Source organism: Dryas octopetala, chromosome 4, assembly GCF_963921425.1.
Source record: "Dryas octopetala chromosome 4, drDryOcto1.1, whole genome shotgun sequence".
NCBI classification, from domain to species: Eukaryota; Viridiplantae; Streptophyta; class Magnoliopsida; order Rosales; family Rosaceae; genus Dryas; species Dryas octopetala.
In genome coordinates, this window is record NC_141369.1 from 12,355,052 (window position 1) to 12,427,140 (window position 72,089).

Here is a 72,089-nt window from a genome sequence, read left to right on the forward strand (position 1 = left end):
AATGGTGGAACTTTTTAGTGTTTGGGTCCTAATTTAGGTGTTCCTCATCATCCCAAGTAAACTTAGGTATTTAACTCTTACTAATTTGTAGTTTCAAAGTTCTCAGCAGATCGGTGTAAGAAGAGAAGAGTGAAGAGCCATTTCCTTTATAATTCATCATAGTAAACAACTGTTGATGTAATAATTTCTGTATATTCAATCAATTCTGTAATATTGTGACTAGCAGTGCAAGAATTTGATGGTGATACTTGTCACTTTTTCTAATTTAACTGTATAGCATACCGGAAAAGTTCTTTTAGGCCATTGCCTTCTATGTTCCGCCCTTGTTAAGTATAAACAATGTATCAGACCAAAAAAAAAAAAAAAGTATAAACAATGTAAATGGAAATCCACTCTCAAGGCTAATCCTTAACAAAGTCGAGCTATATATGTCTCTAATCGTTACAGCTTAGGTTACCTGTTACTGTGTCCTGAACTTCTGATTTATCCATTCTTTTACGTGATGACAATGCATGATATTTTTCTTTGTTATTGATCTTGTTGCTTTAAGTAGAATTTTACTTAATACAAATTAACGTTTATGGTCTGTACTCTGTAATGATCCACAACATCGCAATTGCTTCTTATTTTAATTAAAAACTCCCACCATTTTTTTAATTTTTTTGGCCATTTATTAAAAACTCCCACCATAAATAGCTGTCTTCCATACAAGGATGAAAATTTTATGCATTTGGCTAAAAGTTAGAGCACTCACAACAACACGACTCAGTAATCAATTAAAAAAAAAATTATTTAACTGTGGCCTGCGTTTTGACTTTTGAGACCTCTACGTCCATTTTCCAATGTCCGATCCATAAAATCTCAAGGAATGGGGCTTACCATATACAAACCCTGAGCATGCACTGACCCCACTCACATGCCATGAATAATTTCCCCTACTTTTCTTTGTCTGCATATAAAGTAATGAAACGAAAATGCAAATGTCATATTTACTTCCCAAGAATTCTCTGATGGATATGAAAGACGTGAGAGATTAATGCAAGATCTAAGACAATATTCAACGTGGGATGTCATGAGAGACAACCGTTTGCAAACCAGCCATGAGTGTTGTTCAAAAGTTGTCTCACATTCTACGTTAATCTTAAATTATCCTTTATCAGAAAAACTGGAATTCAAAAACTTTCCAACTTGGGAAAAGAGTGCCGTTGGATAGATAGTCCTGCACCTGCTTATTTTATTATTCACTTATTGCATGCTTTAATTCAAACCTATCCACTATATCCAGTGGACCACACTATCAACATTTCTTGGACCCCTATAAAATTTTTGTGGTGCCCACAACCCAGAAGCCACCAGAACCCATCTTTTCTTTGAACTGTCTTCAGTAAATTTAGCTCTTACTCCCCATATACCAAGAAAGAGAGAGAAAGTGAAAGAAGCAGGCATTATTAGGCAAGCAGCAGCAGCAACCAACCACAGAAGTGAACATGTCTCCCAAGTCCAGCGCAACCCACCACCACCTCATCTTCTTTCTCCTTTTCTTCTCCGGCCTTGCAGTCATCACTCCAATCCTTTCCACTGACCACATTGTGGGTGCCAACCGTGGCTGGAACCCTGGCATCAACTACACCCTCTGGGCCAACAACCACACGTTCTATGTTGGAGACCTTATCTGTAAGCTCTCTTTCTATTTCTATATTTTGGGTGTCAAACTGTCAACAACAAAACCATACTTTCTAGCTCCTAATCTAATAAATTAGATCCATTTTGGGTGTTGGGTGTACACTGGAGTTGAAATTTCCACATTAATTTTGGAGTTCTTCTTTAGCTTAATTTTCTAGCTGAGATACCCTTCGTTCATAGTTTAATGCTCATCATACAAAAATTTACCATCATTTTTGGGTTAATCACACAATTTTCTCTCTGTCTTAGCCTTTTTCTGTGTAATTTTTGCTCTTATTTTTTCTGGGTCTTTCTGTTTTCTTCTCAAAGTACATTATTTGTTGATTGCAGCATTTAGGTACCAAAAGAACCAGTACAATGTGTTTGAGGTAAACCAAACTGGGTATGACAACTGCACCACAGAAAGTGCAGTAGGGAACTGGAGCAGTGGCAAGGATTTCATACCCCTCAATAAGGCCAAGAGGTATTACTTCATTGGTGGCAATGGTCAGTGCTTTAATGGAATGAAGGTCTCTGTTATTGTCCATCCTCTGCCTCCACCGCCATCGGCCGCCGTGAATGTTGAGCATTCTTCGTCGGATTCCGCTGCTTCCCCGGTGGCTCCGTCACGGGGTTTTCGGGTTTTGGTGGTTTCTTTGGCAATGCTATGCTTTGGATCTGGGTGGGTATAGTGCTCTTGGTGTGCTTTGGTTGTTGAAGATGGTGTAACTCAGGGAAGTGTACTGTGTACAAGATATTCTATTTTGTTTTCAGTTTTAACTTGAGAATTTTGGTTTGTTCGCTTGATGGATGTGCTTTGAATTTTTATATTATATGATTTGTGCTAAACTCTTTTGGGTTCATCCTTTGTATAAACTTTAATTTCAAGAAGGAAAACGCAAGAGGAACAGAGTAAAAAAAGGAAAGAAACTTCCCAAAAAAAAAAAAAAAATTGCAGCTTTAATCCTACTTTAAATTATCAATTAAGAATCAAGATTGACATAGCCAAATGAATATATTATCTTATTCATAAAAGATGCTAAAGAAGACAATAAAAGATGGTAACTAATATAATTACCAGCTTTTTATCAACCTGAATCTCTTTGAGACCTCTTTCATGGTAGGCCTATCAGTAGCATCTGGTTCCAGACACCATTGTGCGAGCTTGGAGCATTCTGTCACTTGCCCCGGGGTTCTCTCTGCAGGAAAATTCTCTCCTGTTAAAACTTCACACAACATAATCCCAAAATTATAGACATCACTTTTTTCTGTATAGCGTCCACAGATTTCCAGTTCCGGAGCAAAGCACTGTGGCAGAGTCCCAAACACTTCCGCGTCTACATGAGTTTCGCCTGAAGGGATTGGTACGGAGGTTTGGAACTCAGACAGTCTGGCAACATAATTTTGGTCTAAGAAGATATGTTCGGTCTTTAGATGTCGATGGGTGATCATCTTGGGCATGCCATAGTGGAGATATGCAACTGCATCTGCTACTTCAGTGGCAATCTTTAACTTGGTCTGCCATGGAAGTGATTGAGTACCATCCCCATTGATGTGATGGGAGAGATTTCCTTTTGCTGGGAACTCATAGACCAGTGTGGGCAGCTCAGTCTCAAGGCAGCAGCCCAAGAGCTTCAACACATTCTTGTGCTTGCTCATGTTTGAAGCAATTGCAACTTCATTTGTTATCAATTCTACAAGATCCATGTTACTGTTTGAGCCTCCTTCAAACTTCTTCACCAAAATTTCATGGTCTTCATGGACTCCTTTGTACAATTGAAAGTTCCAACCCTTGTGCGTGATTCTATCCCTGTGATAGTCGTTTGTTGCCTTCTTGAGCTCTTTTTTGGAGTAGATCCGAATTGGATTACAATTCCCATTAAAGGAATGTATGAGCTGTTCTAACATGGCAGCTCCATTCTTCAAGAAGAAGCCCTCCGCTTTTGTCTTGTATTTGTGGTTTCTGAAGCGCGATAGCATATTGGAAGATGGGTTTTCAGTTGATAACAATTAAACAATACAGCTCTAGATGTGCACTCATATATAATAGCTCGCTCTTTTTGGATCTTTGTAGATCAAAGTTAACTTGGGGTTTAACGCGCAATAGCCCATATCACTCTTTAATTATAGTCTTTTTTAAGTATTGAAGACAAAACTTGACTACAGATAACATTACAGCGTGTGGAGAAAGTATTAGTCCTCAAGTTTGACATTACAGCGTGTGGAGAAAGTATTACTCCCTAAGTTTGACTTCAGAGAGACCAAAAGAGCGAGCTACGCTCTGCTTGAGCTGTACTGTGTTAATTACCAACTCAAAATCAATCTTCCAATATGCTATCATGCTTCAGAAAAATACAAGACAAAAGAGGAGGGTCTCTTCCTGAGGAATGGAGCCGCCATGTTGGAACAGTCCATACATTCCTTTAATGGGAATTGTAATCCGATTCAAATCTACTTTGTAAAAGAACTCACCAAGGCAACAAATGACTTCCACTGGGATAGAAAAACACACGAGGATTGGGCCCCACAGGGATCCTCATCCGATGTAAAATATGAACGGTTCGAATCGATACAAAATGACTTGTGTGGATCCCAATCCCTCATTTTAACACTAAATGAGGAATTCCTTATTAGAAGCTCCCTGCTCTCTGAATATATATATAGAGAGAGAGACCAATAGGAAGCATCATGTGACACACTTATATATAGTCAACAATTCAACAGACTTCGCGTCAATGCGCGAAGAGATGACTTGTTCCTTATTTGAGAAGCCTTAGGGAAAAAATGCCTGGAAGAAGGCAAGGTACTTCCTAATGAGTTATTTATTCCTCCTTAACTAGCTAACAGTTCATCTTTGCTCTGTTTTTATGTTCAAAGGCATACCAACCCCGTACATTAATTTAATAGATGTATAGGCATCAACCAAATAGTATCATTGATTTTAAGTTTTAGTGACAGTAGAATTAGGATTTATGGAAAAAAATGAGTGAATGAGATGATAGTTAAGAGGGGTGAGAAAAGTATTTAGTAGGTGGGTGTTTGAGTTTTTTTTTTAGGCAAATTATTCATTAAATTTTCTCCAAACTGTTACATCATGGGTCAAATAAAGTGAAAGCCCCAAAAGATTATTTTCTACCCATATCAAGGGATTGTCAAGATCAATACCAAAAGCAACTGATGGGCTACAGAATTACAAATGCGAAATTGATAACCCAAAGAGATTGCATCAAACCCCAAAAGCAACTCCCTAATTTCCCCCACCAATTCTCCCTCAGAATTCAAGCATAAACCATCTTGATGAACCAAACTAGCTAACTGCTTCAAGAGCATCACTCTCAACTATTAGGCGACTGAAACCCCCATCCTTAGCCATACGAAGACCATGTATAATTGCTAAAAGCTCAATGGCTGTGGAATTTAAACATCCAACCATGAGTGTTTGAGTTGGTATATCAAATTATATTATTATATGAATAATGAGAGGTGTGAATAATTTTTTTTTTTTTTTTTGTTTAATGGTGGGTGCAAAAATAAAGTGGGTGAAGAAATATGACAAATGAATAAGAATATAACCACTCGGCATAAATTGTATGTATATTATTCAAAATATTTTCTTTAAATATATAAAATTCGATTATGATACAATATATTTTTTTCTTCAAAAAAAAAAACCTTATGGGAAAAGAATGTGTTGAGTATCCAGCTGGCTTTATTCTGTTGGTTCATCACTTAAATGAATTAGTTTGTAAACAGCCATCAGGATTATGACTGGCTTTAGTTGAGGCTTTGTTAGAAAGTCTGTTAGTTGGTTAGTATTGTAATTTTCTGTTTTGCTGTATAAAGCTATGTGCTTTAGTCATTCTCTATACGATTTCATGAATCTAAGCTAGAGATTTCTTGAAGCATTTCTCTTTTCTCTCAAGCTGTTCTTGCTTCTTCTCTTTCATTTTTATTACTTCTCAGTACATGACCAGAACGTACCTGGAAGGAGGCAAGTTACTTTCTAACGAGTTATTTGCTCCTCCTTAGCTAATAGTTCATGTTTGCTTTGGTTTTGTCTTGGAAGGCATACGAATTACCTCGTTTTATTTTCAAAGTAGCCAGGTGTGCAAAAATACCGAAAAATCGATTTTCGAACCAAACCAAACCGACCGGATTGGTTTGGTCTGGTTTTTTTGTTTTCGGATAACAAACCAAACTAAACCAATGATGAGCGGTTTGGTTTTGGTTTTCAATATTGAAATTTTTGGTTTTAACCGATCCAAAGCACCACTTATAATATATATTTATTTTTATATATTAATTGGTTTATATATGATTTTAATACCTATTATAGAGTAAACCAAATTTCATATTATAATTTATATATGTTTGTATATGTTTATTATAGTTTATATACTTTATAGTTTATTTAGTATATAGTTTATACTAATATATAGTTTATAACTTTATATATTTTATACTATATGGTTTTAATACCTATTATAGAGTAAACCAAATTCTCTATTATATATATATGTTTGTATATGATTATTATAGTTTATAGTTTATAGTATATGTTTATATATGTTTATAGTATAGTTTATACTTTATAGGATTAGTCTATAATTTATAGTTTGTATATACTATACTACTAGGGTATATATATACTAAAAAAATTATAGTTAAAGGTATATGGTTTAGGGTATATATGTGATGAGGAAATTACAGATTTGGTCCACTTATTTTATACCTAGTTCAATTTTGGTCCACGATCTTTTTTAAGTTCTGTTTTGGTCCACTAATTGTTTCATTTGTTCAATAAAGGTCCAGATTTGTGACTTTAAATCTTTTGGGTTGTGTTTTCTTCAATTATAATTGAAGTATAAGTTATATTTCATCATTTTTTAGTCATAAAAACAAATTTGGAGTATTATAATCTAAGAGAATTGAGATTTGGTGAAATTTGAAAAATTGGCAGTTTTGGGTACCCTACTTTAGGGTCAATTATCTTGAGTTTTAGAACTCCAATTTGAATGATCTTTATATGGTTGTAAAGAAGAAATGCATAGCTTTAAAACAAGTATATATTTGCTAAATTTGGGTGAGATTTGATAGGGTAAAAAGCAGGCCAAATTTGAGAAAACAAATCTGGACCTTTATTGAATAAGTGAAACAATTAGTGGACCAAAACAGAACTTAAAAAAGATTGTGGACCAAAATTGAACTAGGTATAAAATAACTGGACTAAATTTGTAATTTCCTCTAGAATATAATAGTATAGAGTATACTAGTATAGGGTATATGGGTATATGCGGTAAGATATAGGGTATATGGTATAGGATATGGGGTTTAGGGTATATCAGTTGTTATTCGGTTTCTGGATAACAGAACCAACTGAACTAATATTCTCGTTTAACCAAACAAGTCGGCTTGAGCTAGACTTGGTTTGGTTTTGGTTCTCAAATTGGCCATTTAAAAAATGTTGGTTTGGTTACGGTTATATCTTTGTGGTTCAGTTTTGTCGAACCATGCACACCCTAGCCAATTCCAAGTATTGAAGAAAAAGCTTTAACTACAGTCTAGTCAGACTAGTCTACAGAGAACATTACAGAGTGACTTACGTAGTCTATTGCGCGTTAAGCCTCAAGTTGACAGTTGACTGTCGGCAAAAGACCAAAAGAGAGAGCTAATATTGTCCACAGCTAGAGAGGGTTATTCTTACCAACTGAAGAAAAATCTTCCAACATGCTATCACACTTTAGAAACCACAAATACAAGATGAAAGAGGATGGCTTCTTCCTGAGGAATGGAGCTGCCATGTTAGAACAGCTCATCCATTCTTTTAATGGAAGTTGTAATCCAATTCGGATGTACTCCGTAAAAGAGCTCAAGAAGGCAACGAATGACTACCACTGAGATTTTGGGCGAAGCCCAAAATTTTGGAGTTAAAACCTAACATAAAGCCGTCAAAAAAGAAAAGTAAAATGACTTAATTAAAAACTCTAAATCACTATCAGTCTTAGTTTAAGAAAGACTCATAAAATGGATTGGACTCTAAGTCTTCATTTTAATTAAGGGTCATTTAGATATTAGCCCATTAAGTTTTTTTTTTTTTAAGAGTCTAACACTACTACTTTTTTTTAATAGCTAAAGCCCATATTTAAAATCATGTTCCACGTAGGATAACAATATTTCATTAATTCCTTACTATTTACAAATTGTGCCATTATATAATTAATGTTAGTTTTAAAATTGTATCATTTATTAGATTCTTTAGATGCTGTTATTCTCCCATAAAAAAAAAAAAAACCATGAATTTAATGGATTCATTAAAACACTTATTCTAAGACACCTTTTATGGTGTGATATATATATATTCTCCAAACCATGAATAAGTAGGTCAAATAAAGAACCTACAATCGAGAATTGTATGTAGGTCCTCCCCCTAAATTAAAAGAAGAAAAAGAAAAAGAAAAAAGAATGTATGTATGTAGGTTCATTATATTTATTTGTTAGTGTAGGTGGTTTGATTCATGTAGATTCTTTAATTGTTATAAGTTATTTATTTGATTGTAAGAATATATGTAGCTTCATTATACTGCAGGTTCAATATATATATATATATATAATTGAACAAGAATGCTCTAAAACTAACTAATTAGTAATTTAATACAAAGCTAACCACCATGTTGGCAGGGACGGACACACGTTGGGAGGTAGGGGGTCGGGCGACCCCCCAACGCCGGATCTCCTAGCCGTGAACCTCCTTTCCCAGCCATCGGTGACCCCCCAAATCTCTAGACGGCGACCCCTCGACCTCTAGCCAGTGACCCTTCGCTACCCAGTCGCCCACCACCTGCTTGATGAAAAGCCTCAGTGGCTGTTGGACTTTCTCTCTCTTTTCTCTTCTCTTCGCATCTCCTCTCTTGGTTTTGCTGGACTTTCTCTCTCTTTTCTCTTCCTCTTTTGGTTTCTCTCTCTTTCTTCTCCTCTGTTTTCTTTCTCTCGGGTAATATGGGGTTTGCCACACACCATCGCCTAGCACACACACACACACACTGGCACACACACCACTGAACACACATACACACACCTCACTCTCAGCCATTCACAAGCTAGGAAAGCTCACACACACACACACACACACACACACACACGTAATCACAACCTTTTTTCTGTTTTTGTTTTTAATAAATATATGTATATATAACATAAGTTTATATATATATATATATACTATAACATAATTAAAATGTAATTAAAATTAATACTAATAAACACAACTATAAATATAAATAAATAATAATTTAAGTAATTAAATATAAATAAATATAAAGACAAGTAATTATTTTAATAAACAAAATTTTTTTAAAATTTTAAAATTAGGTTATTACATATTTACATGTACCTTGTAATATTGTTTATCATTTAATTTTTTATTGTTATTGTCGTCCAAATTTTTTTTTTGTTTTTACACTATGACCCCCCGAGTTGGAGATTCTAGATCCGTCACTGCATGTTGGGCTCACCACACAATGTAATCTCAAAATCCGAACCGTCTATTTTTTAGGCCCTACTTCAAAGATCATCCCTGTAAAAAATCTTCAAATTCGGAAATCATTTAGTCATTTGATTATAACAACAACTATTCATATGTTTTTATCGAAAACACTGATCGTCTATTTATTTGATCTCAATTAGATGACTAAATGATTTCCGATTTAGTTGATTTTTTGTAATAATGATCTTTGAAGTATGACCTAAATAATTGACGGTTCGAATTATAAGATTAGTTACGTGGTGGTCTCAAAAGCATGATTAGCTTCGTATTAACTTGCTAACTAGTTAGTTTTAGAGCACTCCTCTATAATTGAATTCTTATAAAAACAAAGTACATACATAGTATATTTGTAATTGTAGGTTCCTTATTACATATTTCTAATTTACTTGTGTAGGTTTTTTATTTGTCTATTTTATATACGTTAGTATTTATAGATAAATTATTTGGAGTTTGTTTCTATTTGACCACCACCTAGAAACAAATCATTTTTTATTTTTTAAGGCCATTTGTTTCTAGAATAATTATTGCGGTTATTTATTATTTGAGAATCACTATTATCAACATTAAAAGCACCAAAATTTAAGGAACAATAACCCTTTTCAAAAATAAATAGTCAAAAAATGAAGAAAACGTCTAACATGTAGTTGAGGGCATAAAAGAGATTTATAAAACCTGAGTAATCAATACCCACCTTGGTCACACTTCTTTTGGATACTTGAGAGTTGAGATTGATGCACTCAAATTTGAAAATTAATACAAGATTTTAAGTAATAAATGACATACTTTATTGGAGTTTTTAAGTAAAAAGAAAAATCGTCTCGTAACTCCTAAGCATCACATCTTAATTAAAAGTAGATAAAATTGAGCCTGATTTTCGGTAAGATATATATATAGATATATATGAGTGCTCTAAAGTTAACCAGTTAACAAGTTAATACGAAGCTAACCATGCTTTTGGGCCTACTACATCACTAATCTCATAATCCGAATCATCAATTATTTAGGCCATATTTCAAAGATCATCATTGCAAAAAATCAACTAAATCGAAATTCATGTAGTCATCTAATTGAGATCAAATAAATAGACGATCAGTATTTTCGATAAAAGCATAGAAATAGTTGTTATTATAATCAAATGGCTAAATAACTTTCGATTTTGAAGATTTTTTACATGAATGATCTTTGAAGCATGGCCTAAAAAATAAACGGTTTGGATTTTGAAATTACATTGTGCAGTGGGCCCAACAGGGTGGTTAATTTTGTATTAACTTACTAACTAGTTAGTTTTAGAGCATTCTTGTATATATATATATATATATATATATATCAAATGCATTGTACATATATGTGTGATTAAGGAAAACCTATTGACAAGAGTTTAAGAAGATGGGGTTGGTTGATCGGAGGGGGAGTATGTGGGGTTGGTTGATCGGGTTGGAGATATTCCGGTGTGTTTTTTTATATAAAATTTTTGTTATTTTATTTAAAGGTAAATTAAGAATTAAAATATTATTTTATTTTTACTTAATTATCAATAACCTAACGCATGAGAATAGGCTCTCCTATTGCGCAAATATTGAAATTTTAGCATGCATAGTGTTTTCAATAGGCTTTTCCTATTGTACAACGTTGAATTTGTTTTCTTATTTTCATGCAATTAATACAGTTGAAGATTAAAAAAATTTAATGAAATAGCAAAATATGTGGAAAGTGTGACATTAACACACCATGCATTGCTAAACAATAAAGCCAACCATTCGGGACAAAACGGAAACACATGTTATAAGTTGATAGATATGAAAATTTGCTGAACAAATAACACAAGTTTCTATTATTATTATTTTTTTTTTCGAGTTTCAATCATCCGTTCACAGTTGCTAGGCATCAAGTTGAATTTTTGCAGAGGAACCAAAATTATAGTCACAGCTAGAGCTGTATTGTTACCAACTGAAAATCGATCTTCCAATATATGTTATCATGCTTCAGAAACCACAAATACAACAAAAAAGAGGAGGGTTTCTTGCTGAAGAATGGAGCCATGTTAGAACAGCTGGTACATTCTTTTAATGGGAATTGTAATACAATTCGGATCTACTCCATAGAAGAGCTCAACAAGGCAACAAACAGCTATCACTAGGATCGAGTCACGCATGAGGATTGGATCAACAAACAGTCTATTGTCTCATACGAAATACTTAGGTCTCAAGGCATAAACAGAACTAATACACAAACTCAAATACAAAAAAGCCTCCACTAATTATGTCTTCTAGTCTTCTGGCCCATATACTTTAACATGCCATCCATAGTTCGATCCTGAAATAATTATGGTTGGCCGCAGGTCTTTTTTTGAACTTGGGACTGGGGAGGATGGGGGTGAGGATTGGATGGAATGGGGTGGGCTGCTACTTCGAAATTCTTGTGTTCTTGGGCGTTTGCCACTGTTTGGTCCCCTGTTCCAATTAATTACACCATTAAATGCTGAAAACATGAGATTCGTAAAACAAAAGAAATGAGAAAGAATGAAACAAACTGACAAATAAATCAATAAGAGTCGAGCAATGGTTATTACTGGAGAAACTAGTGCTATAACTCTGTGTTTTCATTATATTGTTTTCTGTATACAGAGAGCATCGAACTTTTTTATTTTAATTAATTAAGTCATGTTTTAAATAGAAGAAAAAGAAAAAGAGATCTCTGTTACTAAGGAGATATTTTACCATTAAAAAAAACAAGCATATCTTTTAATGTGTGCAATATGGACAAATAACCACAAAGCCTGGGATCCCATTCATTTCTGCCTAAACCCAATTGATCAGTGTGTGGAAACAGAAACTAAAAAATTTGCACTGACCCGCATGATTGGCCAATCAAGTGGATACAAATATATGTGATTTTAGTTGAGCTTTACAGAGAATAAGTAATTGCAAATCAAATCCAAGTGTGAGAGAAGCAAACTAACTAGTTTTGAGGGGAAAAACATACCCACACGCCCAAACATCCTCTACTCGGGTTCGCTTTGAAAGAACATCTGCATACCAATCAGTCCACTCACTGTTTTTCTGTCAAGAGAATCAGAACTCTAAAAATGACTGAACAGTGAAGATAGCAGCATGTTTGCACCATTCAGTTAAGATAATCTAATTTAGTTGATAATAAGTTAATAAATACATAATTCCATACAAAAGCAACAACCAAGAATATTATATTGAAGTCTAAAGGAAATCATATTGAACTAGTACTAAAATGGAGTTGTAGTAAAAAAAAAAAGGCAGAGTTTACAGGGACAAAAAAAAAAGGAATAAAAGATTTTAAGTTCTATGATTTTTCAACTTCAACGAAAGTGCGAAAACACCAATATAATTTACACGAATATTATACTTATAACTGAATTAAAAACATAGAAAAAAGAGTCTAGGGGATGCAAAAAATCAACACCATAAGAAAAGAAGTGGAAAGAGTCTGCTAATCACTCAAACAACCATCTAAAAGACTGGCCTACAATCCATAAAAGAATAATGCAATTCAGTTGAAAATACTTATTTCATAGATACTAAACTTTTTTTTGGCCACATAGATACTACATTTAAAAGACAGAAACATAAATATAGAGAAATAGATATAAAAACCTGCAGATGCGCCCGAATCCATCTATTTTTGCTTCCCATTCTATTTTTGTTTCCCAGTTGAATGATTTTGTTGGATATACGTGTTAAATGTCCAATATTCCCTATTCTGGGTGGTGATCTGCCCTCAGCAGGAACTGTTGCCTTGTTCAAATGAGCTGCCAATTTGAAATTCTTTTCTGCCTCAAGAATTCTTCCAAGTAGATCACACCCGCTAAAAAGATGTCGTAAGAGAGGAGCATTCTTGCTTTCCAAACATGATACTATTATGTTCTCTATGTGGTGATGTGCAAAGTTATTAAATGGGTACCTGGAATACTCGGAACGAAATTGGGGAATTATTACGTGCTTAATTGTATCAATTCACATTTTATAAAATAAGAAATTAAAGCTCTGAACTTACTTAAAAAACAACTCTAAAATTCTTTGTACTGCTCCAAGACGAATAAGTTCCTTCTCAGCAGCTTTACTACCAACTGTCAGTAATACTGAAATGAACTCTAATATCTTTAAATGATCTTCCCCAAGAGGTGGCTGTAACCTGCCATATGTAGTTAACAACACATTGTCCACAGAAGAAACATCCAAAAGCTTCAGCAAATCACCTGCAGGATAGAAGACTGATAATCAGTATTTAGTTTTTATACTCCTTGAAAGAACAAACTTTTCTCCTTCATAAAGCCCAAAACTACATGGACCAAAATGGTCATTTACCCTTGGAGTTTCTATGCACGATTTGATATACATTGCAGTAATAATAAAACAAAACTAGAGGCAATAAAACAAAAAAGAAACGATTAAAGACTTTCTTTCCCAATGATTGTCATTATAGCAACGCACTATGATATTGCTTAGCAGCTTAATTGTTCTGTGCATAATCAACAAGCATCCAACGAGTGAAATTATGGGACCAGATTTTGTTAAATCTAGACATCCAGATGTGGGAAGCATTCTATATATATATATATATATATATATATATATATATATATATATACATATAAGTATTGTACCACCATGAATGAATGTGAATTTTAGGAGATAATTTTAGCAGTCGTACACAAACACCAACTTAACTTAATGCAAGTACCATGCACCAATTTTAGGAGATAATTTTACCTAGCCTCTCCAGCATGGCGACAACAGTACCGGAATAAGCAGTAAATCTAGATCCAGTAGTAATTTTATGTCCATAGAAATGCTCACAGGCTCCAAATGTTATCCTCCTTGGTTCTAACAAAGAGATGCAAACTGACAGTGAGTTAACGAGAACAGATTTTGGTCGTGACTCCTCCAAAGCATGCCAAAATAATCTTCGTACAAAACTGCATAAATTACACAAATACAAACTTTAACAAAGAAGCTTGAGCAGAAATGCATGTAAAAAAATTTCTAGTATATGTAAGAAGAAATCAAATGATACCTTGGGCTGGAGATTTTAGTAAATAGTCCAGGTGGAGCAAACCTTATTATAGCAGAAAGTGTCTCTGATGCATCACCATGCACTTCAGGAGAATCCTGTAGAAATAATGCTCATAAGAGTCTGCTCATTAACAACAAATAAATCATCCTTCTATAGAGAGTTAGAGACTAGCAATTGAAAAAATTATAGCAGAAAGGAACTATGCAATTTTCCTAAAGGCAAATCAAAATTGCATAGCCTGCTTTTAGTAAGCGATAGATTGCAGCACCATTTTCCATTAACAACCTAATATCATGGTTCTAACTCTTTTCTCCAAAAACTTCACACAAAAAATCAGTTCGAATATGTAGTATGGTAGGGGCAAAAAAATCCTAGAAGCCCATTGGGCATTGCATGAATATAGCTTATATGGTAAATTAATTACTTACTGAAGAGCTGAACTTGTCTGCAATCATCTCTAGCGCATCTGTATCTTGTATCCGGTGCAGTGCTTCCGTAAACTTTGTATAAATAAGTTCACGACAAATAATTTGGGTTTTCATGAACCGCACTGCCTAATTGATTAACCAATAAAAAGCATGCCAATAATTAATAGCCCACAAAGTTCTCTCTTATAATAAGGGTTAATAATTAATTAGAAGGTCAAGATTACTGTTGTATATGCTTAAAACAGTGAAAAAGTTTCAAATAACAGAAGCAATAAACAAATGTAACTAACAACCAACCTCCATGATAGATGTAATTCCAGTTTGGTTTTCTAACTTCTCAACAATTTCGTTAAGACCCTGTGTATGCACACATTAGAAAAGTATCAGCTCAGCAATACCTTACGAAGAAAATTACTTAACTTCTAACGTGTAATTCGTGCAATGTGTATATGCTCACAACTCACGCACGCAATACATCAAGAGTATTCACCGCTTGATTATACATAAGCCTCGTGATATGGGAGTGAGGACAATGTCTATCCTTAACACAGTCCAACACAATCCTCCTGACTAAATTAATTCCTTGAAATGGACCAATAGCAGAAACCATGCGTCGGGCTCCCTATTCATTTACAGGCAAATTGAAAATCATTAAATTTGTAATTCTCACTTCACCTGGAGGTTGGAAGACCAGAAAAAGAAATGTAGAACATATAAAACCATCAAAATCACAAAGGAGCAGTATCACTTACGGAAACAATAATATCACACTCAGTCAAGATACAAAGTTCCTGCTTCCCAATTATATTGTGAAACATTAGAGAAGCCACCAGAAAAAAGAATTAAAGATGTAACTAACAGAATCTGAAGCTATAGATATAATTGCCGTATAATTTATCTTTTCTTTTTTTATAACTTTTTTCAGTGGGAAGATCAGGAAAACATGATTCGGATCACTTTATGCACCTTTATGGTGGAATTCTCAGGGCCTTTGAGACGTTTCACCCATTCTGTAGCTTCATCCTGCACACATTATTAGTAGAGATTAGAATGAGCTAAACAGTGAGCTTTTGCAATTTCCAGCATTACAAAGATGTATTTCACTAACATCAAATTAGGTAGTAGGACAGCCAAATTAGGCTTATATGCCTCATATTATCCTCACCTTCGTATTTCACTAACATCAAACAAAAGCTCTAATCATTATGTGACAGTGCTCAAGCCTGAAATTAAAAGGTCCTAGCCGCATCACAAGTTTACAACTACAGAGAATGCTTGCAGAAACATAGATTATAAAAGGTTAATAACTTAGATTTGTTTGAAGAAAAATTAACAGACACCTGCCAAAAGTAAATGGGAGGGAATTTTATTCAATACCCACCTTGGTCACACCTTCTTTAGGAAAGCGTACCTCGATGACTTGAGATAGCATTTGGTCATTCAGTATATTTAACGCCTGTAATCGAAAGTTCAAAACGTGATCCATACTCAAATCAGAAAATTAAAAATACAAGATAGTAGGTCAAATAAAAAATCAAATCCGTGAAAAAAGACATAATAAATTAGAGTTTTCAAGTAAATTAGACTTAATTAAAGGCAGATAAAATTGAGCCTGATTTTCATTAAGATGTATATATATATATGGGACCATCACGATCATAGAATTCCCCCATCTCTGGTGAGCAGGTGGTTAGGTGAGCGGGAATTTCCCGCTCTATGGTGAGCGAGTGATCATTTATGTATACATAAATATATATATATACATATATATATTCTAACATAAAATCAAATGCATATATATATGTGATTAATATTTATCCTGCAACCAATCCTATTTGAAGAATTACATCCAAATAACAACCTTAGAAAGTAGTTCAAATCGATTATTTTAACTTGTAGATCGAATGCTCATAGCTCATACACAACAGATAAAAAAAGATCTGTCATTTGAACGTACCCGATGTGGAGGAAAACCTACAGACAAGAGTTTAAGAAGATGCCTAGACTTTTGAGAGGGTTTAGTCGTTTTGTTTGATGAGACTGTCATGAAACCTTTAACCTGACCACAATTAGGAATACAATACTTTAATATATATATATATATATATATAATTTGAATTGAAATAAACCACTGGTCAAGATACAGAGTTGATTTCACAAATTCATATTTACAAATCCAACATAAGATTGAGTGTTCAATTGAAAAAAAAAAAAAAAAAACATGACAGACATACCAGATTCAGTTCACATGAAATACCATGCTCTTTTAAAGCAGATTCCACCGCCGGCCAACCTTCTTGCAAACCTTTATCTGCAAAAGGAATAAATAAAATAAAAAATATGACATAAAAATGATATAGGTTAATTTCACCGGTACGGTGGTACACTAAGACAGCTAATCAAACTTTCACCCAAATTTTCCTAATCATAACTAAAACTTCAAAAAAATAAATAATTATTATTTTCCCACAATTTCTGAGGAGCCAAACAAATAAAGGAGAATTAGAACTAAAGGGGAAATAAGGTGTACCTGCGAGTGTAGAGTAGTAGATAGTGAAAGTAGTGAGTTTATGCGTGCCATCTTTGTTCAGCTCGATGACTTTATATGCGTGATTTTCACGGTCTCCGTAGTAAATGTTCTTCATTGTCGCCTGTTTCTGTTTCAGGCCTGAATCCTGGAAAAAGAAACACAGAGAGTCGGTTAGACGTCGTGTATATATAGAGACCTAAATAAAAATAAAAATAATAATAATAATAAAAGGTTAAATCATATTTTTAGTCTGTGTAATTTTCACAATTTTCTCCTAAATCCAGCCCTAATTTTTTTTTTACTTCTATTTAAGTTATTTAATTTTATAATTTATGATTAAAGTCTTTTAACTTTTTTTAAAATAAGAAACGTTAAAAATATTAAACTATAATTTTTCCTTCTTATTTTATCCTGATACCTATAGTTATAATTTTGATAATTAAAAATATCTGACAAAAAAAATAAGGGTTTTTTTTAAAGTCCATAGTAGAAAATAGGTTTTTTTTTAAGCCTTATTGTCAAACATCATGTCTTAATGTATAGTAAACTTTAATGAAATCACATGTAAAAACGCACTAGGTACCGAGCTCAAAACAAGATAACTTATATAAATCTTATGTCTTTTATTTCATAAACATATAAAAAAAATATAAAACCAACACAAAACACAAAAATTCAAACTTTTGGAATAAAAAATCATAATTTTAGCAGTAACAAATAATTGTCACTATTTCTATAGTAACTATCGTCCCAAATAGTTATTGTTCTACAGTAACAATTGCTAGCACTTCTAAATCGCGCCTTCGACAAAGTTCGACCTTTATACTTCCAGATAAAAGAGAAGAGAGTGAAGAGAAGAGATAGAGAGAAATAGACAGAGAGAAAAATAGATCACAAACGATGAAAGAGAGCAAAGAGAAATGACAGAGAGAGAATGTAGACAGATCAGAGAAAGGTAAGAGAAGATCAAAAAAGGACATGGAGAGAGAATTGATCGGAGATGGGAAGTAGAGAGAGAGAGAGAGAAAAACCCACCTATTTTTTTTAAAGGTGGATTTAAAACTAATTAGGTAGACCATTTTATCATTTGAGTGAAGTAATTGGGTTTATGTATCATTAAGAGTCCAAAATAGACTTTATAATAATTATCTGAAAAAATCATTATAATAATAATTTAGCAAATTCCATATAATTCAAAGAAACATTTCTATATTACATTATGGTCATTATCGAATTTTAATGGGCCAGCCCACTTACTGATATCATGTAACGTTCAGCTGGAATGATTAAATTGCCCCTTTATTTTGGGTGTGTATGTTTAGAATTAGAGTTTAAGTTTTAGAATTAGGTTTAGGGCTTAAATTGGGGATATCGAGGCTTTAGGAATAACATCTCATAGTTCTCCTAACCTGACATTTGGTCACCTTTGCGTTTTTGAATGGCTAATATTCTCACACATCTTTTTCTCTCAACTTTCTACCCCTCTTCTTGAATTTGTGAAATTACAATTGTATCCCAATATTAAAAGACCTTAAAGGACACCCAAAAAAAAAGACCAATAAATAGTAGCCACTAAGTCCCGACCCCACCCTTCCACGGTCAGCCACTATCGCCGTTATCACTGGTCATCCACCGCGACGGCCTCTCTCCCTTCCCTCTTCTTATATTTTTTTTCCTTATTTGTCTTTTTCCCTTTCTCTCTCATTCCTATGTCCCTCCGATATGTTGCAAAGGAAGGCCAGCCACGGTGAACTTGTCGACCTCTAGATCGAAGGTCGGTGAACTTGCTGGCCTCCAGATCGGAGGTCGTCGTCGAGTGGCCTCCCTTTGAAACATATCAAAGAGAGAGAGAGAGAATGAGAGAGGGAAAATATAGAGAAGGAAGAAGAGAGAGAGGACAAAGGGGGGAAAGGACGATGGGCGGCCGAATGTGTGGGTGGTGTAGGGAGGTGTTGGGGTTTGGGGTTAGGGTTGAGGGTGGGGGTGGGGATGCTAGGTTGGTTTTACTTTTCCTTTTTTTTTTTTTTTTAATGTATTGAGGGTGTTTTTGAAATATTAAGGGGTGTAAGGTGAGAAATCGTATAAATTTAAAAGAAAAAAGGTTGTGAAGTGAGTAATGTAACACCTCAAATTTTATTGATTTTGAGTTAAGAGTGTTACTAGGCTAATTGAAATTAGTTAGAACTAATTGTTACTTTTTTTGAACACAAATGTTGATTTATTTCACATAGACAAATTTATGGATTTACATTTATCTAAGTGCTTTATTAAAATTATGTCCCTTTACTTGAACTATACTTTTTTCACATATTTATGGTGATTTCGGATTTGAGGCAGATGCACACTTTTACTTACCTAAATTGACTAAATGACCACTTATGCACAACACGTTGACCTAATTACTTATACTTGGATAATTGGTTTATGAATATGACTTTGTTCACTAAATTGGTAATTTCGAAATTCAAAAGAGTGCTAAGAGCTTGTATGTTTTTATTTCATCCAAAAATTATTTTAAGGCACTTATTTAAAATAATATATTTTTATTGCTTGTTTGAACACTCAAGTGATCCTTTTGGATCATACACATGCTTTTGCTTGTGCAAACATGTATTTGTGACTTATACCTATTTAGAATTAGGATTTGACAACTAGAAATACCAAAAGTTGCAAAGTTGACCTTGAAACCCTAATTTCTTTGACCAATCTAGACCACTAGGGCTAGAAACCTAGATTACTTGAGCAAGAGATAAAAATGATGGCTATTGCATGACATGGAGGTCATAACTAGGGCTGGACTTAGTGTGTATTTTCGGCAAAGAGGAAAGATAAACTAAATAAAAGGTCATGATGATTTTTAATTAATTAACTTGGGTTAAATAAAAACCTTTGATTGGTTAATGAGCTGTTTAGCTAAGAGCTTTAGGCTAAACACTCATTTAAAAAGGGCCTAAGGGATTGGCTAGCCTATTAGAAGCCTCTTGGGAAACCAAAAATCCTGACAAATAGCCTAAAGCCTTGTTAGAAACATTTCCCACATAAGAAAGGAAGTGTCTCTTTAGTTTTCCCTCCAACAGACACAAGAACCTTTTTATAAAACCAACTCATGTTCAGACCAACCGCCCCCCCTCCTCCCCGAAAATTCTGAGTTTAGACAAAGGGAAAGAGTTAGAGAAAGAGAAAGAATAAGAGAAGAAGAAGAGAGAAGCCAAAAAGGAAGGCCAACCCGAGAAAAGGAAGAAGAGAGATTTCAACTTGCATTGCTCTTTGGAAAACTAAACAAAAACTTGTAAGAACCCTCACCCTACCCTCTAAGTTTGATTTTCAATACCTTGCAACCTTGTTGGATGGCTAGGGTTAAGTGCATCAAAAAAAAAATTCAAGAGTCTCACAACCTAACCTTGTTTAGCAATTTTCACATTTTCTAACCTTGCTTGACAAAAATTGATTTATGTATCAATCGAGATAAATTCTTGCAAAATTGTTTTTAAACATAAAACTAGACATATACACATTTCATTCAAGCTAAGAATTATGCAAATTCTATTTATATTGAGTGAGTTATGCATTTTTAAAGTTTGCCTAAAAATCTGCCTATTTTCAACAGCTTTTTCAAAGAAAATTCTTGAGGTTTGCATGCTCGAATTTTGTTTTACTTAGAGACTTGATTTGAAATTGTCACAGTAGATTGTAGGACTGATTTTGGACTTATACCAATTGATTTAACTTGATTTGGTGCATTAAACCCGAAAAGAGCATTTTTACCACATGAAAGTAGTTATATATGCAGCAAAATCAGATTTCTGATATGAACTTTGGGCTTACAAAAACCATACTTGTACAACTCCAATTGCTTTGAAAATTTTTGTGCATGAGTGTTAGTATGTCTTCTAATTTCTTGTGAAAGATTTCATTCAAATTATTTTTGTGTGATTTTATAAAATTCAATGAGCAGGTGCTGCCCATTTGCATTTTTAAAGAAACAAATATACCTCAAAACTGCCATTTTTTATATTAAGGCTTTTTGGCCTAAATTTTTGGTTCACACAAGTCACAAATCATTTCTGGGATTGATCCATGAGCATAAGAGAGTTCATTTACTTCTGGATTGGAATTTGGGTTATCCAAAACCTATGTTTTTGAACAAACACTAGGCTGCAGGATACCTCTTTTCTGCCATGGCATATGTGTTGGTTTTTAAGCTTCCAATTATGTTTGCATACATTATTTAGAACTTGTTTGATGTTATAGGATGGTTGTTTATAGGTAGAGGTCTCGGATGCCACTTAACTTAACCAATACGACATCAAAACCTTAGAAAGCTAGCCTCATTTGAGTTTGAGAATGTGAAATATGATTCCCTTTGTGGTTTAAGATTGATTTTCAGTTTGGTGGATCACCACAAGGACAAAAAGCTTCAATTGAAGTAGGGAGAGCTAGTCCGTTCTAAACTCTATGTTTCAATATGATTTAATTCATAGTTAATTTGATGGAAGTGTTTGTTTCTTTGATTTGCTTGTCTTGATTTTAAAGTGATGTTTTAATTTGTCTTGATGTGTTCTTGGCTGCCATGTTTGATTGTGAATTGAAAATTTAACGTTAAAAGGAAATTATGATTTATTTAGTTAATTGCAATCTAGATATAGAAAAAGGGTAATTGAGTTACTTTTGAGACCAAGAATAAATTGAATTTGGGATGTATGTTGATAACTTCAATTTGCCTACTTATGATGGAAAAGGCTAACGTATTTGTTCTAGGATTAAACAAGTGGACTTATGTGAATTTATTTGAGAATTGAATCACTAAGGCTGCATAATTAATTTTAGAGAAATAAACCTAGGATTTAAGGTTCCAGTAAACTTGGTTTTGTTTATTTTGGAAAATAATCAATTACATGTTATTTTAATGTTGCATTAAAAGGGTACTAGATCACTTAGACTTAAACTAATAAGCCTTACATAATTGATGGTACTCGAAAATCATTAAGGATTGATTTCTATCATGTTGTGAAACTTGAAAGTTCTAAGTATTAAGAACTAGTAAAAGAAGCTTGAAATATGTGTTTATTTGGCCTTGTTATTGGTTTCAGATCTGAGTTTTTAAATTTAAACTTGGTTATTTATTTAATTGCTATTATTGTTTTATATATACTTGTTGTGTTATAAAGCATGTTATATGATTAATAAAAGGAATGAATTGATTATATAATTAAATTGTCATTTCATATTTATATAACATCATATATACATTTGAAGCATTGAGGACAACCATGATTTTCATGGGGGCTGCCCAAGGCATACATTAGCATTCATATTTATTGAATCAAGAATGTTTACACTAATGTAGTTTTAGTGTTTGGACTTCCTAATTAGAGATGAAGAGGTACAGTTCTTACTCTATCCTTAAGATCAATCTCCTAAATGGTATGCATACAAATGTAGTCTAGAGTTGATTATGAAAATTAAGAATATGATAGAGAGGAAGTAAATGATTTTTATTTAGTTCAATGAAAGAACATCTCACTATCTAGATCTTACTTTTTAGTAAGATATGAGGGATAGAGGTAATTAATTTTACAAATTAGGGGATAAGTCTACTGTCTATAAACTTTGACAGGTTTGTAATGTCATGGAGAAAAATGTACGCTTGCATTGTTATTTAAATAATCATGAATTTGCATTTCATGGGATTAATCATGTTTGATATATTAAAAATGGATGCATGATGGTTTAACCATACCCAACCTGAGAAAGCATGAAATTATTTATGGAATTATAGCCATGACTTTATGTATGTGAAATTATGTTTTTGAGCATTGAAATTGATTATATTTGTTCTTGTATAATTGTAGTTTCGATTTTTGGAAATGAATATGCTTATTCTTCAAAGAAAGAATGATTTGGTTTCCTTTTAAATGTTTTAAATAGATTGCCAGTTAATTATTAAATTATTTGTTTGGACATAGGCCATTTCGGCATGGGCATAGCCAATGGTATATCTTACTTGTTATTGAAATGATCAATTGTGTTGAAATGATTGAGTTTTATTGGGCTAGTTGAGTGTGTGATCAGTTGCTTTGGTAATGTTTACCCCTACACAGTTTGTTAAGTTGTAGGAAACCTCTAGGACAAAAGAATGGTTAGTTTCATAGACGTTTCGGATAACGAGTGATGAAGGTTTGAAAGTAGAGAGAATTCACCAAGGAATAGCATACCAACACCACCCACATCTGAATACTCAGGTGATGAGGAAGATGACTCAATTATGAATGAGTTTGTTACTATCCCTTTGTTACTATCTTTTTTTTTATATTTTAGTTGAAAAATCTGTGGAATTGATTATTTAAGGATTAATATGGCTTAATTACTAAATTATTATGTGATACCTTGAGATGTTGTTTTGTTTACACCAAAATTAGAATTTAAAATGAAGTTTTCACTTTCAATTAGATTTCAATTTCTTGTTTGATGTTTTGCTATACGATTTCAATACAAAGAGTCTACCTCTACTTGGAAATTGATTTATCTTTTAAAGTGATTAACCAAAAGCTCACCATTTTTACAAAGCTTCCATTTTCTGTACACTCTAATTATTTGTTATAAAAAAAAAAAAAAAATTATCCACTGTTTTGGAGTTAGTTAGTTTTTAATTCCAAACCATACATTGATCTTCGATCTTGGCCTATTCTTACTTAAGATTTAGTGAAAATATGTTGAGCTTAAAGACCAATGTGGCGCTGCCACATACCTGAAGTGGTAGACCTCATTTTGGGGTGTGAGAATAGCATATTTCATTTGAATTTATACTTAGTATCAACATTATGCCCAAAGTTCTAAATTCCATAACTCAAAACCCTAGAAACACCTGTCTACAAATTAAATTTCAGAATCACCAAAAGAAGAATAAATAAACCCCAAAATCAGTAATAATCAAGAAAACTCATATTACTACTATCAAAACCAATTACAAATCTTAAAAAATCCATACTATTAGAAGCTCCTAAGATTCCCAAAATGAAATGGACAACACTTGGGTCAGGTGTGACCTCCATATCCACCCACCCAATTTGACCAATCTTATTATTACACATATTTTTGGGAAGCAATTTTTGCACTCCCATTTTCCTCAGTTGCACTCTTCTCATTTTTTTTATAATGTTTGTTATATTTAATTTTATTTATATTTCTAAATATGCCCGTTATTCTTTTGACTTTTAATATAATTCATAATTTCACTATCTTTTAATACATTGTTTTCTTCCATTTTTAACAGATATGGGTCCTCTCTAGAACAATTCATTTGCTGAACTTACCTAAACTTTAGTGATAGCCTGATAAAGAATGTTTGAGTGAATTTCTGATATGTATTCTTCTCACAATCAGAGGTATAAATAGTACGTAAGTGAGATACAAACAAGGAAAGATTTACAAGAGTCAACTAGGCTATGAATTCTACCAACCATCCCTTATAATCCTGGTAATTACATATCCCACTAATTCATCTCAATCACAATTAATATGTACGTATTAATGTTGAAAGTTGACTTTACTCAAACACTCCCCCTCAAGTTGGTGTGTAGAGATCACACATGCCCATCTTGACGAGTGAATCAAGAAACACCCTGCTATAGCTATTGCCTTGGTGAGTACATCCACCAGTTGATCTTCGGATTTCACAACCGGAAAGCTGATAATTCCTGAATCAAGCTTTTCTTTAATGAAATGTCTATCAATTTCCACATGTTTAGTCTGATCATGTTGAACAGGGTTATGAGCAATATTTATGGCTGACTTGTTATCACAATGTAGATTCATTTCCATTTTTGGCTTGAAACCCAAGTCAGTCAATAAGTTTCGTAACCAAAGCAACTCACATACTCCAAGTGTCATACCTCTATATTCTGCTTCGGCATTTGACCTTAATACTACATGTTGCTTTTTACTTCTCCAAGTCACAAGATTTCCACCTACAAAGGTGAAATATCCAGAAGTAGATCTCTTGTCATCAACTGATCCTAGGGATGGCAACGGGGCGGGTTTGCCAATACCATACCCGCCCCGCTGGGTAATCGGGGCCCCATCGGGTATTCGGGGCCCCTATTATTTTTTAAAAAAATAATTTTTTTTATTAATAACGTACCAAACAAACATAAATATATAATATAATAGATGAAATACATTAAAATTTATCATATTATATTACAATAACCTTAAATCATAAAGAGAATGCTATTAAATTTTAAAGACATGCAACAAAAAAATTAAGATAATAAATTAAAATATAATTATATAATATAATATTTTTATTAAACGGGTATATAGGGCGGGGCGGAGACGGGGATGATATTACCATACCCGCTTAATCGGGGTGGGTCCCCACGGGAATTTTCGGGAGCGGCGAATTTTGCTATGCCTAGCTGATTCTACCCAATCAGCATCAATATAACCTTCAACCTTTAGATGACCATGATTAGAGAACAATAGCCCTTTACTTGGAGCAAATTTTAGACACCTCAATATGCGCTCTACAACATCTATGTGAGGCTTTCGAGGATCATGCATGAACTGACTTACTACACTTACTGCACATGCAATATCTGGTCTAGTATGAGCCAAATAAATTAATTTTCCCACAAGCCTTTGATATCTTCCTTTGTCAGTAGGAGACGCACTCAAATACTCAAATAGCTTGTGATTATGTTTAATAGGAGTAACAACTGGCTTACATCCAAGCATCACTATTGAAGTTTGATATTAGGTGGCATAACCGTCTAAATTATTGAGCTAGATGCACACTCAGTGTGCGTACCCCAATTTTTGCTTATATGTTGAATTAGAGACTAATCAAACAAACTTAAATCTGTAATACATATTGACTTAACAAGCATCCATACAGACTTGCACCCAATCTATATCAAATACATATAACAATCATGTGATAACCTAGGCACTCAAAGGATCCATCACAGTAGGCATCTTATTGCTATCAACAACTAAAGTAATGTGCAATACAAGGGTCATATGACAACCTAAGCACTCAAAGATCCATCATCATAGGCATCCTAGTGCTAGAAATAACTAACATGGTGTGTGATTAATTTTATGAACAATTCATACAAGTATTCATGTTGTCAGCTCATGAGTGAAGTGGGTGTTCATGCTTTTAGTATAATAATGGATAACTCAAGAGAATCAAATTAACACAAGAAGACACACAAGATTGTTCACCTAGAAAAACCATAACGGGTTTAAAAACTGGGGGACCTTTTCAGCTGACCAGGCAATCCACTAACAAGAGAGTTTCGAATACAAGAATCACACAACAAGCTCAATCACTTAAGTCCTAACACTAAGTGGCAGCTACATACCCTTGTGGATCCTTGTGCCAACCGACTGGTCAAACATAACACTGGCAGCAACGTCATATGCTCATCAATGCATGACACCAAAGGTCTTCAAGCAACGCAGTGGATTCCAAGATTATGTCGATGAAATGTAGATATGAGTTCTATAGAAATCAGCTCCTTCAAGCAATCATAACTTGAAGAAGTTGATGGAGAACCTAAGCCTAAAATGAATATGAGTGTTTGGAAATTTCTCAAGCTCAAAAACAAACTCAGATTTTAACAAAAATAAAAATCATGGATTAAAAAATCATTTTTCATTGAAAAAACATTTTTCACTCCAAAAGAACTCTCTCTCTTTTCAAAACCAACTTTTCTCACATAAAAACGCAAATGAAAGAGGTACCCAAAAATGAAAGCCGTACCTCTATTTTGTTTCAACTCAATCACGCTCAAATCGTCGACACCCAAAGGTGTAAACAAAAGGACGAAACTGACAGCTGTGTGTGGAGTGTCCTAGAGGGGAATCCTAAGATAGTCAATGATAAGAATTGGTGATGTGACTTTCATCAAAAGGGAATGATACAAAGAAATAATTCTTACAAGGGAATATTCAGTGAGGGGTGATAATGAGTGAGTTGAGAGAGATGATGATTAGTGCATAGTATGTGTGAGTGCGTGAGAACAAATTTAAGACACACAATTCTCATGTGCACGACACATGCCATTTAAAAGTTAAAATTGCATGTGCAGTGCATGTATGAAGAAAATTGTCCTTATGATCAGTGATTGATTAGTCAAATAGACACAAAACTGTTTTTGTGAAATGCATGCAGTGCATTATACCTTAGAGCCTTTTGCATGTAATGGCTTTGGCAACTTGAGCTCTTTATTCCAAGACTGATCCAATATTGTTCCCATCTTAAATCTAGCTTAGAGCTTGTAGTGTGATTGACAAATTCATAATTGATTCAATGTTTTAGTCGAGGAAAATGTCAATATTGAAACGCCTAAAACTAACAACTATCTTACATAATAAGTCAAGAATATATTTTCACTGAGATAAGAAAATACCATACTTCGATCAAGCCACTTCAATCCCAAAAAAATATTTAAGGTCTCCTAGTTGTTTCATCTCAAATTCTGAAGCTAAATACTGTTGTAAACTAGAAATCTCCTCATGATCATCACTTGTCACTACCATATCATCAACATAGATAATTAGAGCAGTGATTTTACCTCTTCTGTGCTTCAAAAACAAAGTACGATTTGAATTACTTTGTTTATAGCCAAAAATTCTCATAGACTTGGTGAATCTGCCAAACCAAGCTCTTGGAGACTGCTTCAGCCCATACAAAGACTTCTTCATTTTATATACCATTTTTGTCCATGAATACTCTGGTATACCAAGAGGAGGATCCATATACACTTCTTCAGTGAGATCTTCATGCAAAAAGGCATTTTTTGACATCAAACTAGAGAAGTGGCCAATTTTGATTAACTGCTAATGAAAGAAGTACCTTTACAGTATTAAGCTTAGAAACTGGTGCAAATGTTTCCTGATAGTCCACACCATAAGAATGTGTATATTCTTTTGCAACCAATCAGACTTTGAATCTCTCAATAGACCCATCTGCTTTGTGTTTAATTGCAAACACTCATCTATACCCTACTGTCTTCTTTCCCTTAGGTAAAGGCACAAGTTCCCAAGTAGCATTCTTTTTCAATGCTCCCATTTCTTCTGCCATAGCTTTGGTCCATTTAAAATCTGTCAAAGCTTCATGCAACTTACTAGGAATAGAAACAAAGGATAATTGAAGAACATAAGATGCATATGACTTGGACAACCTGTGGGAGGACACATGACTATTTATGGAATATTTAACTTTAGCATTAGGGATAGACTCATATTTAGATGGTGGTTGACCACGATTGGATCGGGGTGGAAGATGATATCGAGATGGTTCAGACTCAAGATCAACTACTAAATCATAAACATTAGAATCAACAAGAATAAGATTAGGTAATACCTCTAAGGAGTCATATAATTGTCGTCCTCCCATGCCTCATATTCTTCATAATCGATGTCCTTGGTGTTGCCCTAGTACCAGAAATAAAACCCCAACGCTTTCTATCCATGATCTTATTTTGACCATTCAAAGACCACTCGATGTAATTAGTACCATCAAGTCGTTCTGAAGTAATCAAGGAGGACATTTCATGCTGAGTAAGAGGGGCCAAAGAAGGGTCAGCCTTCTTTTTTACCCTTTGAAGGCTCTGGAGTTGTAGAGTCAGATTCTGTCATGATGTTTTTTATTTTTTTCCTTTTTTTTAATTATTTTTACAATAAGAAATTAAAAGAACAACAGAGAAAGAATGTAAACGCATGCCCTCTGTTTATCCAAACAGAATAATGAGATGTATACCCTCTGTTTATTCCTAGATGGTGGTGCGCAGCAGTGGTGTAGGTGGTGATCAGCGGCACAACAAGTAATCGGTATGGCAGCAGTTCACAAGGAGCAGCAGCAGCTCACAAGGAGCAGCAGCAGCGGAAGAGTAGAGATCGGCGGCAAGCAGTTGTCGATGCAGCAAGTAGAGATCAACGACGGTGTAGTGAACTAATGATCAGGCAGTGGCCAGGACGAGTGCTTGGCGAGTGCGAGGTATCAGCGGCGAAGTCCCAATGGCAATATCTCGGCTCTGCAGTATATGTGAGCACTGAGCAGTAATTTCTGGATCAATCAGTGATACAGAACTCTACAATAAGGTATGTAATATAACAATAGTTTGAAAGGAGTGGGCTTTCAAAAATATAATTGATCGAAAAACAACTCAAAAGAAAAAAAAAAAAAACAAACTCTGATTCCTAAGGATATGGAGAGGAACTCAGAGGTTGCTCTGATACTATGATAAAGAATGTTTGAGTGAATTTCTGATATGAATTCTTCTCACAATCGGAGGTATAAATAGTATGTAAGTTAGATACAAACAAGGAAAGATTTACAAGAGTCAACTAGGCTATGAATTCTACTAATCATCCCCTATAATCCTGGTAATTACATATCCTAATAATTCATCTCAATCACAATTAATATGTACGTATTAATGTTGAAAGTTGACTTCACTCCAACCAAGCCATTGATATTAGATTCTATGCCAGAGATTGATTTTTTTTTTTAACTGTGTCATCAATAAAATGAAATTGTCTTCTGTTAATAGTTTCTCCACTATGATACACTATCTTTCTTTTCCTCACTCTTTTCAATAGTTAGTGCTTATGTTTTCTCATCTCCATCTCTCTTCCTTTTTTCATGAAATAGAAAAAAACATTTAACTTTTTTTTTTGGAATATTTGAGTAATACCCTCCATTAACTTGTGGTTTCTTTTTCGGTTTTCTTCTTTCTTCCATCAGGCTTTCTTTTCCTTATTTCTTTTATTTCATTTCTTTTCTATTTTTCTTAAGGGTGTTGCTATTCGAACCTAATGTTTTTATCAATAGCCCTAATAATTTAATGACATGTTAGTTTCTAATTTTATTTTAATATAAAATTGACTGTTGAAGATAAATATTTTATTTAAAATTTTAAAATATAATTAACTTAAACTATACCCAACACTGTTATTATACCCAACATCTCCACCATCACCATCAGAATAAGAAATTGATTCCATTCACTCCAATATGTTGCCTTTGAGGCCAGGAAGGAGAGGAAAAAACTTTTTCTCCATTTAATTGATTTCGCTCACTTCAACAAAGAAAAAAAAAAACTTTTTCTCTTTGAGAAATACTTATCTCCTTGATCTATTACTGCGTGGTGAAGAGAAACAAAAAAATCAACTTTTTCTGCCTGACCCAGTCATCTCTTTCATGGCAAGCCACTGTACAGTGAAGAATCAAATGGAAAATATGGCATCTTGCTTGACTTTATGGACTGCTGGGCAACAAAGATACAAAGAAAAAAAAAATTAATAAACCTCATTTTCACCCCCTAAATAAACTCCTATTATATCATATGACATCCAAATCTTAACCCTGCACATCACCGTTAATCTTGCACACTCACTTGGCAGACGTAGCAATAAGAACAAAAACGAAATTCTCTGAAAGATGTACACATGATGGTGTTGGGTTTGGGAGGTGATGTGATGATGTTGGGGGTTTGGTGTGTTTGTTGGGTATATTTAGTAGAATTGATGGGTGTTATGTTGGGTTTAGTTGTTGAGTTTTAATTACGATAGTTTAGGAAAACATGTTAGGTGTACTAATAAGTTTTAACATTTTTTAAGATAAAAGTGGATGTAAAGAGTGTGTTGGGGCTACTGATAAAAAAAATTGGGTCCGAATAACAACACTCTCTTAATTGATATTTTGTGACTCTAGTTTTACTCTCTCGGGATTTAGAATCAACCCAATTACTTATGACTCTAGTTTTTTCATTTTTCACATTATTGCTCCTAGGATTGTGCTCCTCCGCTGTTATAAAATGTCCTGTTAGCTGCCTTTTGAAATATCTTGACCCTGTAAATAATCTAATGCTCATAATCAAGCCACATTGGCATGACTTTCATAATAAAAAAATAAAAAAAACTGAAAACCCAATAAAAATAAAAAATAAAAACCAAAAACCAGCCCAGCCTCCACCCCCCACATGTTGCAGCACCTCATTCTAGTGGCCTCTTCGAGTGTGAGCCAGCCCTTGCTGGGATCCGTTTCCTCTAGAAACACTTGGATGAAAAATTGGTAATTTGACCCATAGTAAATTAGTACTAGTCAAGACGAGTCCATATGAATTTTTCGTATATTTTTTTGAGCCCGGAGTTATTTTTTAATTACTTTTCAAAGTTTGTAAAAATAGAAAGTGGGCAAAGTGATACATGAGAATTAGTGTTATGGGATAATGTGATACAAAATAAACCTTAGAGGGTGAAGTTAAGCTAGAAATTACTTTCAGGGTAAAATAGTAAATAAGCCTTCTTTTAATGGGAATGGTAATCCAATTTGGATCTACTCCATAGAAGAGCTCAACAAGGCAACAAACCACTATTAAAGGGATAAGTCACGCATGAGAATTGGAACTCCCGATTGTACAAAGGAGTCCACGAAGACCATGAAATTTTGGTAAAGAAGTTTGATAGTTATTATTTTTGTTACTTTGCAGCAGTGCCAACAATTCTTAATTGTGGTATATCATACTCTTTCTTTTCAGCCTCAAGCAAACTGTGCAGGTCTGTCACATTCATCTTCTTCTAATAAATGGATACTCGATAATAGAGCTACAGATCATATTATCTCTATTCCGAATTCTCTTTCTAATTCCATTTCCGCTGCTTCTTTTCCTCCTATCAAATTACCCAATGGTGAAACTGCTCCCATTGATTCAATTGGGAACTTTTCTTTTAACGTTGATATTTATCTACATGATGTGCTTTGTATCCCTTCTTTCAATGTTAATCTAGTTTCTATAAGCAAGCTTACAAAAGCTCTCAAATGTTCTATTACCTTTTTTCCTGACATGTTTCTTTTGTAGGATTTGGTTACGAAGAAGACGATTGGCTCGGGTAGGCAACGTGACGGTCTCTAATTCTTTGACTCTCCAACTCTTCCTTCATCCAACCATGTTAATGTCCCTTCCGATTGGTGGCATTGACGCCTAGGCCATCCCTCTTCAAATCGTCTTCAATTGTTGGGTAAAACTATTCCAAATATTTCTTTTGGTCAAAATAAAATTTGTGATATTTGTCCTTTGCCAAACAAACATGTTTGCCATTTCGTTTGAGCACTACTTCGACTACAAAACCTTTTGCTCTCATTCATTGTGATACTTGCATTTATACACCACAACAAAATGGTGTTGAACACAAACATCGCCATATTTTTACAGTTGCTGGTGCATTGCGCTTTCAATCCAATCTTCCTTTAATTTTTTGGGGAGAGTGCGTGCTAACTACGGTTTATCTTATCAATCGCTTACCTACACTACTTTTGTCGGGTAAGTCACCTTTTAAAATGTTATATCATCGTCTTCCAAAATATTCATATATACGTGTCTTTGGTTGCCTTCCTTATGTCACTAACGTTCATCCCACTCATACATTTGACATTCGTGCACACAAATATATTTTTGTTGGTTATCCTCTTGGTCAAAAGGCATATAAGTGTATGATATTTCCACCAAATCCTTTTTGACAAGTAGAGATGTTATTTTTCATGAAAATATTTATCCTTATGGCACTGACACTTCACTTCCGTTGCCACTTTTGATGTTGTACTTCCTACAGCCTTTGATACTTATACGGTGGAACCAATAACTCCATCTCAGAATTTGTTCTCTTCCTCTCCTGCCAATTTGATTGACCAAGATCATGGGACTGAAATACCAATTCAATCCCAAAATTAGGAACCTTCCTCTCATGACCCTATGATTGACCCAGTTCACGGGACTGAACTTGAAGTTCCATCCCATAACCAAGACTATTTCTTCAACCCATATTCTCATTCCTTCCAGCCCAACGTCAGCACCAGTGTCCTCCGACTCATTGCCTCTTGCCCCACAGGTTCCTTCTCCACCTCTTCCTCGTCTTTCTACTCGTCCCCAAGAGCACCTTGTATGGCATCAAGACTACCACATCAATGATGCCATGTTGCACACCCAAGTCCCATTGTCGGACTCCATGCCATCTCTTGTTAAAGGTACCCGTTATCCGTTGTCTAATTTTTTTTTCCTATTCTAGTTTTTCTCCATCGCACCGCTCTTTTTTAGCTTTGGTTTCAGGACATATAGAACCTACAACTTTTGCACAGGCAGAACAAGATCCTAATTGGTGACAAGCCATGGCAGCTGAACTAGAAACTCTAGCGTGTAACAATACTTGGACTCTTATGCCTTTGCTCACTGGCCACAAACCCATTGGTTGTAAATGGGTCTACAAGATCAAATTTCATGTTGATGGCACTATTGAGCGCTATAAGGGACGCCTTGCGGCTAAAGGTTACACTCAAGTTGAAGACGTTGATTATGTTGAGACTTTTTCTTCCACTTCCAAACTCACTAACTTGCGCTGCCTTCTTGCTATTGCCACCTCTCAACATTGGTCACTTTCTCAACTTGATGTTCAAAATGCCTTTTTCCATGGCGACCTTGATGAAGAGGTTTACATGCTCCCTCCACCTGGCCTTCGCCGACAGAGGGAGAACTTAGTGTGTCGGCTCAACAAATCATTATATGGCCTTAAGTAAGCTTCTCGAAATTGGTTTCCCAAGTTCTCCAAAGCCATTCAAACTGCAGATTGGATTGCCATGGGGTCATTCCCGGTGATTAAGATATCGTCCACATAAATCAATACTTCTGTAAAAGAATTCCCATGAACTCGGGTGAAAAGAGAGTAAACATTCTAAAGCTGACTACTCTCTTTTTTCTCGAGTTCATGGGAATTGTTTTACAGCAGTATTGATTTATGTGGACGATATCTTAGTCACCGGGAATGACCCCATGGAAATCCAATCTCTCAAAGAATTCCTCCATAAATCCTTCCACATCAAAGACTTGGGCAAACTGAAGTATTTTTGGGTTTAGAAGTCTCACGCTCAAAGAAAGGTATTTTTATCTCACAACTAAAATATGCGTTAGATATTCTTAAAGATGCAGGCCTCACAAGTTTCCCATGGAACAACAATTGAAAGAAGAAAATGAAATATGAACAACCACATTGGTCGTTGGTCGTAATAGATCGATGCGCTCCAGCATGCAAGTTCCAGATGGGGTTTTATTGAATGATCCTTCAAAATACAGAAGATTGGTTGGCAAACTCATCTACTTGACCGTAACTAGGCCTGACATCATGTATGCAGTTTGCACTTTGAGCCTATTTATGAACCAGCCGAGAAAGCCACACCTTAATGCAACCTTGTGTGTCTTGACGTTTGTCAAAGGGACACCAGGAAAAGGTTTATTCTTCCCTGCTGACAACAATCTTACTTTGAGGGCTTATTGTGATTCAGATTGGGGGAGTTGCCCTATTACAAGAAAGTCCATCTCAGATTACTGTATTTTTCTTGGTAACTCATTGGTCTCTTGGAAGTCCAAGAAACAACCAAATGTTGCTCATTCATTTGCAGAAGCAGAGTATCGTGCCATGACAGATACTTGTCAAGAGTTAACTTGGTTATGTTATGTTTTGCAAGATTTGAAAATTGATCACAAGGAACCAGCATCTCTGTTCTGCAACAATCAGGCAGCTATTCACATAGCAAAAAATCCAGTCTTCCATGAAAGAACAAAGCATATAGATATGGACTACCATATTGTCTGAGAAAAGTTACAAGCAAGTTTGATTTGTACATCGTATGTGCCTTCACTATCATAGCTAGCTGATATTTTTACCAAAGCATTGGGACTTCACGGCATTCATTCTCCAACTTGAGGGAGAGTGTTAAGAATCTTGGAAGAAATGATAATCAAAACCTTCCCTTATTTCTGTATATTTCCTATTGAATGTAAATCATTGCCATCCATAGTTCGATCCTGAAATGATTACGGTGGGCCGCAGGTCTTTTTTTGAACTTGGGAGTGGGGAGGATGGGGGTGAGGATTGGATGGAATGAGGTGGGCTGCTACTTTGGAAATGTGCCCTTAGGCGTTTACCACTGTTTGTTCCCCTATTCCAATTAATTACACCATTAGATAGCTGAACAAACTGACAAATAAATCAATAAGAGTCCAGTATAGCTATGGTTGTGTTTTTAATAGTTTCAATGGAAACATAATTGATCAGTGTGTGGAAACAGAAACTACAAAATTTGCACTGACCCGCATGATTGGCCAATCAAGTGGCTACAAAATTACAGAGAATATGTAATTGCAAATCAAATCCAAGTGTGAGAGAAGCAAACCAACTACTTTTGAGGGGAAAAACATACCCAGACGCTCAGAAATTGTCTTCTCGGTTTCGCTTTGATAGAACATTTGCACACCAATCAGTCCACTCACGGTTTTTCTGTCAACAGAATCGGAACTCTAAAAATGACTGAACGGTGAAGATAACAGCACGTTTGTACTATTCAGTTAAGATAATCTCATTTAGTTTGATAATAATTACATAAATCCATACAAAAGCAACAAACCAAGAATGGGGATGGATAAATTTATGAAGTCTAGAGGAAATCATTTTGAACTAGTATTAAAATGGAGTTGTAGTCAGGAAGAATTTACTGGGAAAAAAAAAAAGGAATAAAAGATTTAAGGTTTATGAACTTCAACAACAGTTCAAAAACACCAATACAATTTCAATGAATATTATACTTTTTATAACTCAAGTAAAAATAATAGAAAGAAGAGTCCAGGGGGGCAAAAAATTAACACCATAAGACAAGAAGTGGAAAGAGTCTGCTAATCACTCGAACAACCATCTGAAAGACTAGGCTTCAATCCATAAAAGAATATTGCCATTCACTTGTAAATACTTATTTCATAGATACTACTAAACTTAAAAGACAAAGAAATAAAAACCTGCAGAGACGCCTGAATCTTTCTACTTTTATATCCCCGTTGAATGATTTTGTTGGATATGCGTGTTAAATGTCCAATATTCCCTATCTTGGGTGGCAATCTGCCCTGCAGGAACTGTTGCCTTGTTCGAATGAGCTGTCAATTTGAAATTCTTTTCTACTTCAAGATCGAATTCTTCCAAGTAGATCACACCCGCGAAGAAGATGTCGTACAAGAGGAGCATTCTTGCTTTCCAAACATGATACTATAATGTTCTGTATGTGGTGATGCACAAAGTTGTTAAATGGGTACCTAGAATACTCGGAATGAAATTGGGGAATTATTACGTCCTTAATTGTGGGGAAAGAGACAGATGAAACGAGGTATTTATTGGCTTAAGTGGGCAGCGATTTGCAAGCCCAAGAAAGAGGGCGGGCTAGGCTTCCGTGATTTGGAGTGTTTCAATAAAGCTTTGATTGCCAAGCAGGAATGGAGACTAGTTCAAAATCCCAGTTCACTTATGAGTCAGGTAATAAAAGGAAGATATTACCCGACTGGATCTTTTATGGAGGCGACCATTGGTACACGGCCTTCACTGATCTGGAGGTCTCTTATCTGGGCTAGACATTTGTTGGATAAGGGTCTGCGTTGGAGAATTGGCGACGGTATGTCCGTCAATATTTTCGAAGATAAATGGTTACCACAACCCACAACTTTTCAAGTACAATCTTTTCCTTCCCTCCCAACTGATATGCGGATTTCTAGGCTTATCACCCCTGAACGGCGATGGAGATCTGCCCTCATTTACAATCATTTTCGATTGGAGGAAGCCGATATGATCACTAGCATCCCTTTAAGTCTCTCAGCTCAACCTGACCATCTTATTTGGCACTACACAAAGAATGGAATGTATAGTGTCAAAAGTGGATACTGGCTGGCGCTCTCTATGAAGCAGGATGACCATGGCAGCGGCACCATTGCTATGATTGCCCATGCAAACATCTGGAAAGATATTTGGGCTTTAAAAGTGCCTGGGAAAATTCAACATCTTCTCTGGCGATGTAGTCATGAGATTATCCCATGTAATTATGCCCTTTATAGACGCACTTTGATTCCTTCTCCCAGGTGTATGCGCTGTGGAGAGACTACTGAGACTGCTTTACATGCGATATGGGGTTGTCCTTTAGCCCAAAGAATCTGGCAACTCTCGGCCCTTGGTAATTTAATTGATTTGGACTTTGAGGGGCGCTTTGATGTTTTCCTTCGGCATGCTATGATGGTGTTGACTGACAATGAGAAGATCCTTAACTTTTTGCTTTCTTATGCTAGGCTTCATGGAACGCACGGAATGACTACGTGTTCAATGGAATCAATGAAGACGCACTGGGGTTGTATGGTCGGATCCAGAAATTTGCAGAGGATTATATAATGACAAACCACACGGAGGTCCCAATCCCTCGAGCTGCACCACCACCAAGTCGATGGGAGAAGCCAGGTGAGGGATGGTTCAAAATCAACACTGATGGAGGGATGAAGCCAAAGACTAGAGGGCGTGGACTTGGTGCTGTCATTAGGGATAGTGCGGGGCGACTTGTGATTGCTGCAACCAAATCCATTTTTGGTGGCTACTCGGTGGAGGAGACAGAGATCATGGCTGGGATTTTCGGGCTGCAGCTGGCTCAAGATTTGCAACTCACTCATATCATATTGGAGATGGACTCCTCACAGGTTGTACAAAGAATCAATCGGCAACTTCCCTCGATGGCAGCTGATGGGGTTATTATCGAGGATCTCAAGGCTCTTTTGGCGACTTTTGATCATACTCTGTGTCAATTTCGTCGGCGTGATTCCAATGTAGTTGATCATTTACTAGCTCGTTTTGCTTTGTCTAACCTTGGGTGCTCCATTTGGTTGGATGTGAACTCGGGGCCTCCTTGGCTCGAGCATGCTTTGTATGAGGATTCCTCTCATTAATAAAAAAAATTTCTCATCAAAAAAAAAAAAAAAAAATTGTATCAATTCACTTCTTATAAAATAGGAAATTAAGCTCTGAACTTACTTAAAAAACAAGTCTAAAATTCTCTGTACTGCTACATCAATTCTTGTTGCAACTAGAAATGGAGACTACAATATTGAGGTGATAATATATTACTCTTGGAAGCCAGCACAAAGTAGTCACTGCAAATTCATTGGTCATAGCTGTGAAGTCAAGGATGCCTGAGGAGATACTCAAGAAACACAACAGATGGAATTCAAGGATGTTACTAACTTGTGGATTACAGTAGAGAAGACTAGACAAAAATAGCAGGTAATAGACATCAACAAATCAACAATGGTAGGAAAAGCAATGGGGAGGCTGATGTTAGTTATCATTTTATTGCCCTCATGGATACTGTTCAGCCATGTTTTTAAAAAAATCCAAGCATATAATTATAATGGGAAAGGAAATGATTGTAGTAGCCATCAGTTCTTTCTTTCAAGTACTGGCAATCAATTAAATGCTACAGCTATTAGTCTATTACCTTAATTACTCCCAAAAGTTAGAAACCCTGCAAGCAATGAGCCAATTAAGACCATATAAAGAAACTCAAAACAAGCAAAATGTGCAATAAAGAATGATACACTGAAGGCTTATGATATAGTTCGATGACATTTCTCCTCAATCCAAGGCTCTTTGCATCATTGGAAGTCCCAGAGAAGTTAATCATCACAGCCTGTGCAACCTACACCTGACTTTTCTATGTCTGCTTGAATGGATCTTTAATGGGATTCTTTCAAGGGATCATACAGCTCAAATTAACAAGCAGCCGTTCATCTCCTTTTATTTTTCAATTAGCCCCTAAATCAAGTTCTGGGAAGCACAATTCCATTTAGCCCAAATTTTCTTTCCAACTTTTTTTCCCCAACATACATGGTAATATAGAGCTGACTATAAGTGCTTTCCTCAAATAAATATTAATCAACCATCTCATGTTCTGTATGAGAAATGCTATAATTGACTTCACATATAACAGAATATTTTCAGCATATTGTCTCATATGCAATACTTAGGTCTCAAGGCATAAACAGGACTATACACAAACTCAAAAACGAAAAAGCCTCCACTAATTATGTCTTCTAGTCTTCTGACCCATATACTTTAACATGCCATCCATAGTTCGATCCTGAAATAATTATGGTTGGCCGCAGGTCTTTTTTTGAACGTGGGACTGGGGAGGATGGGGGTGAGGATTGGATGGAACGGGGTGGGCTGCTACTTCGAAATTCTTGTGTTCTTGGGCGTTTGCCACTGTTTGGTCCCCTGTTACAATTAATTACACCATTAAATGCTGAAAACATGAGATTCGTAAAAGTTTTGAAATAAGAAAGAATGAAACAAAATGACAAATAAATCAATAAGAGTGGTTGTTATTTAGAGTGATTAGTGATATAGTAAACATGACTTCATTTTAATTAATGAAGTCATGTTTTAAAAAGAAGAAAAAGAAAAAGAGATCTCTGTTACTAAGGTGATATTTTACCATTAAAAAAAACAAGCATATCTTTTAATGTGTGCAATATGGACAAATAACCACAAAGCCTGGGATCCCATTCATTTCTGCCTAAACCCAATTGATCAGTGTGTGGAAACAGAAACTAAAAAAATTTGCACCGACCCGCATGATTGGCCAATCAAGTGGATAAAAATATATGTGATTTTAGTTGAGCTTTACAGAGAATAAGTAATTGCAAATCAAATCCAAGTGTGAGAGAAGCAAACTAACTACTTTTGAGGGGAAAAACATACCCACACGCCCAAACATCCTCTACTCGGGTTCGCTTTAAAAGAACATCTGCATACCAATCAGTCCACTCACTGTTTTTCTGTCAAGAGAATCAGAACTCTAAAAATGACTGAACAATGAAGATAGCAGCATGTTTGCACCATTCAGTTAAGATAATCTCATTTAGTTGATAAGTTCATAACTACATAATTCCATACAAAAGCAACAACCAAGAATATTATATTGAAGTCTAAAGGAAATCATATTGAACTAGTACTAAAATGGAGTTGTAGTAAAAAAAAAAAGGCAGAGTTTACAGGGACCAACAAAAAAAGGAATAAAAGATTTTAGGTTCTATGATTTTTCAACTTCAACGAAAGTACGAAAACACAAATATAATTTCCAAGAATATTATACTTTTTATAACTGAATTAAAAACATAGAAAAAAGAGTCTAGGGGATGCAAAAAATCAACACCATAAGACAAGAAGTGGAAAGAGTCTGCTAATCACTCAAACAACCATCTAAAAGACTGGCCTACAATCCATAAAAGAATAATGCAATTCAGTTGAAAATACTTATTTCATAGATACGAAACTTTTTTTTGGCCACATAGATACTAAATTTCAAAGAAAGAAACATAAATATAGAGAATAGATATAAAAACCTGCAGATACGCCCGAATCCATCTATTTTTGCTTCCCATTCTATTTTTGTTTCCCAGTTGATTTATTTTGTTGGATATACGTGTTAAATGTCCAATATTCCCTATCCTGGGTGGTGATCTGCCCTCAGCAGGAACTGTTGCCTTGTTCAAATGAGCTGCCAATTTGAAATTCTTTTCTGCTTCAAGAATTCTTCCAAGTAGATCACACCCACTAAAAAGATGTCGTAAGAGAGGAGCATTCTTGCTTTCCAAACATGATACTATTATGTTCTCTATGTGGTGATGTGCAAAGTTATTAAATGGGTACCTGGAATACTCGGAACGAAATTGAGGATTTATTATTTGCTTCATTGTATCAATTCACTTTTTATAAAATAAGAAATTACAGCTCTGAACTTACTTAAAAAACAAGTCTAAAATTCTTTGTACTACTCCAAGACGAATAAGTTCCTTCTCAGCAGCTTTACTACCAACTCTCAGCAATACTGAAATGAACTCTAATATCTTTAAATGATCTTCTCCAAGAGGTGGCTGTAACCTGCCATATGTAGTTAACAACACATTGTCCACTGAAGAAACATCCAAAAGCTTCAGCAAATCACCTGCAGGATAGAAGACTGATGATCAGTATTCAGTTTTTATACTCCTTGAAAGACCAAAATTTTCTCCTTCATAAATCCCACAACTACATGGACCAAAATGGTCATTCGCCCTTAGAGTTTCTATGCATGATTTAATATACATTGCAGTAATAATAAAACAAAAGTACAGGTTGTAAAACAAAAAAAAAAAAAAACGATTAAATACTTGCTTTCCCAATGCTTGTCATTATAGCAACGCACTATGATATTACTTAGCAGCTTAATTGTTCTGTGCATAATCAACAAACATCCAACGAGTGAAATTATGGGACCAGATTTTGTTAAATCTAGACATCAAGATGTGGGAAGCATTCTATAAATATATATATAAGTACCACCATGAATGAATGTGCATGCATAGCAGTCGTACACAAACACCAACTTAACTTAATGCAAGTACCATGCACCAATTTTAGGAGATAATCTTACCGAGCCTCTCCAGCATGCCCGCAACAGCATCGGAATTAGCAGTAACTCTAGATCCACAAGTAATTTTATGTCCATAAAAATGTTCACATGCTCCCAATGTTATCCTCCTTGGGTCTAACAAAGAGATGCATACCGACAGAGAGTTAATGAGAACAGATTTTGGTCGTGACTCCTCCAAAGCATGCCGAAATAAACTTCGTATAAAACTGCATAAAATACACATAAATACAAACTTCAACTCAGAAGCTAGAGCAGAAATGCGTGTATAAAAATTTCTAGTATACGTAAGACGAAATCAAATCCCACCTTGGGCTGGAGATTTTAGTAGATAGTCCAGGGGGAGCAAACCTTATTATAGCACAAAGTGTCTCTGATGCATCACCATGCACTTCAGGAGAATCCTGAAGAAATCATGCTCATAAGAATTTGCTCATTAACAGCAAATAAATCATCCTTCTATAGAAACTAGTAATTGAAAAACATATAGCAGAAAGGAACTATGCAATTTTCCTAAAGGCAAATCAACATTGTATAGCCTGCTTTTAGTAAGCGAAAGATTGCAGCACCATTTTCCATTAACAACATATTAGCAAGATCATGGTTCTAACTCTTTTCTCCAAAATCTTCACATAAACTATCATTTCGAATATGTAGTAAAGTAGGGGCAAAAGAATCCAAGACACCTATGGCATGAATATAACTTATATGTAAAATTAATTACTTACTGAAGAGCTGAACTTGTCTGCAATCATCTCTAGCACATCTGTATCTTGTATCTGGTGCAGTGCTTCCGTAAACTTTGTATAAATAAGTTCACGACAAATAATTTGGGTTTTCATGAACCGCACTGCCTAATTGATCAACCAATAAAAAGTATTCCAATATTAAATTGCCCACAAAGTTCTCTCTTACAGTTAATTAGAAGCTCAAGATGCCAATTACTGTTGCATATGCTTAAAACAGTGAAGAAGTTTCAAATACCAGAAGCAGTAAACAAATGTAACTAACAACCAACCTCCATGATAGATGTAATTCCAGTTTGGTTTTCTAACTTCTCAACAATTTCGTTAAGACCCTGTGTATGCACACATTAGAAAAGTATCAGCTCAGCAATACCTTACGAAGAAAATTACTTAACTTCTAATGTGTAATTCGTGCAATGTGTATATGCTCACAACTCACGCACGCAATACATCAAGAGTATTCACCGCTTGATTATACATAAGCCTCGTGATATGGGAGTGAGGACAATGTCTATCCTTAACACAGTCCAACACAATCCTCCTGACTAAATTAATTCCTTGAAATGGACCAATAGCAGAAACCATGCGTCGGGCTCCCTATTCATTTACAGGCAAATTGAAAATCATTAAATTTGTAATTCTCACTTCACCTGGAGGTTGGAAGACCAGAAAAAGAAATGTAGAACATATAAAACCATCAAAATCACAAAGGAGCAGTATCACTTACGGAAACAATAATATCACACTCTGTCAAGATACAAAGTTCCTGCTTCCCAATTATATTGTGAAACATTAGAGAAGCCACCAGAAAAAAGAATTAAAGATGTAACTAACAGAATCTGAAGCTATAGATATAATTGCCGTATAATTTATCTTTTCTTTTTTTATAACTTTTTTCAGTGGGAAGATCAGGAAAACATGATTCGGATCACTTTATGCACCTTTATGGTGGAATTCTCAGGGCCTTTGAGACGTTTCACCCATTCTGTAGCTTCATCCTGCACACATTATTAGTAGAGATTAGAATGAGCTAAACAGTGAGCTTTTGCAATTTCCAGCATTACAAAGATGTATTTCACTAACATCAAATTAGGTAGTAGGACAGCCAAATTAGGCTTATATGCCTCATATTATCCTCACATTCGTATTTCACTAACATCAAACAAAAGCTCTAATCATTATGTGACAGTGCTCAAGCCTGAAATTAAAAGGTCCTAGCCGCATCACAAGTTTACAACTACAGAGAATGCTTGCAGAAACATAGATTATAAAAGGTTAATAACTTAGATTTGTTTGAAGAAAAATTAACAGACACCTGCCAAAAGTAAATGGGAGGGAATTTTATTCAATACCCACCTTGGTCACACCTTCTTTAGGAAAGCGTACCTCGATGACTTGAGATAGCATTTCGTCATTCAGTATATTTAACGCCTGTAATCGAAAGTTCAAAACGTGATCCACACTCAAATCAGAAAATTAAAAATACAAGATAGTAGGTCAAATAAAAAATCAAATCCGTGAAAAAAGACATAATAAATTAGAGTTTTCAAGTAAATTAGACTTAATTAAAGGCAGATAAAATTGAGCCTGATTTTCATTAAGATGTATATATATATATATATGGGACCATCACCATCATAGAATTCCCCCATCCTGGTGAGCAGGTGGTTAGGTGAGCGGGAATTTCCTGCTCTATGGTGAGCGAGTGATCATTTTTGTATACATAAATATATATATATACACATATATATATTCTAACATAAAATCAAATGCATATATATGTGATTAATATTTATCCTGCAACCAATCCTATTTGAAGAATTACATCCAAATAACAACCTTAGAAAGTAGTTCAAATCGATTATTTTAACTTGTAGATCGAATGCTCATAGCTCATACACAACGGATAAAAAAAGATCTGTCATTTGAACGTACCCGATGTGGAGGAAAACCTACAGACAAGAGTTTAAGAAGATGCCTAGACTTTTGAGAGGGTTTAGTCGTTTTGTTTGATGAGACTGTCATGAAACCTTTAACCTGACCACAATTAGGAATACAATACTTTAATATATATATATATAATTTGAATTGAAATAAACCACTGGTCAAGATACAGAGTTGATTTCACAAATTCATATTTACAAATCCAACATAAGATTGAGTGTTCAATTGAAAAAAAAAAAAAAAAAAAACATTAATTTAACATGACAGACATACCAGATTCAGTTCACATGAAATACCATGCTCTTTTAAAGCAGATTCCACCGCCGGCCAACCTTCTTGCAAACCTTTATCTGCAAAAGGAATAAATAAAATAAAAAATCTAAAAATCTGAACTATTTGTTCTTTTAAATAATTACTTACGATAATAATAAATTAAACAATCTCAAATAAAAAATAAAAAATATGACATAAAAATGATATAGGTTAATTTCACCGGTACGGTGGTACACTAAGACAGCTAATCAAACTTTCACCCAAATTTTCCTAATCATAACTAAAACTTCAAAAAAATAAATAATAATTATTTTCCCACAATTTCTGAGGAGCCAAACAAATAAAGGAGAATTAGAACTAAAGGGGAAATAAGGTGTACCTGCGAGTGTAGAGTAGTAGATAGTGAAAGTAGTGAGTTTATGCGTGCCATCTTTGTTCAGCTCGATGACTTTATATGCGTGATTTTCACGGTCTCCGTAGTAAATGTTCTTCATTGTCGCCTGTTTCTGTTTCAGGCCTGAATCCTGGAAAAAGAAAAACAGAGAGTCGGTTAGACGTCGTGTATATATAGAGACCTAAATAAAAATAAAAATAATAATAATAATAATAAAAGGTTAAATCATATTTTTAGTCTGTGTAATTTTCACAATTTTCTCCTAAATCCAGCCCTAATTTTTTTTTACTTCTATTTAAGTTATTTAATTTTATAATTTATGATTAAAGTCTTTTAACTTTTTTTAAAATAAGAAACGTTAAAAATATTAAACTATAATTTTTCCTTCTTATTTTATCCTGATATCTATAGTTATAACTTATAACTTATAATTTTGATAATTAAAAATATATCTGACAAAAAAAAAATAAGGGTTTTTTTTAAAGTCCATCGTAGAAAATAGGTTTTTTTAAGCCTTATTGTCAAACATCAGGTCTCAATGTATAGTAAACTTTAATGAAATCACGTGTAAAAACGCATTAGGCACCGAGCTCAAAACAAGATAACTTATATAAATCTTATGTCTTTTATTTCATAAACATATAAAGAAAAACGTAAAACCAACACAAAACACAAAAATTCAAACTTTTGTAATAAAAAATCATAATTTTAGTAGTAACAAATAATTGTCACTATTTCTATAGTAACTATCGTCCCAAATAGTTACTGTTCTACAGTAATAATTGCTAGCACGTCTAAATCGCGCCTTCGACAAAGTTCGACCTTTATACTTCCAGATAAAAGAGAAGAGAGTGAAGAGAAGAGATAGAGAGAAATAGACAGAGAAAAAAAGATCACAAACGATAAGAGAGAGCAAAGAGAAATGACAGAGAGAGAATGTAGACAGAGATCGGAGAAAGGTAAGAGAATATCAAAAAAGGAGATGGAGAGAGAATTGATCGGAGATGAGAAGTAGAGAGAGAGAGAGAGAGAGAGAGAGAGAAAAACCCACCTATTTTTTTTAAAGGTGAATTTAAAACTAATTAGGTAGACCATTTTATCATTTGAGTAAAGTAATTGAGTTTATGTATCATTAAGAGTCCAAAATAGACTTTATAATAATTATCTGAAAAAATCATTATAATAATAATAATTTAGCAAATTCCATATAATTCAAAGAAACATTTCTATATTACATTATGGTCATTATCGAATTTTAATGGGCCAGCCCACTTACTGATATCATGTAACGTTCAGCTGGAATGATTAAATTGCCTCTTTATTTTGGGTGTGTATGTTTAGAATTAGAGTTTAAGGTTTAGAATTAGGTTTAGGGCTTAAATTGGGGATATCGAGGCTTTAGGAATAACATCTCATAGTTCTCCTAACCTGACATTTGGTCACCTTTGCGTTTTTGAATGGCTAATATTCTCACACATCTTTTTCTCTCAACTTTCTACCCCTCTTCTTGAATTTGTGAAATTACAATTGTATCCCAATATTAAAAGACCTTAAAGGACACCAAAAAAAAAAAAACCAATAAATAGTAGCCACTAAGTCCCGACCCCACCCTTCCACGGTCAGCCACTATCGCCATTATCACTGGTCATCCACCGCGACGGCCTCTCTCCCTTCCCTCTTCTTATATTTTTTCCTCATTTGTCTTTTTCCCTTTCTCTCTCATCCCTATGTCCCTCCGATATGTTGCAAAGGAAGGCCAGCCACGGCGAACTTGTCGACCTCTAGATCGAAGGTCGGCGAACTTGCTGGCCTCCAGATCGGAGGTCGTCGTCGAGTGGCCTCCCTTTGAAACATATCAAAGAGAGAGAGAGAGAAAGAGAGAAGGAAAATATAGAGAAGGAAGAAGAGAGAGAGGACAAAGGGGGGAAAGGACGATGGGCGGCCGAATGTGTGGGTGGTGTAGGGAGGTGTTGGGGTTTGGGATTAGGGTTGAGGGTGGGGGGTGGGGATGCTAGGTTGGTTTTACTTTTTTTTTTTATTTTTTTATGTATTGAGGGTGTTTTTGAAATATTAAGGTGTGTGAGGTGAGAAATCGTATAAATTTAAAAGAAAAAAAGTTGTGAAGTGAGTAATGTAACACCTCAAATTTTATTGATTTTGGGTTAAGGGTGTTACTAAGTTAATTGAAATTAGTTATAACTAATTGTTACTTTTTTTGAACACAAACATTGATTTATTTCACATAGACAAATTTATGGATTTACATTTATCTAAGTGTTTTATTAAAATTATGTCCCTTTACTTGAACTATATTTTTTTCACATATTTATGGTGATTTCGGATTTGAGGCAGATGCACACTTTTACTTACCTAAATTTACTAAATGACCACTTATGCACAACATGTTGACCTAATTACTTATACTTGGATAATTGGTTTATGAATATGACTTTGTTCACTAAATTGGTAATTTCGAATTTCAAAAGAGTGCTAAATAATAATAAAATAAAAATAAAAATAATAATAATAATAATAATAATAATAATAATAATAATAATAATAATAATAATAATAATAATAATAAAAGGTTAAATCATATTTTTAGTCTGTGTAATTTTCACAATTTTCTCCTAAATTCAGCCCTAATTTTTTTTTTACTTCTATTTAACTTATTTAATTTTATAATTTATGATTAAAGTCTTTTAACTTTTTTTTAAAATAAGAAACGTTAAAAATATTAAACTCTAATTTTTCCTTCTTATGTTATCCTGATACCTATAGTTATAATTTTGATAATTAAAAATATATCTGACCAAAAAAATAAGGGTTTTTTTTTAAAGTCCATTATAGAAAATAGGTTTTTTTAAGCCTTATTGTCAAACATCAGGTCTCAATGTATAGTCAACTTTAATGAAATAACGTGTAAAAACGCACTAGGCACCGAGCTCAAAACAAGATAACTTATATAAATTTTATGTCTTTTATTTCATAAACATATAAAAAAACATAAAACCAACACAAAACACAAAAATTCAAACTTTTGGAATAAAAAATCATAATTTTAGCAGTAACAAATAATTGTCACTATTTCTATAGTAACTATCGTCCCAAATAGTTACTGTTCTACAGTAACAATTGCTAGCACTTCTAAATCGCGCCTTCGACAAAGTTCGACCTTTATACTTCCAGATAAAAGAGAAGAGAGTGAAGAGAAGAGATAGAGAGAAATAGACAGAGAGAAAAAGAAATCACAAACGATGAGAGAGAGCAAAGAGAAATGACAGAGAGAGAATGTAGACAGAGATCGGAGAAAGGTAAGAGAAGATCAAAAAAGGAGATGGAGAGAGAATTGATCGGAGATGGGAAGTAGAGAGAGAGAGAAAAACCCACCTATTTTTTTTAAAGGTGGATTTAAAACTAATTAGGTAGACCATTTTATCATTTGAGTAAAGTAATTGGGTTTATGTATCATTAAGAGTCCAAAATGGACTTTATAATAATTATCTGAAAAAATCATTATAATAATAATAATTTAGCAAATTCCATATAATTCAAAGAAACATTTCTATATTACATTATGGTCATTATCAAATTTTAATGGGCCAGCCCACTTATTGATATCATGTAACTTTCAGCTGGAATGATTAAATTGTCCCTTTATTTTGGGTGTGTATGTTTAGAATTAGAGTTTAAGATTTAGAATTAGGTTTAGGGCTTAAATTGGGGATATCAAGGCTTTAGGAATAACATCTCATAGTTCTCCTAACCTGACATTTGGTCACCTTTGCGTTTTTGAATGGCTAATATTCTCACACATCTTTTTCTCTCAACTTTCTACCCCTCTTCTTGAATTTGTGAAATTACAATTGTATCCCAATATTAAAAGACCATAAAGGACACCAAAAAAAAAAAAACCAATAAATAGTAGCCACTAAGTCCCGACCCCACCCTTCCACGGTCAGCCACTATCGCCATTATCACTGGTCATCCACCGCGACGGCCTCTCTCCCTTCCCTCTTCTTATATTTTTTCCTCATTTGTCTTTTTCCCTTTCTCTCTCATCCCTATGTCCCTCCGATATGTTGCAAAGGAAGGCCAGCCACGGCGAACTTGTCGACCTCTAGATCGAAGGTCGGCGAACTTGCTGGCCTCCAGATCGGAGGTCGTCGTCGAGTGGCCTCCCTTTGAAACATATCAAAGAGAGAGAGAGAGAAAGAGAGAAGGAAAATATAGAGAAGGAAGAAGAGAGAGAGGACAAAGGTGGGAAAGGACGATAGGCGGCCGAATGTGTTTGTGGTGTAGGGAGGTGTTGGGGTTTGGGATTAGGGTTGAGGGTGGGGGTGGGGATGCTAGATTGGTTTTACTTTTCCTTTTTTTTTTTTTTTTTAATGTATTGAGGGTGTTTTTGAAATATTAAGGGGTGTGAGGTGAGAAATTGTATAAATTTAAAAGAAAAAAGGTTGTGAAGTGAGTAATGTAACACCTCAAATTTTATTGATTTTGGGTTAAGGGTGTTACTAGGCTAATTGAAATTAGTTAGAACTAATTGTTACTTTTTTTGAACACAAATGTTGATTTATTTCACATAGACAAATTTATGAATTTACATTTATCTAAGTGCTTTATTAAAATTATGTCCCTTTACTTGAACCATACTTTTTTCACATATTTATGGTGATTTCAGATTTGAGGCAGATGCACACTTTTACTTACCTAAATTGACTAAATGACCACTTATGCACAACACGTTGACCTAATTACTTATACTTGGATAATTGGTTTATGAATATGACTTTGTTCACTAAATTGGTAATTTCGAATTTCAAAAGAGTGCTAAATAATAATAAAATGATGGCTATTGCATGACATGGAGGTCATAACTAGGGCTGGACTTAGTGTGTATTTTCGGCAAAGAGGAAAGATAAACTAAATAAAAGGTCATGATGATTTTTAATTAATTAACTTGGGTTAAATAAAAACCTTTGATTAATTAATGAGCTGTTTAGCTTAGAGCTTTAGGCTAAACACTCATTTAAAAAGGGCCTAAGGGATTGGCTAGCCTATTAGAAGCCTCTTGGGAAACCAAAAATCCTGACAAATAGCCCAAAGCCTTGTTAGAAACATTTCCCACATAAGAAAGGAAGTGTCTCTTTAGTTTTCCCTCCAACAAACACAAGAACCCTTTTATAAAACCAACTCATGTTCAGACCAACCGCCCCCCTCCCCCCCGAAAATTCTGAGTTTAGACAAAGGGAAAGAGTTAGAGAAAGAGAAAGAATAAGAGAGGAAGAAGAGAGAAGCCAAAAAGGAAGGCTAACCCGAGAAGAGGAAGAAGAGAGATTTCAACTTGCATTGCTCTTTGGAAAACTAAGCAAAAACTTGTAAGAACCCTCACCCTACCCTCTAAGTCTGATTTTCAATACCTTGCAACCTTGTTGGATGGCTAGGGTTAAGTGCATCCAAAGAAAAATTCAAGAGTCTCACAACCTAACCTTGTTTAGCAATTTTCACATTTTCTGACCTTGCTTGACAAAAATTGATTTATGTACCAATCGAGATAAATTCTTGCAAAATTGTTTTTAAACATAAAACTAGACATATACACATTTTATTCAAGCTAAGAATTATGCAAATCCCATTATATTGAGTGAGTTATGCATTTTTAAAGTTTGCCTAAAAATCTGCCTATTTTCAGCAGCTTTTTCAAAGAAAATTCTTGAGGTTTGCATGCTCGAATTTTGTTTTACTTAAAGACTTGATTTGAAATTGTCACAGTAGATTGTAGGACTGATTTTGGACTTATACCAATTGATTTTACTTGATTTGGTGCATTAAACCCGAAAAGAGCATTTTTACCACATGAACAGTAGTTATATATGCAGCAAAATCAGATTTCTGATATGAACTTTGGGCTTACAAAAACCATACTTGTACAACTCCAATTGCTTTGAAAATTTTTGTGCATGAGTGTTAGTATGTCTTCTAATTTCTTGTGAAAGATTTCATTCAAATTATTTTTGTGTGATTTTATAAAATTCAATGAGAAGGTGCTGCCCATTTGCATTTTTAAAGAAACAAATATACCTCAAAACTACCATTTTTGATATTAAGGCTTTGGCCTAAATTGTTGGTTCACACAAGTCACAAATCATTCCTGGGATTGATCTATGAGCATAAGGGAGTTCATTTACTTCTGGATTGGAATTTGGGTTATCCAAAACCCATGTTTTTGAACAAACACTAGGCTGCAGGATACCTCTTTTCTGCCATGGCATATGTGTTGGTTTTTAAGCTTCCAATTATGTTTGCATACATTATTTAGAACTTGTTTGATGTTATAGGATGGTTGTTTATAGGTAGAGGTCTCGGATGCCACTTAACTTAACCAATACGACATCAAAACCTTAGAAAGCTAGCCTCATTTGAGTTTGAGAATGTGAAATATGATTCCCTTTGTGGTTTAAGATTGATTTTCAGTTTGGTGGATCACCACCAGGACAAAAAGCTTCAATTGAAGTAGGGGGAGCTAGTCCTTTCTAAACTCAATGTTTCAATATGATTTAATTCATAGTTAATTTGATGGAAGTGTTTGTTTCTTTGATTTGCTTGTCTTGATTTTAAAGTGATGTTTTAATTTGTCTTGGCTGCCATGTTTGATTGTGAATTGAAAATTTAACCTTAAAAGGAAATTATGATTTATTTGGTTAATTGCAATCTAGATATAGAAAAAGGGTAATTGAGTTACTTTTGAGACCAAGAATAAATTGAATTTGGGATGTATGTTGATGACTTCAATTTGCCTAATTGTGATGGAAAAGGCTAACGTATTTGTTCTAGGATTAAACAAGTGGACTTATGTGAATTTATTTGAGAATTGAATCACTAAGGCTGCATAATTAATTTTAGAGAAATAAACCTAGGATTTAAGGTTCCAGTAAACTTGGTTTTGTTTATTTTGGAAAATAATCAATTACATGTTATTTTGATGTTGCATTAAAAGGGTACTAGATCACTTAGACTTAAACTAATAGGCCTTACATAATTGATGGTACTCGAAAATCATTAAGGATTGATTTCTATCATGTTGTGAAACTTGAAAGTTCTAAGTATTAAGAACTAGTAAAAGAAGCTTGAAATATGTGTTTATTTGGCCTTGTTATTGGTTTCGGATCTGAGTTTTTAAATTTAAACTTGGTTATTTATTTAATTGCTCTTATTGTTTTATACTTGTTGTGTTATAAAGCATGTTATATGATTAATAAAAGGAATGAATTGATTATAAAATTAAATTGTCATTTCATATTTATATAACATCATATATACATTTGAAGCATTGAGGACAACCATGATTTTCATGGGGGCTGCCCAAGGCATACATTAGCATTCATATTTATTAAATCAAGAATGTTTACACTAATATAGTTTTAGTGTTTGGACTTCCTAATTAGAGATGAAGAGGTACAATTCTTACTCTATCCTTGAGTTCAATCTCCTAAATGGTATGAATACAAATGTAGTCTAGAGTTGATTATGAAAATTAAGAATATGATAGAGAGGAAGTAAATGATTTTTATTTACTTCAATGAAAGAACATCTCACTATCTAGATCTTACTTTTTAGTAAGATATGAGGGATAGAGGTAATTAATTTTACAAATTAGGGGATAAGTCTACTGTCTATAAACTTTGACAGGTTTGCAATGTCATGGAGAAAAATGTACGCTTGCATTGTTATTTAATTAATCATGCATTTGCATTTCATGGGATTAATCATGTTTGATATATTAAAAATGGATGCATGATGGTTTAACCATACCCAGCCCGAGAAAGCATGAAATTATTTATGGAATTATAGCCATGACTTTATGTATGTGAAATTATGTTTTTGAGCATTGAAATTGATTATATTTGTTCTTGTATAATTGTAGTTTTGATTTTTGGAAATGAATATGCTTATTCTTCAAAGAAAGAATGATTTGGTTTCCTTTTAAATGTTTTAAATAGATTGCCAGTTAATTATTAAATTATTTGTTTAGACATAGGCCATTTCGCCATGGGCATAGCCAATGGTATATCTTACTTGTTATTGAAATGATCGATTGTGTTGAAATGATTGAGTTTTATTGGGCTAGTTGAGTGTGTGATCAGTTGCTTTGGTGATGTTTACCCCTACACAGTTTGTTAAGTTGTAAGAAACCTCTAGGACAAAAGAATGGTTAGTTTCATAGACGTTTCGGATAGCGAGTGATGAAGGTTTGAAAGTAGAGATAATTCACCAAGGAATAGCATACCAACACCACCCACATCTGAATACTCAAGTGATGAGGAAGATGACCCAATTATGAATGAGTTTGTTACTATCCCTTTGTTACTATCTTTTTTTTTTATATATATTTTAGTTGAAAAATCTGTGGAATTGATTATTTAAGGATTAATATGGCTTAATTACTAAATTATTATGTGATACCTTGAGATGTTGTTTTGTTTACACCAAAATTAGAATTTAAAATGAAGTTTTCACTTTCAATTAGATTTCAATTTCTTGTTTGATGTTTTGCTATACGATTTCAATGCAAAGAGTCTACCTCTACTTGGAAATTGATTTATCTTTTAAAGTGATTAACCAAAAGCTCACCATTTTTACAAAGCTTCCATTTTCGGTACACTCTAATTATTTGTTATAAAAAAAAGAAAAAAAAATTATCCACTGTATTGGAGTTAGTTAGTTTTTAATTCCAAACCTTACATTGATCTTCGATCTTGGCCTATTCTTACTTAAGGTTTAGTGAAAGTATGTCGAGCTTAAAAACCAATGTGGCGCTGCCACATGCCTGAAGTGGTAGACCTCATTTTGGGGTGTGAGAATAGCATATTTCATTTGAATTTATACTTAGTATCAACATTATGCCCAAAGTTCTAAATTCCATAACTCAAAACCCTAGAAACACCTATCTAAAAATTAAATTTCAGAATCACCAAAAGATGAATAAATAAACCCCAAAATCAGTAATAATCAAGAAAACTCATATTACTACTATCAAAACCAATTACAAATCTTAAAAAATCCATACTATTAGAAGCTCCTAAGATTCCCAAAATGAAATGGACAACACTTGGGACAGGTGTGACCTCCATATCCACCCACCCAATTTGACCAATCTTATTATTACACATATTTTTGGGAAGCAATTTTTGCACTCCCATTTTCCTCAGTTGTACTCTTTCTCATTTTTTTTATAATGTTTTTTATATTTAATTTTATTTATATTTCTAAATATGCCCGTTATTCTTTTGACTTTTAATATAATTCATAATTTCACTATCTTTTAATACATTGTTTTCTTCCATTTTTAACAGATATGGGTCCTCTCTAGAACAATTCATTTACTGAACTTACCTAAACTTTAGTGATAGCCTGATAAAGAATGTTTGAGTGAATTTCTGATATGTATTCTTCTCACAATCAGTGGTATAAATATTATGTAAGTGAGATACAAACAAGGAAAGATTTACAAGAGTCAACTAGGCTATGAATTCTACCAACCATCCCTTATAATCCTGGTAATTACATATCCCACTAATTCATCTCAATCACAATTAATATGTACGTATTTGTAACGACCCGACCCAAATTTCCACTAGAAATTTAAATTTTTATTTAACTATGTTTTTAAGAGGTTTTTAAAGAATGTGGAATTTGCATTTTAAAGATTTTAGGATTTATTTAGAAAATAAAAAGGGTTTTGATTTAAATTTTTATTTATTTTTGTCTTAATTTGGGCTTGACCCAAAGTTGACTTTTAAAATAAATGGGCTTTCGATTTTGACTTTGGGATCGTTGAATAGGTTTCGAGTCCACGATTTCTTAGACACGTAGCACGCGTCGATCTGAGTTACGGTTTGAGAGATATGAGCGTGTGAAGTGAAGGGCAATATTGTAAATTTATAAAAATGGAATTTAAATACCCAAAAATCAGATTTTGAAAGGGGATTTTCTCTCTCTAGAAATTTCGGGAACACTCTCTCTCTCCCTTTATGTTTCTCTTTCCCCGCACCTGCACCCATGCACACCCCTCCCCGACCTCTCTCTTCATCTCTCTCTCCCACCGATCCCTTTCTGTTCACCGACCACCCTACCGGTCAGAAAATGACCCTCTCCGACCGGTCGTCACAGCCCACACCTCCTTCACACTAGTCAACCCCCACCGGCGGCATTTCGAAGAGAGAGAAGTCGAGACTCACCGCCGGCGATCTCGTTTTTCCGGCAACATTGCAACCTTTGACCACCCCAGATCTCTTCCACTCGACGAGCCGAGCACAAAGGTGTCATCACCTTGCCAAGACGACCACTGTACGCGGCGATTCGAAGAGGAGAAGCTCGCGGCACCTCCGGCGAATTTCGTGTTTTCCAGCCAACTCCGACCACTGTTGGCCTCGAACCAGGTATCGAAATCGATCCTCTCTTCATCCTCTACAAGTTTCTATGACTGATTTGGTATGATTGTGCCCGGAATTAAAAACCCAACTCAGCCACCCACGGCCACAGCGAGCTTTGTCGCGTGTGGTGGCCGATTCAGACTCCCTTCAATGTTTTTATATTTACTTAAGATTAATGAGCCTATTGAAGTTGGAATTAGGTGGATACATTTGTGTTTTGGTTGGAAATCAAGTTTGGGCAGCCGTTGGGTGTGGCGGTAGTGTCGAATTTCGGCCACTCCGAGATCACACGGCCACTAAATGGAAATTTGGGTGAGTGAAATTGGATAAATTGTTGATTTGTGAGTTGAAAATGCAAATTCCCGACAGTTATTGAACCGATCTTAGGTTATTAGTCGATTGTTGTGTAATTAGACAGGTTGTGAGAACGTTGGGGAATCAATTGTGACACTTGGTTGTTTGGATAGGTTGGGTATACTCGAGGATCTCAATCTTAGTGTAGATTGGTTATCGGAATCATAAATCGAGTCGCGAAGGATATGAAATGCAAGGAGGGTATAATTTCTATCCGTCTAAATTTGGGATATTTATGTTGTATGAGTGGATAGACAAGATTAGATTAGACTTAGGTTAATTGGTTTTTTAGTAATTGAGGAATTCACCTTTGGGCACTTTCGCTACTACAATTTCCTTTTGGAGTATCCCTAAAAGATTATATATAATTATCTTTCGAACCTTAAAGCGCATGGTATATTTTTGTTAGGTCGATGAAACTTCATCTTTCGTTGATAGTGAGTGGATTTTATTTTGCAAATACTTTTCTAAATTCATGATTTATTCATTTGGTTATTGAATTTGTTTGAGAGATAATAGAAGTTGAATTGGATCTTTGATTTGGGAAGTGTTTTCTTAAATTATGATTTTATTATTTGGTTATCATGAGTTTTGAATTAGAAATATTGATTTGAGAGATAGACATTTTCCTTATGAACATATGTGGTGAATTTCAATGGTTTAAGTATCGTTTGACATGGATTTGATTGAAGTTACGAATTTTATGAAGTTAAATGAACAGTTTTAAACCGCCTAGAGATGACTCGGCGGTGTACGACCAGCATGCAGGTAAATATTGCTCTGCACTCGCCTAGAGATGACTCAGCGATGTATGACCAGCACTCGCTATGCACTTGCCTAGTTGGCGGTGTACGACCAGCACTCGCTCTGCACTTGCCTAGATGGCAGTGTATGACCAGCATAACATTTGTTCTGCACTTGTCTAGATGGCAGTGTATGACCAGCATAACATTTGCTCTGCACTTGCCTAGATGGCAGTGTATGACCAGCATAACATTTGCTCTGCACTTGCCTAGTCGGCGGTGTATGACCAGCATCACAGCAGGTATATATTTGCTCTGCACTTGCCTAGAGATGAGTCGGCAGTGTATGACCAGCAGTTCCCCGGGTACTAGTGTGGCGTGAGTTTTCAGTTGTGAAGTATTTTGAGAAAATATATTACACCAGTAAACGTTTTAAACGACAGTTTCATTAAGGCATTGCATTTTATTTCAGATATTTTAATAATTTTACAGCTTCAGAGTATTATGTATTTTTCAAAGTTTGATTTACAGTTTTGAGATGATTTGAAAATGATTTTAAAACTGGGGGATTTTAAAGAGTGACGTGAGGTCTTGAGCTGAAGGTGGTTTTGAAGGATTTTCTGAAATAGAAAGTTTACTTTTGTTTTCTTTTCTATTAAACTGTCCACTCACTGAGTTATCTCACAGTTTCCTTGTTTTTTCTTAAATTGTCCCCCATGTAGTAGCTTTGGTGGAGGTCGAGCCAAACATGTCGAGGCATAGCATACAGTTTCCTTTCCCGGATCTTGTAGGCATCATTTCCATTTTGTGGAAATTCCTTTCCTTTAGCTTTGTAAAAATTGCTGTAATAGGAGTAGTGGGTCTGATAACTATATATAAGTATTAAGGTTATGTTGAACTATTGGGCCTGATACCCTTTTTGGTTGTGGTAGAGGTGGTTGCTGTATTAGAATTGTTTTTTTTTTTACAGGTTTTGAAATTTCTGGGTTAGTCCATTTTCAGGGGAGATTTTGCCGAATTTTTGGTAGGATTTTCTTTGATTTTGGATTCCCGCAGGACCTCTCCGGGTTTCAGCGTGGAATTCGGGGGCGGTCCTGTCAGTATTAATGTTGAAAGTTGACTTTACTCAAACACTCCCCCTCAAGTTGGTGTGTAGAGATCATACATGCCCATCTTGACGAGTTAATCAAGAAACACCATGCTATAGCTATTGCCTTGGTGAGTACATCCACCAGTTGATCTTCGGATTTCACAATCGGAAAGCTGATAATTCCTGAATCAAGCTTTTCTTTAATGAAATGTCTATCAATTTTCACATGTTTAGTCTGATCATGTTGAACAAAGTTATGAGCAATATTTATGGCTGACTTGTTATCACAATGTAGATTCATTTCCATTTTTGGCTTGAAACCCAAGTCAGTCAATAAGTTCCGTAACCAAAGCAACTCACATACTCCAAGTGTCATACCTCTATATTCTGCTTCGACATTTGACCTTAATACTACATGTTGCTTTTTACTTCTTCAAGTCACAAGATTTCCACCTAAAAAGGTGAAATATCCAGAAGTAGATCTCTTGTCATCAGCTGATCCTAGGGATGGCAACGGGGCGGGTTTGCTAATACCATACCCGCCCTGCCGGGTAATCAGGGCCCCATCAGGTATTCGGGGCCCCTATTATTTTTTAAAAAAATAATTTTTTTTATTAATAAAGTACCAAACAAACATAAATATATAATATAATAGATGAAATACATTAAAATTTATCATATTATATTACAATAACATTAAATTATAAAGAGAATGCTATTAAATTTTAAAGACATGCAACAAAAAAATTAAAATAATAAATCAAAATATAATTATATAATATAATATTTTTATTAAACGGGTATATGGGGTGGGGCGGGGACGGGGATGATATTACCATACTCGCTTAATCGGAGTGGGTCCCCACGGGGATTTCGGGGGCGGAGAATTTTGCTATGCCTAGCTGATCTTGCCCAATCAGCATCAATATAACCTTCAACCTTTAGATGACCATGATTAGAGAACAATAACCCTTTACTTGGAGCAAATTTTAGACACCTCAATATGCGCTCTACAGCATCTATGTGAGGCTTTCGAGGATCATGCATGAACTGACTTACAACACTTACTGCACATGCAATATATGGTCTGGTATGAGCCAAATAAATTAATTTTCCCACAAGCCTTTGATATCTTCCTTTGTCAGTAGGAGACGCACTCAAATACTCAAATAGCTTGTGGTTATTTCAATAGGAGTAACAACTGGATTACATCCAAGCATCACTATTGAAGTTTGATATTAGGTGGCATAACCGTCTAAATTACTGAGCTAGATGCACACTCAGTGTGCGTACCCCATTTTTTGCTTATCTGTTGAATTAGAGACTAATCAAACAAACTTGAATCTGTAATACAGATTGACTTAACAAGCATCCATACAGACTTGCACCCAATCTATATCAAATACATATAACAATCATGTAATAACCTAGGCACTCAAAGGATCCATCACAGTAGGCATCTTAGTGCTATCAACAACTAAAGTGATGTGCAATACAAGGGTCATGTGACAACCTAAGCACTCAAAGATCCATCATCATAAGCATCCTAGTGCTAGAAATAACTAACATGGTGTGTGATTGATTTTATGAACAATTCATACAAGTATTCATGTTGTCAGCTCATGAGTGAAGTGGGTGGTGTTCATGCTTTTAGTATAATAATGGATAACTCAAGAGAATCAAATTAACACAAGAAGACACACAAGATTGTTCACCCAAAAAAACCATAACGGGTTTAAAAACTAGGGGACCTTTTCAGCTGACCAGGCAATCCACTAACAAGAGAGTTTCGAATACAAGAATCACACAACAAGCTCAATCACTTAATTAAGTCCTAACACTAAGTGGCAGCTACATACCCTTGTGCATCCTTGTGCAAACTCCTTGTGCCAACCGACTGGTCAAACATAACATTGGCAGCAACGTCATATGCTCATCAATGCATGACACCAAAGGTCTTCAAGCAACGCAGTGGATTCCAAGATTATGTCGATGAAATGTAGATATGAGTTCTATAGAAATCAGCTCCTTCAAGCAATCATAACTTGAAGAAGTTGATGGAGAACCTAAGCCTAAAATGAATATGAGTGTTTGGAAATTTCTCAAGCTCAAAAACAAACTCAGATTTTAACAAAAATAAAAATCATGGATTGAAAAATCATTTTTCATTGAAAAAACATTTTTCACTCCAAAGGAACTCTCTCTCTTTTCAAAACCAACTTTTCTCACATAAAAACGCAAATGAAAGAGGTACCCAAAAATGAAAGCCGTACCTCTATTTTGTTTCAACTCAATCACGCTCAAATCTTCGACACCCAAAGGTGTAAACAAAAGGACGAAACTGATAGCTGTGTGTGGAGTGTCCTAGAGGGGAATCCTAAGATGGTCAATGATAAGAATTGGTGATGTGGCTTTCATCAAAAGGGAATGATACAAAGAAATAATTCTTACAAGGGAATATTCAGTGAGGGGTGATAATGAGTGAGTTGAGAGAGATGATGATTAGTGCATAGTATGTGTGAGTGCGTGAGAACAAATTTAAGACACACAATTCTCATGTGCACGACACATGACATTTAAAAGTTAAAATTGCATGTGCAGTGCATGTATGAAGAAAATTGTCCTTATGATCAGTGAGTGATTAGTCAAATAGACACAAAACTGTTTTTGTGAAATGCATGCAGTGCATTATACCTTAGAGCCTTTTGCATGTAATGGCTTTGGCAACTTGAGTTCTTTATTCCAAGACTGATCCAATATTGTTCCCAACTTAAATCTAGCTTAGAGCTTGTAGTGTGATTGACAAATTCATAATTGATTCAATGTTTTAGTCGAGGAAAATGTCAATATTGAAACGCCTAAAACTAACAACTATCTTACATAGTAAGTCAAGAATATATTTTCACTGAGATAAGAAAATACCATGCTTCGATCGAGCCACTTCAATCCCAAAAAAATATTTAAGGTCTCCTAGTTGTTTCATCTCAAATTCTGAAGCTAAATACTGTTGTAAACTAGAAATCTCCTCATGATCATCACTTGACACTACCATATCATCAACATAGATAATTAGAGCAGTGATTTTACCTCTTCTGCGCTTCAAAAACAAAGTACGATTTGAATTACTTTGTTTATAGCCAAAAATTCTCATAGACTTGGTGAATCTGCCAAACCAAGCTCTTGGAGACTGCTTCAGCCCATACAAAGACTTCTTCATTTTATATACCATTTTTGTCCATGAATACTCTGATATACCAAAAGAAGGATCCATATACACTTCTTTAGTGAGATCTTCATGCAAAAAGGCATTTTTTGACATCAAACTAGAGAAGTGGCCAATTTTGATTAACTGCTAATGAAAGAAGTACCTTTACAGTATTAAGCTTAGAAACTGGTGCAAATGTTTCCTGACAATCCACACCATAAGAATGTGTATATCCTTTTGCAACCAATCAGGCTTTGAATCTCTCAATAGACCAATCTGCTTTGTGTTTAATTGCAAACACCAATCTATACCCTACTATCTTCTTTCCCTTAGGTAAAGACACAAGTTCCCAAGTAGCATTCTTTTTCAATGCTCCCATTTCTTCTGCCATAGCTTTGGTCCATTTAAAATCAGTCAAAGCTTCATGCAACTTACTATGAATAGAAACAAAGGATAATTGAAGAACATAAGATGCATATGACTTGTACAACCTGTGTAAGGATACATGACTATTTATGGAATATTTAACTTTAGCATTAGGGTTAGACTCATATTTAGATGGTGGTTGACCACGATTGGATCGGGGTGGAAGATGATATCGAGATGGTTCAGACTCAAGATCATATTATATTATAGATGAAATACATTAAAATTTATCATATTATATTACAATAACATTAAATCATAAAGAGAATGCTATTAAATTTTAAAGACATGCAACAAAAAAATTAAAATATAATTATATAATATAATATTTTTATTAAACGGGTATATGGGGCGGGGCGGGGTGAGGACGGGGATGATATTATCATACCCGCTTAATTGGGGTGGGTCCCCACGGGGATTTTCGGGGGCGGGGAATTTTGCTATGCCTAGCTGATCCTGCCCAATCAGCATCAATATAACCTTCAACCTTTAGATGACCATGATTAGAGAACAATAGCCCTTTACTTGGAGCAAATTTCAGACACCTCAATATGCGCTCTACAGCATCTATGTGAGGCTTTCGAGGATCATGCATGAACTGACTTATTACACTTACTGCACATGCAATATCTGGTCTGGTATGAGCCAAATAAATTAATTTTCCCACAAGCCTTTGATATCTTCCTTTGTCAGTAGGAGACGCACTCAAATACTCAAATAGCTTGTGGTTATGTTCAACAGGAGTAACAACTGGATTACATCCAAGCATCACTATTGAAGTTTGATATTAGGTGGCATAACCATCTAAATTACTGAGCTAGATGCACACTCAGTATGCGTACCCCAATTTTTGCTTATCTATTGAATTAGAGACTAATCAAACAAACTTAAATTTGTAATACAGATTGACTTAACAAGCATCCATACAGACTTGCATCCAATCTATATCAAATACATATAACAATCATGTGATAACCTAGGCACTCAAAAGATCCATCACAGTAGGCATCTTAGTGCTATCAACAACTAAAGTGATGTGCAATACAAGGGTCATATGACAACCTAAGCACTCAAAGATCCATCATCATAGGCATCCTAGTGCTAGAAATAACTAACATGGTGTGTGATTGATTTTATGAACAATTCATACAAGTATTCATGTTGTCAGCTCATGAGTGAAATGGGTGTTCATGCTTTTAGTATAATAATGGATAACTCAAGAGAATCAAATTAACACAAGAAGATACACAAGATTGTTCACCCAAAAAAACCATAACGGGTTTAAAAACTGGGGGACCTTTTCAGCTGACCAGACAATTCACTAACAAGAGAGTTTTGAATACAAGAATCACACAACAAGCTCAATCACTTAAGTCCTAACACTAAGTGGCAGCTACATACCCTTGTGCATCCTTGTGCAAACTCCTTGTGCCAACCGACTGGTCAAACATAACATTGGCAGCAACGTCATATGCTCATCAATGCATGACACCAAAGGTCTTCAAGCAACGCAGTGGATTCCAAGATTATGTCGATGAAATGTAGATATGAGTTCTATAGAAATCAGCTCCTTCAAGCAATCATAACTTGAAGAAGTTGATGGAGAACCTAAGCCTAAAATGAATATGAGTGTTTGGAAATTTCTCAAGCTCAAAAACAAACTCAGATTTTAACAAAAATAAAAATCATGGATTGAAAAATCATTTTTCATTGAAAAAACATTTTTCACTCCAAAGGAACTCTCTCTCTTTTCAAAACCAACTTTTCTCACATAAAAACGCAAATGAAAGAGGTACCCAAAAATGAAAGCCGTACCTCTATTTTGTTTCAACTCAATCACGCTCAAATCTTCGACACCCAAAGGTGTAAACAAAAGGACGAAACTGATAGCTGTGTGTGGAGTGTCCTAGAGGGGAATCCTAAGATGGTCAATGATAAGAATTAGTGATGTGACTTTCATCAAAAGGGAATGATACAAAGAAATAATTCTTACAAGGGAATATTCAGTGAGGGGTGATAATGAGTGAGTTGAGAGAGATGATGATTAGTGCATAGTATGTGTGAGTGCGTGAGAACAAATTTAAGACACACAATTCTCATGTGCACGACACATGCCATTTAAAAGTTAAAATTGCATGTGCAGTGCATGTATGAAGAAAATTGTTCTTATGATCAGTGAGTGATTAGTCAAATAGACACAAAACTGTTTTTGTGAAATACATGCAGTGCATTATACCTTAGAGCCTTTTGCATGTAATGGCTTTGGCAACTTGAGCTTTTTATTCCAAGACTGATCCAATATTGTTCTCATCTTAAATCTAGCTTAGAGCTTGTAGTGTGATTGACAAATTCATAATTGATTCAATGTTTTAGTCGAGGAAAATGTCAATATTGAAACGCCTAAAACTAACAACTATCTTACATAGTAAGTCAAGAATATATTTTCACTGAGATAAGAAAATACCATGCTTCGATCGAGCCACTTCAATCCCAAAAAAATATTTAAGGTCTCCTAGTTGTTTCATCTCAAATTCTGAAGCTAAATACTGTTGTAAACCAGAAATCTCCTCATGATCATCACTTGTCACTACCATATCATCAACATAGATAATTAAAGCAGTGATTTTACCTCTTCTGCGCTTCAAAAACAAAGTACGATTTGAATTACTTTGTTTATAGCCAAAAATTCTCATAGACTTGGTGAATCTGCCAAACCAAGCTCTTGGAGACTGCTTCAGCCCATACAAAGACTTCTTCATTTTATATACCATTTTTGTCCATGAATACTCTGATATACCAAAAGGAGGATCCATATACACTTCTTGAGTGAGATCTTCATGCAAAAAGGCATTTTTTGACATCAAACTAGAGAAGTGGTCAATTTTGATTAACTGCTAATGAAAGAAGTACCTTTACAGTATTAAGCTTAGAAACTAGTGCAAATGTTTTCTGATAGTCCACACTATAAGAATGTGTATATCCTTTTGCAACCAATCAGACTTTGAATCTCTCAATAGACCCATCTGCTTTGTGTTTAATTGCAAACACCAATCTATACCCTACTGTCTTCTTTCCCTTAGGTAAAGGCACAAGTTCCCAAGTAGCATTCTTTTTCAATGCTCCCATTTCTTCTGCCATAGCTTTGGTCCATTTAAAATCTGTCAAAGCTTCATGCAACTTACTAGGAATAGAAACAAAGGATAATTGAAGAACATAAGATGCATATGACTTGGACAACCTGTGGGAGGACACATGACTATTTATGGAATATTTAACTTTAGCATTAGGGTTAGACTCATATTTAGATGGTGGTTGACCACGATTGGATCGGGGTGGAAGATGATATCGAGATGGTTCAGACTCAAGATCAACTACTAAATCATAAACATTAGAATCAACAAGAATAGGATTAGGTAATACCTCTAAGGAGTCATATAATTGTCGTCCTCCCATGCCTCATATTCTTCATAATCGATGTCCTTGGTGTTGCCTTAGTACCAGAAATAAAACCCCAACGCTTTCTATCCATGATCTTATTTTGACCATTCAAAGACCACTCGATGTAATTAGTACCATCAAGTCTTTCTGGAGTAATCAAGGAGGACATTTCATGCTGAGTAAGAGGGGCCAAAGAAGGGTCAGCCTTCTTTTTACCCTTTGAAGGCTCTGGAGTAGTAGAGTCAGATTCTGTCATGATGTTTTTTATTTTTTTAAATTATTTTTACAATAAGAAATTAAAAGAACAACAGAGAAAGAATGTAAACGCACGCCCTCTGTTTATACAAACAGAATAATGAGATGTATACCCTTTGTTTATTCCTAGATGGTGGTGCGCAGCAGTGGTGTAGGTCGTGATCAGCGGCACAACAAGTAATCGGTATGGCAGCAGTTCACAAGGAGCAGCAGCAGCGGAAGAGTAGAGATCGGCGGCGAGCAATTGTCGATGCAGCAAGTAGAGATCAACGACGGTGTAGTGAACTAGTGATCAGGCAGTGGCCAGGACGAGTGCTTGGCGAGTGCGAGGCATCAGCAGCGAAGTCCCAGTGGCAATATCTCGGCTCTGCAGTATATGTGAGCAGTAATTTCTGGATCAATCAGTGATACAGAACTCTACAATAAGGTATGTAATATAACAGTAGTTTGAAAGCAGTGGGCTTTAAAAAATATAATTGATCGAAAAACAACTCAAACGAAAAAAAAAACAAACTCTGATTCCTAAGGATATGGAGAGGAACTCAGAGGTTGCTCTGATACTATGATAAAGAATGTTTGAGTGAATTTCTGATATGAATTCTTCTCACAATCGGAGGTATAAATAGTATGTAAGTTAGATACAAACAAGGAAAGATTTACAAGAGTCAACTAGGCTATGAATTCTACTAATCATCCCCTATAATCCTGGTAATTACATATCCTAATAATTCATCTCAATCACAATTAATATGTACGTATTAATGTTGAAAGTTGACTTCACTCCAACCTAGCCATTGATATTAGATTCTATGCCAGAGATTGATTTTTTTTTTTAACTGTGTCATCAATAAAATGAAATTGTCTTCGATCTGTTAATAGTTTCTCCACTATGATACACTATCTTTCTTTTCCTCACTCTTTTCAATAGTTAGTGCTTATGTTTTCTCATCTCCATCTCTCTTCCTTTTTTCATGAAATAGAAAAAAACATTTAACTTTTTTTTTGGAATATTTGAGCAATACCCTCCATTAACTTGTGGTTTCTTTTTCGGTTTTCTTCTTTCTTCCATCAGGCTTTCTTTTCCTTATTTCTTTTATTTCATTTCTTTTCTATTTTTCTTAAGGGTGTTGCTATTCGAACCTAATGTTTTTATCAATAGCCCTAATAATTTAATGACATGTTAGTTTCTAATTTTATTTTAATATAAAATTGACTGTTGAAGATAAATATTTTATTTAAAATTTTAAAATATAATTAACTTAAACTATACCCAACACCGTTATTATACCCAACATCTCCACCATCACCATCAGAATAAGAAATTGATTCCATTCACTCCAATATGTTGCCTTTGAGGCCAGGAAGGAGAGGAAAAAACTTTTTCTCCATTTAATTGATTTCGCTCACTTCAACAAAGAAAAAAAAAACTTTTTCTCTTTGAGAAATACTTATCTCCTTGATCTATTACTGCGTGGTGAAGAGAAACAAAAAAATCAACTTTTTCTGCCTGACCCAGTCATCTCTTTCATGGCAAGCCACTGTACAGTGAAGAATCAAATGGAAAATATGGCATCTTGCTTGACTTTATGGACTGCTGGGCAACAAAGATACAAAGAAAAAAAAAAAATTAATAAACCTCATTTTCACCCCCTAAATAAACTCCTATTATATCATATGACATCCAAATCTTAACCCTGCACATCACCGTTAATCTTGTACACTCACTTGGCAGACGTAGCAATAAGAACAAAAACGAAATTCTCTGAAAGATGTACACATGATGGTGTTGGGTTTGGGAGGTGATGTGATGATGTTGGGGGTTTGGTGTGTTTGTTGGGTATATTTAGTAGAATTGATGGGTGTTATGTTGGGTTTAGTTGTTGAGTTTTAATTACGATAGTTTAGGAAAACATGTTAGGTGTACTAATAAGTTTTAACATTTTTTAAGATAAAAGTGGATGTAAAGAGTGTGTTGGGGCTACTGATAAAAAAAATTGGGTCCGAATAACAACACTCTTTTCTTAATTGATATTTTGTGACTCTAGTTTTACTCTCTCGGGATTTAGAATCAACCCAATTACTTATGACTCTAGTTTTTTCATTTTTCACATTATTGCTCCTAGGATTGTGCTCCTCCGCTGTTATAAAATGTCCTGTTAGCTGCCTTTTGAAATATCTTGACCCTGTAAATAATCTAATGCTCATAATCAAGCCACATTGGCAGGACTTTCATAATAAAAAAAAAAAAAACTGAAAACCCAATAAAAATAAAAAATAAAAACCAAAAACCAGCCCAGCCTCCACCCCCCACATGTTGCAGCACCTCATTCTAGTGGCCTCTTCGAGTGTGAGCCAGCCCTTGCTGGGATCCGTTTCCTCTAGAAACACTTGGATGAAAAATTGGTAATTTGACCCATATATAGTAAATTAGTACTAGTCAAGACGAGTCCATATGAATTTTTCGTATATTTTTTTGAGCCCGGAGTTATTTTTTAATTACTTTTCAAAGTTTGTAAAAATAGAAAGTGGGCAAAGTGATACATGAGAATTAGTGTTATGGGATAATGTGATACAAAATAAATCTTAGAGGGTGAAGTTAAGCTAGAAATTACTTTTAGGGTAAAATAGTAAATAAGCCTTCTTTTAATGGGAATGGTAATCCAATTTGGATCTACTCCATAGAAGAGCTCAACAAGGCAACAAACCACTATTAAAGGGATAAGTCACGCATGAGAATTGGAACTCCCGATTGTACAAAGGAGTCCACGAAGACCATGAAATTTTGGTAAAGAAGTTTGATAGTTATTATTTTTGTTACTTTGGAGCAGTGCCAACAATTCTTAATTGTGGTATATCATACTCTTTCTTTTCAGCCTCAAGCAAACTGTGCAGGTCTGTCACATTCATCTTCGATCTTCTTCTAATAAATGGATACTCGATAATAGAGCTACAGATCATATTATCTCTATTCCGAATTCTCTTTCTAATTCCATTTCCGCTGCTTCTTTTCCTCCTATCAAATTACCCAATGGTGAAACTGCTCCCATTGATTCAATTGGGAACTTTTCTTTTAACGTTGATATTTATCTACATGATGTGCTTTGTATCCCTTCTTTCAATGTTAATCTAGTTTCTATAAGCAAGCTTACAAAAGCTCTCAAATGTTCTATTACCTTTTTTCCTGACATGTTTCTTTTGTAGGATTTGGTTACGAAGAAGACGATTGGCTCGGGTAGGCAACGTGACGGTCTCTAATTCTTTGACTCTCCAACTCTTCCTTCATCCAACCATGTTAATGCCCCTTCCGATTGGTGGCATTGACGCCTAGGCCATCCCTCTTCAAATCGTCTTCAATTGTTTAGGGTTTAGGCTATTCCAAATATTTCTTTTGGTCAAAATAAAATTTGTGATATTTGTCCTTTGCCAAACAAACATGTTTGCCATTTCGTTTGAGCACTACTTCGACTACAAAACCTTTTGCTCTCATTCATTGTGATACTTGCATTTATACACCACAACAAAATGGTGTTGAACACAAACATCGCCATATTTTTACAGTTGCTGGTGCATTGCGCTTTCAATCCAATCTTCCTTTAATTTTTTGGGGAGAGTGCGTGCTAACTACGGTTTATCTTATCAATCGCTTACCTACACTACTTTTGTCGGGTAAGTCACCTTTTAAAATGTTATATCATCGTCTTCCAAAATATTCATATATACGTGTCTTTGGTTGCCTTCCTTATGTCACTAACGTTCATCCCACTCATACATTTGACATTCGTGCACACAAATATATTTTTGTTGGTTATCCTCTTGGTCAAAAGGCATATAAGTGTATGATATTTCCACCAAATCCTTTTTGACAAGTAGAGATGTTATTTTTCATGAAAATATTTATCCTTATGGCACTGACACTTCACTTCCGTTGCCACTTTTGATGTTGTACTTCCTACAGCCTTTGATACTTATACGGTGGAACCAATAACTCCATCTCAGAATTTGTTCTCTTCCTCTCCTGCCAATTTGATTGACCAAGATCATGGGACTGAAATACCAATTCAATCCCAAAATTAGGAACCTTCCTCTCATGACCCTATGATTGACCCAGTTCACGGGACTGAACTTGAAGTTCCATCCCATAACCAAGACTATTTCTTCAACCCATATTCTCATTCCTTCCAGCCCAACGTCAGCACCAGTGTCCTCCGACTCATTGCCTCTTGTCCCACAGGTTCCTTCTCCACCTCTTCCTCGTCTTTCTACTCGTCCCCAAGAGCACCTTGTATGGCATCAAGACTACCACATCAATGATGCCATGTTGCACACCCAAGTCCCATTGTCGGACTCCATGCCATCTCTTGTTAAAGGTACCCGTTATCCGTTGTCTAATTTTTTTTTCCTATTCTAATTTTTCTCCATCGCACCGCTCTTTTTTAGCTTTGGTTTCAGGACATATAGAACCTACAACTTTTGCACAGGCAGAACAAGATCCTAATTGGTGACAAGCCATGGCAGCTGAACTAGAAACTCTAGCGTGTAACAATACTTGGACTCTTATGCCTTTGCTCACTGGCCACAAACCCATTGGTTGTAAATGGGTCTACAAGATCAAATTTCATGTTGATGGCACTATTGAGCGCTATAAGGGACGCCTTGCGGCTAAAGGTTACACTCAAGTTGAAGACATTGATTATGTTGAGACTTTTTCTTCCACTTCCAAACTCACTAACTTGCGCTGCCTTCTTGCTATTGCCACCTCTCAACATTGGTCACTTTCTCAACTTGATGTTCAAAATGCCTTTTTCCATGGCGACCTTGATGAAGAGGTTTACATGCTCCCTCCACCTGGCCTTCGCCGACAGAGGGAGAACTTAGTGTGTCGGCTCAACAAATCATTATATGGCCTTAAGTAAGCTTCTCGAAATTGGTTTCCCAAGTTCTCCAAAGCCATTCAAACTGCAGATTGGATTGCCATGGGGTCATTCCCGGTGACTAAGATATCGTCCACATAAATCAATACTTCTGTAAAAGAATTCCCATGAACTCGGGTGAAAAGAGAGTAAACATTCTAAAGCTGACTACTCTCTTTTTTCTCGAGTTCATGTTTTTACAGCAGTATTGATTTATTTGGACGATACCTTAGTCACCGGGAATGACCCCATGGAAATCCAATCTCTCAAAGAATTCCTCCATAAATCCTTCCACATCAAAGACTTGGGCAAACTGAAGTATTTTTTGGGTTTAGAAGTCTCACGCTCAAAGAAAGGTATTTTTATCTCACAACTAAAATATGCGTTAGATATTCTTAAAGATGCAGGCCTCACAAGTTTCCCATGGAACAACAATTGAAAGAAGAAAATGAAATATGAACAACCACATTGGTCGTTGGTCGTAATAGATCAATGCGCTCCAGCATGCAAGTTCCAGATGGGGTTTTATTGAATGATCCTTCAAAATACAGAAGATTGGTTGGCAAACTCATCTACTTGACCGTAACTAGGCCTGACATCATGTATGCAGTTTGCACTTTGAGCCTATTTATGAACCAGCCGAGAAAGCCACACCTTAATGCAACCTTGTGTGTCTTGACGTTTGTCAAAGGGACACCAGGAAAAGGTTTATTCTTCCCTGCTGACAACAATCTTACTTTGAGGGCTTATTGTGATTCAGATTGGGGGAGTTGCTCTATTACAAGAAAGTCCATCTCAGATTACTGTATTTTTCTTGGTAACTCATTGGTCTCTTGGAAGTCCAAGAAACAACCAAATGTTGCTCATTCATTTGCAGAAGCAGAGTATCGTGCCATGACAGATACTTGTCAAGAGTTAACTTGGTTATGTTATGTTTTGCAAGATTTGAAAATTGATCACAAGGAACCAGCATCTCTGTTCTGCAACAATCAGGCAGCTATTCACATAGCAAAAAATCCAGTCTTCCATGAAAGAACAAAGCATATAGATATGGACTACCATATTGTCTGAGAAAAGTTACAAGCAAGTTTGATTTGTACATCGTATGTGCCTTCACTATCATAGCTAGCTGATATTTTTACCAAAGCATTGGGACTTCACGGCATTCATTCTCCAACTTGAGGGAGAGTCTTAAGAATCTTGGAAGAAATGATAATCAAAACCTTCCCTTATTTCTGTATATTTCCTATTGAATGTAAATCATTGCCATCCATAGTTCGATCCTGAAATGATTACGGTGGGCCGCAGGTCTTTTTTTGAACTTGGGAGTGGGGAGGATGGGGGTGAGGATTGGATGGAATGAGGTGGGCTGCTACTTTGGAAATGTGCCCTTAGGCATTTACCACTGTTTGTTCCCCTATTCCAATTAATTACACCATTAGATAGCTGAACAAACTGACAAATAAATCAATAAGAGTCCAGTATAGCTATGGTTGTGTTTTTAATAGTTTCATTGGAAACATAATTGATCAGTGTGTGGAAACAGAAACTACAAAATTTGCACTGACCCGCATGATTGGCCAATCAAGTGGCTACAAAATTACAGAGAATATGTAATTGCAAATCAAATCCAAGTGTGAGAGAAGTAAACCAACTACTTTTGAGGGGAAAAACATACCCAGACGCTCAGAAATTGTCTTCTCGGTTTCGCTTTGATAGAACATTTGCACACCAATCAGTCCACTCACGGTTTTTCTGTCAACAGAATCGGAACTCTAAAAATGACTGAACGGTGAAGATAACAGCACGTTTGTACTATTCAGTTAAGATAATCTCATTTAGTTTGATAATAATTACATAAATCCATACAAAAGCAACAAACCAAGAATGGGGATGGATAAATTTATGAAGTCTAGAGGAAATCATTTTGAACTAGTATTAAAATGGAGTTGTAGTCAGGAAGAATTTACTGGGAAAAAAAAAAAAGGAATAAAAGATTTAAGGTTTATGAACTTCAAGTCTTCAACAACAGTTCAAAAACACCAATACAATTTCAATGAATATTATACTTTTTATAACTCAAGTAAAAATAATAGAAAGAAGAGTCCAGGGGGGCAAAAAATTAACACCATAAGACAAGAAGTGGAAAGAGTCTGCTAATCACTCGAACAACCATCTGAAAGACTGGGCTTCAATCCATAAAAGAATATTGCCATTCACTTGTAAATACTTATTTCATAGATACTACTAAACTTAAAAGACAAAGAATTAAACATAAATATGGTGACAAAGAAATAAAAACCTGCAGAGACGCCTGAATCTTTCTACTTTTATATCC

General features: G+C 35.0%; 5 protein-coding genes across 7 annotated transcripts in view; 2 read left to right on the forward strand and 3 right to left on the reverse strand.

Annotated features, from left to right (window-relative positions):
- The window catches only part of LOC147286918 (Tetratricopeptide repeat (TPR)-like superfamily protein), a 3,740-nt gene extending 3,518 nt beyond the window's left edge, over window positions 1-222 (forward strand). The window contains exon 2 of the mRNA XM_086241924.1: window positions 1-222. This exon is cut by the window's left edge and continues 1,435 nt beyond it. The gene's annotated coding sequence lies outside the window, so the exon portion shown is untranslated.
- A 1,097-nt stretch (window positions 223-1,319) lies between these two features.
- On the forward strand, window positions 1,320-2,488 carry LOC147286919 (early nodulin-like protein 17). The gene is made up of 2 exons (XM_086240512.1): window positions 1,320-1,674; window positions 2,014-2,488. Exons 1-2 carry the CDS (start codon window positions 1,488-1,490, stop codon window positions 2,352-2,354), a joined length of 528 nt encoding a protein of 175 aa, XP_086096638.1. The 5' UTR covers window positions 1,320-1,487; the 3' UTR covers window positions 2,355-2,488.
- A 115-nt stretch (window positions 2,489-2,603) lies between these two features.
- Window positions 2,604-3,687, reverse strand: LOC147286920 (non-functional pseudokinase ZED1-like). Its single transcript, XM_086240511.1, has one exon. It carries the CDS (start codon window positions 3,640-3,642, stop codon window positions 2,737-2,739), a length of 906 nt encoding a protein of 301 aa, XP_086096637.1. The 5' UTR covers window positions 3,643-3,687; the 3' UTR covers window positions 2,604-2,736.
- Window positions 3,688-11,233: 7,546 nt separating this feature from the next.
- On the reverse strand, window positions 11,234-17,357 carry LOC147286921 (uncharacterized). 2 transcript variants are annotated; one of them, XM_086241655.1, is made up of 15 exons: window positions 17,210-17,357; window positions 16,914-16,990; window positions 16,637-16,738; window positions 16,061-16,135; window positions 15,646-15,702; window positions 15,432-15,470; window positions 15,170-15,301; window positions 14,977-15,036; window positions 14,680-14,805; window positions 14,294-14,346; window positions 13,948-14,153; window positions 13,232-13,433; window positions 12,832-13,138; window positions 12,188-12,264; window positions 11,234-11,655 (listed from the first exon to the last, which is right to left on the reverse strand). In XM_086241655.1, exons 1-15 carry the CDS (start codon window positions 17,322-17,324, stop codon window positions 11,472-11,474), a joined length of 1,812 nt encoding a protein of 603 aa, XP_086097781.1. In that variant the 5' UTR covers window positions 17,325-17,357; the 3' UTR covers window positions 11,234-11,471. The 2 variants fall into 2 exon arrangements, with proteins under 2 accessions (XP_086097781.1, XP_086097780.1); XM_086241654.1 differs by having other exon boundaries at window positions 11,235-11,655; window positions 14,252-14,346.
- A 21,608-nt stretch (window positions 17,358-38,965) lies between these two features.
- LOC147286922 (uncharacterized) lies at window positions 38,966-45,032 on the reverse strand. Of its 2 annotated transcripts, none has more exons than XM_086241294.1 (15): window positions 44,880-45,032; window positions 44,501-44,577; window positions 44,219-44,320; window positions 43,640-43,714; window positions 43,225-43,281; window positions 43,011-43,049; window positions 42,749-42,880; window positions 42,556-42,615; window positions 42,266-42,391; window positions 41,889-41,941; window positions 41,541-41,746; window positions 40,871-41,072; window positions 40,471-40,777; window positions 39,827-39,903; window positions 38,966-39,340 (listed from the first exon to the last, which is right to left on the reverse strand). In XM_086241294.1, exons 1-15 carry the CDS (start codon window positions 44,992-44,994, stop codon window positions 39,157-39,159), a joined length of 1,812 nt encoding a protein of 603 aa, XP_086097420.1. In that variant the 5' UTR covers window positions 44,995-45,032; the 3' UTR covers window positions 38,966-39,156. The 2 variants fall into 2 exon arrangements, with proteins under 2 accessions (XP_086097420.1, XP_086097419.1); XM_086241293.1 differs by having other exon boundaries at window positions 41,847-41,941.
- Window positions 45,033-72,089: the final 27,057 nt, after the last annotated feature.

What these genes read in the sequence shown, in the direction of transcription:
- LOC147286920 (XM_086240511.1), bottom strand. Translation starts at nt 3,642, where the DNA reads ATGCTATCGCGCTTCAGAAACCACAAATACAAGACAAAAGCGGAGGGC.
- LOC147286922 (XM_086241293.1), bottom strand. Translation starts at nt 44,994, where the DNA reads ATGAAGAACATTTACTACGGAGACCGTGAAAATCACGCATATAAAGTC. An exon ending in TTTCATGTGAACTGAATCTG is followed by an intron (nt 44,321 to 44,500) that starts GTATGTCTGTCA and finishes AATTGTGGTCAG; the next exon opens with GTTAAAGGTTTCATGACAGT. An exon ending in CAGACAAGTTCAGCTCTTCA is followed by an intron (nt 41,942 to 42,265) that starts GTAAGTAATTAA and finishes TGATTTCTTCAG; the next exon opens with GATTCTCCTGAAGTGCATGG.
- LOC147286921 (XM_086241654.1), bottom strand. Translation starts at nt 17,324, where the DNA reads ATGAAGAACATTTACTACGGAGACCGTGAAAATCACGCATATAAAGTC. An exon ending in GGCTTATGTATAATCAAGCG is followed by an intron (nt 15,037 to 15,169) that starts GTGAATACTCTT and finishes GTGCATACACAG; the next exon opens with GGTCTTAACGAAATTGTTGA. An exon ending in CAGACAAGTTCAGCTCTTCA is followed by an intron (nt 14,347 to 14,679) that starts GTAAGTAATTAA and finishes TTATTTCTACAG; the next exon opens with GATTCTCCTGAAGTGCATGG.
- LOC147286919 (XM_086240512.1), top strand. Translation starts at nt 1,488, where the DNA reads ATGTCTCCCAAGTCCAGCGCAACCCACCACCACCTCATCTTCTTTCTC. An exon ending in CTATGTTGGAGACCTTATCT is followed by an intron (nt 1,675 to 2,013) that starts GTAAGCTCTCTT and finishes TGTTGATTGCAG; the next exon opens with CATTTAGGTACCAAAAGAAC.